This window comes from Phymastichus coffea, unplaced genomic scaffold (genome assembly GCF_024137745.1).
Source record: "Phymastichus coffea isolate CEN01 unplaced genomic scaffold, Cenicafe_Pcof_1.1 PCOF00042, whole genome shotgun sequence".
In the NCBI taxonomy this organism is placed as follows: Eukaryota; Metazoa; Arthropoda; class Insecta; order Hymenoptera; family Eulophidae; genus Phymastichus; species Phymastichus coffea.
Window position 1 is genome coordinate 375,323 of NW_026706853.1, and position 72,089 is coordinate 447,411.

Sequence of the window (72,089 nt, forward strand, 5' to 3'; positions counted from 1 at the left end):
TAAATCTGTAATGGTATAACCTTAATATAATTTTATTTATTATCCAGTGATATGGAAACCAGCACGGCGAGACCTTTTTGCGTGCACGAGAAACCAGCAGGACGCCAGCGAATTTTTGACCCGGCTTATCGACGAAATGATGAAAAATGTTCACGGTTTCGATCTCTCTAAATTATTACAGATGCAGACTCGTTCAACCTACAAATTTTGCAGAGATTGTAAGTTAAAGGAGTCGTATCTGGATACGAGAGCGACGAGTGAAACCTCACAGGTGAGAATATTCGGGATATCTTTATTAACACTTGGAAAATAACCAAATAACCAATTTCTATTATATATACGTAGATAACCCTACACTTAACAATTCCGGAACGCCCCAACGTACCGATACTTGAGGAGATGGTTGAGCAAACCCTCAAATCACCAGCAATCTGCTCAAAATGTAAGAGCCACTTTTGTGAGCTGAACAAAATCATTGTAAACGCTCCGCCAATTATCGATATTTTTATTTCGTCACCAAGCACGACTTCGTCTGATAAAATGACAGGAGCTGAACGTGCAGTTGGAGTTGCCGTAGATTTTCTTGATAAGGTTGCTAGCAGTTCCGTTGTTAGGATTTGCTGCTCCGCGCGCATCTCTTCGTCAATTTTCTTTTTTTTCATTTGCTCCTCTTTGTGCTTTAACTTGAGCTGCTGTTGTTGCTGTTGCCTGTTTGCAGCAGCAAGTGGATCGCTTAGGTACAATCTTAATGTCACCTCTTCTTCTAATATTTTAGATCGTGCCGTCATGACATCCGCCAAGAGCTCGCGAATTTGACGCTCTGTTTTATTGCACATATCCATCGAGGCTTTATTTTTCATCGCAATATTATTTAATGTAAGTATGTTGGTCTTTTTATCGATAATTGTACGTTGGCGGCTCTATTTTTGATTTTTTCCACCATTTTTGTAATGGTGTCTGTTGAATTAACTGACGCTGGAGCAGGAGACTTAGACGTTGTATATTGCCCAAACGCCGTGTCCACTGTTTTTTTGGGCATTAAGTCATTATTCGCTTGGGACCACATTTTTGTGGACAAATGCATGTCTGTAATATCCGAAAGAAATTATTGGGTTATTGGGTTATTGGGGTTATTGGGTTAAAAATAAAAAAATAATATATATACTCTTACAGTTGGGAATCGCTCCGTCTTTTCGTCCTCGCCATACCATGGCCCAGATGTCGCCATCGTTTCTATTGCCGTTTACAACCCACATTGGCACGTACATTTTCTCCATTTTCTTCGCCCTATTACTCACTGTCGGTAATTGATGTTTGAGGCCTTGTTTGTCTGTTGCAAAACCTATGGTCAAAGCCATAAGGAGGGATGTCGGTTTCTGTATGGCATCTAAGACCTCTTGGAGGGTCATGACATGATTTACGTGTGAACTTCTGCCGTCGGCGGTGCCAAAGTAAATTTCTGGATTGATCGTTTCAAAATCTGGCAGGTTGGCGCCCACATTTTTTTGCTGATATATATTGGCAAATGCCAAACACTGCCAGATTAAGGAAGCATGTGCTTCCTGGCTCACGATGCGCAGAAGGTCATTCTTCACATTCCCTGTGATTCTGTGGCCCACACGCATCATGCGCCGTAGAGCATCCAGGTACTCTGAGGTTTTTTCGTGCGGTTTATTGTACAATCCGATGGCCCTAGGGGTGTGGAGGATGTTAGGAGGCAACTCTGTTGGCCGGGAGTTTTTAAACAGCTCGGTGCCACTCGTCCTCACTTCGCCTTCGAGGAGTTTGGCGAAGTAGCGCATATACGAGCCCTCTATAAATTTTATTATCTTCTCGTCTGCTACTACGATGGCTGAGAAATACTGGCGAGGTATTTCGATTGGCGCCATCGGGGCTCTCATGGCCTGGTCCAGTAGAGCTACTTCCGAAAGTATCATCCCGTTCAGGTGTCCAGGATAGCTTTGTAGCTTGAGAATACCATTTTTGCCATAGAGGGCCGCGACGAAGCGTAGGAACGGTGGCACGGCTGTATTCGTCTTGTTTCTTATGTCGACAAGTAACCCTCTTGGGGATATCTTATTAGGAGGAAGCGGGCGACTCCTCAACTCCTCAAAGGTATCGAATGTCTCGACAAATTCGATCCGCAAAATCTTGGGTTTGTCGACATCGTATGTCCAGTTTTGAATCTGAAATAAAATTATATTAAACTTAGATAACCCAATAACCCAACGCGTCAAAATGGTACTTGCGCATTATTGGGGACTTACGTCTATCATTCGAGTTTGATAATCTTTCCGAAGTTGTTCAAAATTGCTGAAATTCGAGGCATAACAGCCGCTTAAGATAGCCGTCACGGCTTTGTCTCTATGCAAATGGTCTTTGATTGCATGGTCACTCAGCAAGTAGGAATGAACATACGACAAGGTTGGGAAACTGAAAAAAACGTTTTAATTATTTTTTGGGTTATTGGGTTATTGGGTTATTGGGTTATTAAGGAAAAAAAATATTACTATTCAGGATTTTGTAATCCATGGAAGTGGCCCGCGCCGTGTCTCTCCAAGTTATATTGCCGATAAATGGCGTTTCTTTCCATCTCGTCGTCTTTTTCGTATTGCACTGGTACTGTTCTGTCAATCTTTCCCGTAGCCAGTTTTTCTAAAACGTCATAATTGATTACGAGTAATGACTCGTCGGGGCAACGAAATTGCACACCCCAGTGTACGTGTGAAAAGAGAAGGTTCTTTGCTTGGGGCACGATCGTCCTCTCCATCTCCTCCAAGCTACTCTCTAAATCAACGCATTTATTACCGTGCGTTATCCTAATTGAACAGAATGGTCCGCAAGTTCGGGTGTTTGAAATATTCGACTCGGTTCATTAATAAATCTGTAAATTCTTCCCAATCACTCTTGCGGATCATGTATGTCATGGTGTCCTTCTCCAGACTGTGGCCAGACATCCCATAATTTGTTTTGAAGGTACTGTCCTCTGACATATTTAGGAGAGAGTCTCTGACCACCACATTCCAAAAGAGTTGGACGAGGCAATGAGGGTCGATCGTGTCTTTTTCAATAACAAATAAGATTGATATTCGCCAAATATCCCATCCTCCTAGGACAGACTCGTAAACAACCGAGTTGTATCTAGTCAAGTTAAGTCGCCTCATGAGCTCGTTGACAACTTTCTTTTGGGGGCAGAGGAATCCTCGAGAATTGTATGGCGTTATTTTAATTGGCATTTTATGGGCGGTCGTGAAATCTTTTACGGAAAATGACAGATGCCCGTGGCTGTCAACATCTAGGACACCATTACCGAGATCGAAGCTCGACGCTACGCTTATACGTGGCTCGTGCTGGGTGTTCGAGCGACTGTCGAAGGATGTTACATATTCGCCGAGTTCTTTCGACACCTGAAAAAAAAGTAATTTGCGTTATTGGGTTATTGGGTTGACTACAATTTTAAACATTTTTCTATCTAAAAAATTTACCTTTGCACGCAATCTGGGTATGGTCTTCTCTATTTCTTTCGTACTGCTCGTCGAATACTCAGCTTCACTTAAGCTTGCCAAGCACTCAGCGGCGAAATGAGCCCAATCTTCGTCATTAATTTGGCTTGTTGGACTTACACTGGTCGCTTTCGCGACACAGTGTAACCGAACCTTTTTCAAATACTCCGTACGCTGCTGAGTATCGACGATGGGCCGTTTAATTATATTAAATAGAGTTGGTTCATTGATGTTAACATTTTCTGCGTCCTCTTCTTCGGCCTCCTCAACTTGCTTCTCAGATAACGGCCCCAGATCAAGAGTGACGTCAAATATATACATGTGGGATATTCTTGTCTACGATGAATTAAACCGATTACAATTATTCATAAGGATCATGATCATCTAATTGACGAACTTAATCTTTTTCAACGTTCTCTTCATATAACGTTAAACAAATAAAAATTTTACTACAACAATTAATCAGAAAATATTTTTTATTATTTCCTCAAATCAGTTATAAATATAGAAAAATATATTTAGATCAATTTTATAAATATATACTCTCTCTTAATATATTTTTATCAACATATCACAAATTAAATATATGATTTATTCTAATCTTCGTCTTCGTCTTCTTCGGCTTCACGACGACCACGACGTCCAACTGGTTTAACAACTACAACCTTTTCCAAATCTGGTTTAAAAACACTTTCAGCATTACTTTGCTTAACTTGTTCATAAGCTTCAATCAATTGTAATTGTTTCCTCATACAGAAGGCTTTAGCTTCTTGCAAGGCTAACTCAGGATTCCAATCAGAGACACATCGACGAGGAACAATTTTAGTGTCTTCTGATCCAGTCCCTTCATACAGAGTTACAACACATGCACGCTTCACAGGATCCTTGTATTCATACCTGGCTGGCCAAGGAGGGTAACCATTAAGCTTCACTTGACAATATTCTTTCGGTACTAATTCACGATAAACAATTTTCTTTCTTCCCTTCCTTCTCTTCCTCTTAGTACCGCGAGCTTGCGACTGCATCTTCTTATCTGAGACAACTGCTTCTTCGGGTTCTATCTCTTCTGTCATTTCAACCTCTTTTTCCCCTCCTGCCTCTTCAACTATCGCTGCTTCATCTTCGGATACTTCATCCTCATCCTCTTCCTCTTCATAAACATCGACTAGATCCTCTTCATCATTAGAAATTACAGTTCCACCAGTCTCATATTCTTCAAGCTCTTTTGCGTAATCCTTGTCTGTTGCAATGAACTCATCTTCGCTAAAAAAATAATTACTTATATAAAATAAAAATATTGAAAATGATTATATTTTCACCTCAGGTAAAAATATCAAAATAATCATATATTCATCTACTACTTACTATGAATCTAGAACATCAACCGGAAATCTTGGCATGTTTGCTGGAAACCGGTATGGTTTCAAACAGTAAGTCACCCTGTCATGAACAGCAGAAGTTGAGGGACCAGCAGTGGCGGAATCAACAGTAGCACCAGTGTGAGTTGTAGCAGTGGACGTTGAAGGTGCAACAGTACAAGGAGTTGAAGCAGCAAGTGGATCAGCAACAACATCACGTTCTACCATGTCGACTTCATTCAAAACACCTTGAAGATCTTCTCTGAAATATAAATACATACGTCAGTCATTAATATACTAAACATCTGCATAGAGGAAAATATACCATATCGATATATTTCCTTCTAGACAAATATTTTTACTTCTTCAGATGTTTTATCTGAGCATATATTTCAAAATCAATATCATTAAATTTATTAAACAATAAAAATTTAGAAAACAATTACCTCAAATCATCAATTTCAGCATCTACCACTTCAACAGGTCGAACGACAGGCCTTTGGTAAACTTTCCTTCGCGCTGGCTGATTCTCAACGTCACGGTCAAATGCAGGATTACTAAAATAAAAGAATTAATAAAATTACTACTTACATCAGACGAAAATATTATAACTTTATATAAATTTTCGTCTACTACTAATATACTTACGTCAAAACTTGAAAAAAATAAATAATATCGGATTCATCTTGAGCCGTAACATGGCGGAAGCCATATGCCGCTGGTTTCCGTAAGATGCACCGCATCTCTTTACGGCTTTTAAGGCCATTGATACCCGACCTAATATTGTCAATCACCTGCTTTGTATATGTAGGCAATGGATTAGGTGGTCCATCCATAAGTTCATGATTTTGTTCAAGTTGGAAAATACACTTGTGTACTACTGTGGCAACTTCATCCAGAAGCAATGTCTCACGCTTCTTCTTCTTCTTCTTCTTCTTCTCATCGATCGAATCAGGATCCAAAAGCCTTGTGTAAATCTTTGGATATGCTTCTCGCCTGAAAAATAAAAATTACATTGGAGATCAATATATATGAAAAAGGTATATTTTCATCTGCAGAGTAATATACAGGGTGTCCAAAAAGTAACGATACACCTGAGAAATTTTCTAAGCCGGTTATTTTTTTAACCGGGTGAAGGTTGTTCTTGAAGTAACTTTTTACGAGGAATCCGATGGTAACCTTGGATTTGACCTTGAACCTCATTTTCAAGGTTATTTTGAGGTCAACCTCATTTTCTTAAATGGAAACCCCTATTTTTTATGGCGGAATCGGAAAGAGCGGAAAATTTTACGTCAAGATATGCTCTTCTTATGTAGTGGATATGTTGCAAGCCATCCACTGTGCACGAGGAGTAGGCTCTCAAATTTCAAGCTATATTAATATTAATCGCAACACATCTATCTTGGAGAAACATATTTACCCTAACATACCAGAAGCTGTAAGAGTCTACTTGAATAACACACTAAAGTCTCAAGTTAGAAAAAGCACCAAACTAAGCACAATAACTTACTTTGGGAAAGCTTTTCCATTAGAAAAAGAGATGGTTGCTGATTTCCAATTATCTGATGGGAGCAAATTTTTTAAACGAATGGTTAAAGATAATTGCTTATACTCCTCATGTTTAAAAGTCAAATTTCGATAAAAATATGGAGTACACATAAACTATTGATTCCTTTATTTGTAATTGAAGACATAAAATATTGATTGAAAATGATTTAGTTCACTGTGTCAGAATTCATTGCGTGATACTATGTAACTTTATTATAATTATTGTAAGAAAGATAGTGTAATAAATTTTGTCATATCATTTCGTATATAATTTCAGCCTTTCATTGTATTCCTTGATATATTTTCATACATATGAAACATAATATTAATTCAATATTTAATTTTCATTTTTCTCAAATAGTTGACAAGTTCTTACGTAAGTTCTTACGTAACCTATAATCCTTAAATATCCTTATATATTCCAAAATCCTTTTCTGCATATTTTTAACTACATATATGCACTAGTACTTTAATGCGAGTAATAAAGAAAAAAAAATTCCATAGTCTTCAAGTTCTGACATCAGTTCTGACATCAGTTCTGACGTAAGAACTCATCTTGTAAGGTAATTTTATAAATCGAAAACCGATCGCCAGAACTTTAGTCAGAACTAATTGCTGATACAATTTCTGATGCAAGTTCTGATGCAAGTTCTGATATCAGAACTGACCTTCAAATTTTCAGGAGGGTACTATACTTGCATCATTCATACTTAATTTTTATCAAAACTAGCTTTGCATAATTTGTTATAATTTTTGCTTTGTTCACTATTATTGCAGATAATTTGAGAGATTATCAAACTAGAAATGGAAGAGGACCAAGAGGCAAACATGCTGGGAAAAAAGTTAAAGATTTTGAAAATCAGAAAAAGTGCATTAGAGTGTTGTTGGAAAAATTAGCTTCGCAATGCAGCTCAAATCATTCAAAAAGAAAATAAAATCATTGTAAAAAATAAATCAAATGATGACAAACCAAATGGTGGCTCTTCCAATGAAAAATCAAAGTCAAAGGCAGCTTTTGCAAAGGGTTTGTAACAAACATTTTTTAATTTTCTGTTGTGTAAGTTTTTTTATTTGAGAATTTTCACAGTAAATGTACTTTTTAATTTAATAATGTTGTAGGTTGGCATTGTCGAGGGAAAAGAGCAGGACGTCAAATTGTGATGAAAAATCAGTGCACAAAACTGGCAACTTTATTATCAGCTCTAGCTCAAGAATGTGCAAACAATTAGCTTATTATAAATAAAAAAACTTATTCAGTAATGATGAAGCATGCAATTTGTTTCAACATCTCAGCATAACTGTTTTCGTTCGTGGTCTATAATTGGTTTCAAAAAGAGCATGATTAATGTTGAAATAGTGGTTGTATAGAACTTTAATACTCGTTCAAACATTTAAGTGAATCCTTACCTTCTTTATAAACTTCAAAATTGAAATCAATTATGTGCAAAAAAAAACTTTTGTATCGAGTTAAGAAAATATTGTTTATATATTGTAACGGGGTATGACCGTTTAATAAATATATCGCGTGATTATACTCAGGGGACACGCGTGAATCGTTAGTGCTCACTGCTTATCCGGGAGAGCACGAGAAAGCATACGCCGGTCAACCGATTATCGTTTATAACCTAAACTAAATTGAGTGGAAGCTATGTGAGAAGAGAGAATTAATGAAAACACTTGTTAGTGGGGTCAATTGGATCTTTTATTATCTTTCTAAACTCACAAAAGGTCGGCCCGCGCGTTTGTTTACATGCACGCTCGCTCATCGGCAACACGCTTTGCCGGTACGCTCGCTGCTCTCTGTTATTAGAGCCGTTACATGCACGCATCGAGAGTTAGTATCAAGTTATTATTTTATGCTCGCGATCGCGAAATCAAGCTGGCCAGCTTACCTTGTAATTGCGGGCGATCGGGGAAAATCACAGCGAATCGCACAGCACAGAACAGTTTAATGTCGCCTTATTGTTTTGTTCGCGGGACGCGAAAGCGCGCACACACCGGTTTCGCCCTCGATGGCGAAACCTCACACACTCTCTCTCTCTCGATCGGGCCTCTGACTCGCAGCTGGGCAGCTCCTCGGCGGCTATAATCCTGGATCACTGGCTGCTGGTTAACGAAGCGTATTGATGACTAGGGCACGTGAATCGGTGGCGGTAATAACGGAAGCGGGCGGACTCAACTACGGTCGATGCTTCACTGGTTCAAATTCGTTCGCGCGCGTTCCGTCTGCTCGCGAGCCGAATTCCTTCGTTACGTATTTTTGTCCCCCCGGGAGGTGCTGCCCTCACGGACAGCAATAAGGTTAAATGGTTAGCGCTAACTTGACGTTTACCGTCACAGCCCCCTTCCAGTCTGGGCCTATAGGGTCCTTGACGATGATTCCGTTAGCGCTATACTTTCCGAGGAGGAGATGAGGAAGGATAATAAAGGATCATAGTCCGAGTAATGTCAAATTTATGTTTTATTGGACGGCAGGGCGATGTATCGGTGGTCCTGCCCACGGGGGCAGGACATTATCACCTAGCTGGCCTCGGTGGTAATTCCCGGCCCTGGTCGTCCAACGGAGGTCGGCCACGCGCCTCCCACCCCAGCCTCTCTTGGACCAGGTCGGCGTGTTGTCGCACGCGTGGGCAGCGGTCCGTGCGAGTCACCCCGGGGTAGTGGCATACGTTGCACCCTTCCCACTGAGCGCGGGAAAGGGTGCCCCGTGGGAGCCCTTGCTCTCTGGGGGTCAGAGGCAACCCGTTTCTACGGTTCGGGGCGGACCACAATGGTCTTTCGACCGTGGAATCCGCACCCAAGGGGCCTAAAACCACATTGATGTGGGTGGGCCCCGTTGCCTGACCGCCTTGGCTCCCGTCCACGTTAACCACCAGGGTTACCCCGCCTTCTTGCGAGCCCTGGTGCGGCGTAATCCCCGACCTGGCTTCCGGGGCCGTTGTTCTGGCTCCGGCGGTCGGAGACTGGGGGAGGCTGGTGTTGTTGCCACTCGCCGGGCCCTCGATGGCCTGGCGGAGGCGCTACTGTACGCCCCTGATCGCCGACGCGAACTGGCGACGGCGGGACACCACCTTATCCCAATAGTCCAAGTCTTCCGGGTGGTGTCCCGCGGCTGTGTACGCGTCGAACTCTGCGTCAACAGTCCGCTGGAGGATGTTGAGGGTCGTCCAGCCGCGCTCGACTTCCCTCAACCCCTCGACGATGTCTCCCCAGGTCCGCCCGCCAGACGGGGGTGTCTGACTGGTGAACCTGGGGCGCCAGGTCGCGTCGGTGGCACCCTCCTCCGTCTGGGTGCCGATGGTCGCGGTCGGGACTTTCCGGGGAATTGGTCCCCCCGGGGGTCCGGGCAGCGGCGTGGTGTCGTCTCGTGCGATGCCGTGGGTCCTCGACGGCATCGCGGTCGACTCGTCGGCCGAGAGCTCTTCAATGAGCACGGATGACGAGCTCTCGTGAGCTCGCACCCGTGCTCGCTCCTCTTCCTCCTTCTTCTCAGCGAGCAGGTGGAGTGCGGCATGAACCACCCCCTCGACGGCGGGACCTAAGTCCAGGCCGAGGAGGGCGGCTGCCGCTTGCTCGAACTGACCGAGGGTAATCTGCATCCTGTAAATGTCCGGCGAGTTAGTATCCTAAAAACAACTTTGGATATCGAAGGTGGGCGCCTGTTCGGCTGCCCAGGGCCTTCGTCGCCGGAATTGAAGGTGGGATCCTTGGCGTCGGTCTCCCAGGTCCTTCGTTCGCCGTGTATCATGCATCCACGGTTGTCGCTTTCGGTGGTCTGCCCCTCTTCCTCTTCACGATGATGGGAGGAGGGGCTCGTGTCGTTTGTCGATGTTGTGTGGTGTGTGTAGTTCGCGCGGACTTACGAGGTCTTCCTCGTGGGCGCTTCGTCGGGTTAGTAGGAGGGATATCTAGTGGGACTCGGCTGGGGAGATTACGGCGAGTACGGCGAGGTGATTTCGGAGTTGTCGCGTCGTCATTTCGGAGTGTATTATCTGAGATGTCGGCGCTCCCGTTTCCGTGTATCGAGGTATCGCTCGCGTTAGGCGGGACGTTCATCGCCTCGGTTCCCTCGGTGGTAGAGGTCTCGTCGTCATCTCGCGTTCGGGGCCCATTTGCCGGTATGTCGTCGTCTCGTCCATAATAGGGTTTGAGGTCCTTAGCATGTATTAGCTCTGTGACCTCTTCCTGTTGGTTGGCGAGGCGATATGAGTTGGCGCCGAGTACCTTTGTGACGATAAAGGGGCCGATGAACTTGGGTGCTAGTTTCGCGGAAATGCCCTGTGCCGCGCAGGACAGTATGCGATTCTTTTTCCACACCCAATCACCTTCTTTGAACCTGTGGTCTCTGTGTTTGGCATTGTATTACTTGGACTGCCTCAGGGACTCATCCGAGGCGCTCTCGTGAGCTTGTTGAATGGTGGAACGGCTATTCTGCATGTGCTCGTTCCATTGCCCGATTCGAAACAAACTCTCTTCTTGCTCGGCGAGCTCGTCCATCCGTTTCCGGAGAGTATTCGGGGCTCCCGGTTGTCTGCCGTAATTGAGCATGGCCGGACTAACCCCGGTGGAACTATGGACGGCCGTATTCAACGCGAACATGAGTTCGGGTAGCGCTCGGTCCCATTCCCGATGATTCCCCTGCAGATACGACGTTATCATCGTCTTCAAGGTGCGGTTAACCCTTTCCGTAGGGTTAGCCTGCGGGGTATAGGTCGGGGTGAAGGTCCGTTTTATCCCCTGATCTTTCAGGTACCCATCCACCAACTGATTGCGGAACTCGGTGCCGTTGTCAGACAAGAAGGTCTTGGGTGTGCCGAAACGTAGGATTATTCGTTCCCGAAGTTCCTTCACGATCGTCTTGCCGTTAGCACTACGTATGGGTATGCATTCGACCCATCGTGTGAATACGTCGATGAATACCAGGACGTATTCGTGCCCTCGTGGGCTCTTCGGGAAGGGTCCGGCGATGTCGCCCGCGACCACTTGCCAAGGCATAGACCATGTTCGGTCCTGCATGAGCCCGCGCGGCGGTCGCTGCTCGACCTTGCACTGTTGGCAGATCTGGCACTTTTGGACGTATCCCTTCACATCCGTGTACATTCCCGGCCAGTAATAGGACTGGGCGACACGGGCGAAGGTTTTCTCGCGTCCTAAGTGTCCTGCCGTCTCTAGGTCGTGACTTTCAAACAATACCGCTCTGCGTTCTTCCGGGGGCACGACGAGTTTCCATTCGTCGCCATACCGATCTCCTCCTGGATGATCATAATTCGGCTTTCGGTGATACATCACCCGGCCGACAACCTTCCAATTCGGGTATTGCTCTGGTTGGCTCTCGACGCGTCGGAATTGATCCGTGTACCAGGCGCTGTCCCTTGGCTTCGGCTGGTCCATTGCGCCAACCTCTGCCTTCGTGGGCTCGAAAGCGCGTGATAAGGCGTCGGGCAATACATTGTCTGCCCCCTTTCGGTATTCGATCTCGAAAGTATGGCCTTGAAGTTGTAAGGCCCATCGGGCGAGACGTCCAATTGGATTCTTCAGGTTGTATAGCCATTTCAGGCTATTGTGATCAGTTACCACCCTGAACGGGTACGCTTCTATGTATGGGCGAAACTTTTGGATGGCCCACACGACCGCCAAGCATTCGCGCTCCGTAGCTGAGTAGTTTTGCTCAGCCGGATTAAGGACTCTGCTAGCGTACTCTATGATTCGGTCGCCGTCTCCTGCCTTTTGTAACAGGACGGCCCCGATTCCGGTAGCGCTAGCATCTGTCTCCAGCACGTACTGCCCATCTGGTTCTGGTAATCCCAGGCATGGTGCGGACATCATGAGTGCCTTAATTTTGGCGAAGGCTTGTTCCTGTTCCTCCCCCCACACATATTCGCTCTTTTTTCCTGTTAACCTCGTTAACGGTTGAGCGTGTGTGGCGAAGTCGGTCAAGAATCTGCGGTACCACGAAGCTACCCCCAGGAAGGTGCGCAGCTGTCGCACGTTTCCAGGTCTTGGATACTCCATGATAGAGCGCACCTTTTCAGGGTCTGGTCTGATTCCTTCGCGGTTGATCAGCAGGCCGAGGTATTTGGCTTCAGACTTACAGAAGACGCTTTTCTCTCGATTGATCGAGAGGCCAGCTTCGCACACCCTGTCCAATACGGTTTTTAAGTGTCGTAGGTGATCCCCGAAACTGGACGACACCACTATGATATCGTCCAAATAGGCGAAGGCGAATTCGCCTAGTTCGGGACCGATCACACTATCGATCAACCGCTGGAAGGTGGCACCGGCGTACGAGAGGCCGAACGGCATTCGTACGAACTGGTAATGTCCCAGTCCAGGTACTGTAAAGGCCGTAATCGGGCGAGATTCGATCTTGAGTGGGATCTGGTGATACGCGCTACTGAGGTCGAGCGTAGATATTATAGCGCGCATTTCGCAAGCGTCTTAATATATCTTACATAAACGGCAAGGGATACGCATTCGGCTCAGTGACTTTATTGACCTTTCGGAAGTCAATACAAAATCTGTATGAGCCGTCCTTCTTGCGTATCATGACCACTGGGCTCGACCAACCACTGTCAGCTGGCTCGATTACCCCTTGGGTCAACATTTCCCTTACCAGTCTATGCATTTCTTGCTCGACCTTGTGCGATACTGGATAGTAACGCTGTTTAATCGGCTTCGTATCACCGACCCTAATCTCGTGCTCGATGCCTGCCGCACATCCCAAGCCCGTCGGGGCTCGGGATAGGGCCTCGTTGATGGTCTTCTGCAGCATGGTCTGTTGTGTAGCCGTAACCTCGGCTAGTCCGATTGTGGCTAATCTCGGACCAGCCTCCAAACTAGCTACTTCTAGCTCCATTTTGGCCTGCGATCCCTTGAACAACAATGTGTTATCGTCTGGATCAAGTACCGCTCTGAACAACCTGACGAAGTTCACTCCTAAAATACATTCTTCGACGAGGGTAGGGAGGATGGCTACTCTCGTCGGCATCGTCAATCCTCCTACGGTGAAAGGCAGCATAGCGTGACCGACGATCGTTAACTTACGGCCGTCTGGTAATCCTGCAGTTCCCGCGTGGGTGGTATCTAATCTGACGCCCAGCACAGTCGCTATTTGTAGAGCATTACTACCCATGGCTGTGGTGGAAGCTCCCGGATCATAGAGGGCCCGTATTTGGAAGTCCCCTATCTTCACCGGTAGCCACCAACGCGTCTCCTGTTCCGGGGAATATCGGGAAACAGTTTCGACGGCTCCACAGCTTCGCCCTTTATTCGTTATAGCGCTAACCATTGTGCTCTTGCGTGGTCGAGTGACGTTACTTGTCGTCCGAGCCCCTTTGGTTCGGACGATCGGAGTTTCCATGAGGTTCTTCTTCGACGGTTTATTTGCCTTAGCCCGTGCCCCCGAGGGCGTGTGCGATCCGTACGTCACCGCCTCGGCTGGTCTAGGGTCTTTGGCTTTACCAGCGTCGAAACCTTTCTTCTCCGAGCGCACTCTTCCGCCACGCTTATCTTTGGCATCAGCAATGGAGTTCTCGTCCTCGACGCCCAACACGCTCGCTGTTATCGGCGTGGGCTGTGTTGGCGGAGGCCGCGAGATCTCTTTGACGGGGTTTGGGTTACTGGATGAAGGAGCGGGATCAACCCCACCTAACCACTCCTTTGGTCGTTTCCCTTATTACACTGGGGACAGAACTTCCTATAATAACCCAGTAGGCCGCACTCGGCACATTTGATCGGCCCAGAGAACTCTCTTCCTCGTTTACGGGGAGTCTCCGGCCTTTTACTTCGGTCCTCGGAAGTCGAGCTTTTATCGGTGCGGTTACTCTTCATTTCCGCCGATATTTCCTTAAGGGATAACAGGATTTGGTTGAATGCGTCGAAGGGTGGGACTTTCTTTTCACCATCGACGGCTTCCAGACTCGGGTTAGGTGCCGCCCCCGGGGGCGTCGGTGTGTAGACGACCTGGTGCGTCACCTTCTCGAGTACCTTCTCCATGCGTTCCAATCTATCGCTGACTTCCGGTTTGTCACCGGACATGGAAGCCACTTTCCCTTTACGAGCCTTGCTCGCGTCGGTGCGGGGATGATATGCCATCTCAGGATACAAAGTCGACTGAGGGTCTGGCATCGTCCGCTCCATCCTCCGCTGATGCAAGTTGTGCTGGGCCGTCATGGCCAGGACGTTTAGGGTTCGTACGGAGTCCACTTCTGATCTCCGTATTTGGCTTTGGATTTCCGGTAGGAGGTTGGTATGAAGCAGGTCTAGCTGACTCTCGTGCGTCATCCTGGGGTTTAGCCGACTCATTAGGCCCATCAGGTTCGCGATATATACGTTCGCGGGTTCGTCTGGGCCCTGATATCGGCCTTGAACCTCTTTGATTAGACGCTGCTGCTGTTGCCTGCTAGTTCCAAACCATACTCTGGCGTCTGCCTCGAAATCCGCGTAGGAGAACCATTCATTCCTCATGGCCTCGAACCATACAAGGGCAGGACCGGTGAGCAACTCGGAGACAGCCGTGAGCATCTCGTCTTCCGTGAGTCCAGCGCTGCTCCTCGAGTTGTCTAATCTCGTTAAGAAGGTGTCGATGCTCGCGTTGCCTTCTCCGGAGAACCTGAGCTTCCATCCCCTGACGATGCGGCCGACGTCCCTTATTGTGGATAACGGGCTTGACGTCTGTTGGGATGACCACATGCTCGGCGGGTGGTTGCTCACTTCAGCATTAACTCCACCGAGTTGATGCTGTCCACCCTCTCCAAAAGGGGGCGTTCGGCGAGGGGTCCTGTCGTGGGCCCCCGTGGGCCTCAGGCCGGGTCCGGCTGGAGTGCTCTGGGGTAGCCTTGCGTCGTAATGGCATGTGAAAGTGTCCTGGAATGCGACACTCCTACGCGTGTTTTCGGGTTGCGGTTCCTCATTGGAACTGTTTGACTCGTCTTGCCGCGTAATTTTGTTCACGGCATTCTCCAGTTCCGTAATCCTGGTTGCTAGGTTGTCCATATGTTCTTGCACCCTGATGTTGGTCTGGACGATTTCCTGCATTACTTGGGTTATGTCAGACGCATTTCTATTTTGCGATTCTTGTACCTCCCATTTCCTCTCATGTTCCCTGCATCGGAAAATGAGGTCTTGAATCATAATTGCGAATGCCGGCGGGAGTTTAAACTGGTATCCTTCGTCAGTTGTTATAGTAATTTCTTTATTACTATTTGATTTTTCTCCGCTGTCCAGGGCATTCGCGATGTTTATCGCGGTTTTTTGAACTCGCGATATTACGTCCGCACTCTGTAGTAGTTGGGCTAGCGGGTGTTCCCCTTCCTGCTCGGATGCTGTGTGTTCCTGGCATAGGGACGCAATTAGCTCCGAGCGTAGGGCGGCTCTCTTGGCTGGACTGCTGTTTTGGTGTTCGACTTCCGCGAAATCTGCTGCGGAATAGTCGCCGAGTAGCCAGTTGTGCAGTCTGGCAGCTCTCGAGAGCTTGCTCCCGCTAGTCTTGAGCTCCAGCTGGTCGAGGTATTCTTCTATTTCCTCCTCCTGGAGCGTCCATACCCAATTCTCTACTTCAGTATGAGTGCGGTTCATGATTTACTGTTAGGTTACTTGCGGTTGACTTTTATGTAAGTTTACAGGTGTGTTACGCGCGTGCGAGTGTTATATCAAAATTCGTGCGCCGAATTGAAAAATAAAAAAAAATTTTATTTGTCAGCACTGGGCTTGATCAAGGGCGCTTTACGGATTAATTGCCGAAAGATTCTTTGCTCGTCAATACGCAATATAATGATCCTACCTATCAGGCGTACTAACTGTTTGTTAGCACGGCTGTGTGAGTTAGTATCTAAAATATTGTAATGAGCGTTGTGCGTAAACACCAATAACCGCAGACAATAATATTAAAAAGAACTTTTATGTTACGACAATGACAAATAAAATTATTCGATTAAATTAATTTCGTTTGAAAATTGCCGGTGTTAGTTTTCCCCGGGCCAACGGGTATAATATTATTTACGGTAACTTTCAAAATTCGTTGGTGTTTACGCTCGAGAATCTTTCGGTCGCACTCGCATGCGTTCACAGTCAATGTTTACAATTTTTCGCCGCGGCGGGCCTTCACAAGCTAGCTAACAGGTATTGTTTACACTTGTGGCTTTCGGTGTCGAGTGCGCACAACAACACTTGACTGCCACCTGAGCTGATGGTTGACCGAGCACAAGGTTAATATTAAGAACCGGTGTTTTGCACAATCAAAAACACCGTAGGTTCTTTAACGTTGGGCGCCATGTAACGGGGTATGACCGTTTAATAAATATATCGCGTGATTATACTCAGGGGACACGCGTTAATCGTTAGTGCTCACTGCTTATCCGGGAGAGCACGAGAAAGCATACGCCGGTCAACCGATTATCGTTTATAACCTAAACTAAATTGAGTGGAAGCTATGTGAGAAGAGAGAATTAATGAAAACACTTGTTAGTGCGGTCAATTGGATCTTTTATTATCTTTCTAAACTCACAAAAGGTCGGCCCGCGCGTTTGTTTACATGCACGCTCGCTCATCGGCAACACGCTTTGCCGGTACGCTCGCTGCTCTCTGTTATTAGAGCCGTTACATGCACGCATCGAGAGTTAGTATCAAGTTATTATTTTATGCTCGCGATCGCGAAATCAAGCTGGCCAGCTTACCTTGTAATTGCGGGCGATCGGGGAAAATCACAGCGAATCGCACAGCACAGAACAGTTTAATGTCGCCTTATTGTTTTGTTCGCGGGACGCGAAAGCGCGCACACACCGGTTTCGCCCTCGATGGCGAAACCTCACACACTCTCTCTCTCTCGATCGGGCCTCTGACTCGCAGCTGGGCAGCTCCTCGGCGGCTATAATCCTGGATCACTGGCTGCTGGTTAACGAAGCGTATTGATGACTAGGGCACGTGAATCGGTGGCGGTAATAACGGAAGCGGGCGGACTCAACTACGGTCGATGCTTCACTGGTTCAAATTCGTTCGCGCGCGTTCCGTCTGCTCGCGAGCCGAATTCCTTCGTTACGTATTTTTGTCCCCCCGGGAGGTGCTGCCCTCACGGACAGCAATAAGGTTAAATGGTTAGCGCTAACTTGACGTTTACCGTCACAATATATATATATATATATATATATATATATATATATATATATATATGTAGATGATTTGTCACTCGTGCAGACGCATATACCAGACCAAGATAACTTATGCAGACTCAAAGGATACTTATGCAGACGTACGCATAATTGTCACGGTATTTTTACGCATACAAGTGCACTTATGCGGACAGTCCACATAATTTTAGTTACTGGTCCACTGTTACATATGCCGACGAGTCTACATTTATGATAGTTTAGCGTCTAATTTAGAAATTTCAAACATGTAATATATAAAGTTTAAAAATTTTATAAAGTTTTAAAATGTTATATAGATTTTATACAGAGGATATAGAAAATCTCAAATCTTAGTTTAAATCTGTATCGATATTTATTGACTTAAATTGTAAACTTTCGTGGTGATATTAAAAATGTTTTCATTGATAAAAAGTTTAAAAAACGAGGTTTTTTTAGTAATGAAGAGTAAATTCATTAAGCAAGTAAATAAAAAATATTCGTTTAAGTGTGACAATGAATTACAACCAACGGAATGCAATGTCCTCTGCAGTAATGGTAAGTTTTACTTTTATAAGCCTTAAATTTTTTATATTTATTTATTAAATTAATTATTTTAATATTTGTTGTTGGTTATGTATTCGCTTTTGTTCCTTGCTAAAATAAAAATATTTTTCATTAAAATAAATCATTGTCAGTTTCACTTGTTTTATGGGACTTAATAAACAGATATAAAGTATATTGAAATTTAATTTGGATAATATGTAATTTTTTTCAACATTAAATAATGAACTTGTATATATATGGAAAATAACTTTGTAAAAATGTTTTTGTTTCAAGTATTATTTGAAAATTACAGAGAAATAAGGCCTAGTTATTGCACAATAATGGAACATTATGTCGAAAGTTTATTATTGAAAATATAGTTGAGGTTTGCTAATCGCCATCAAAAGAATATCAACTTGGCCTTTGTTAATTACTGAACGGTTTTACTTGATTTACTGATTATTACTGATTACTATTCATTTTATAAATCCATATTCGTATAATTTTTTCAATAGTTCTTGATTATAAATTTGTGTGATGGTTCTTTTCATGGTGATTGGCAAACCTCAACTATATTTTCAATAATATACTTTCAACATAATTATTGTACAATAACTAAGCCTTATTTATCTGTAATTTTCAAATAATATTTGAAACAAAAACATTTTTACAAAGTTATTTTCCATTCGTATACAAGTTCATTATTTAATGTTCAAAAAATGACATGTTAACCAAATTAAATTTCAATATACTTATCTGTTTATTAAGTCCCATACAATAAACAAGAGTCTTTATGATATACAATCATAGGGAGTCTTGTTTATTGTATGGGGATTCATTACCAGATGAACATATTTTAATTTCATTTGCTGAATATGCAATTTTTTTCAACATTAAATAATTAACTTGTATACGTATGAAAAATAACTTTGTAAAAATGATTTTGTTTAAAGTATTATTTGTAAATTACAGATAAATCAGGCTTAGTTATTGCACAATAATGGAACATTACGTTGAAAGTTTATTAGTGAAAATATAGTTGAGGTTTGCTAATCACCATCAATTAATTCAAATTAATAAAATTATATATTCATAAATGAAACTTGACTGCTGCTACTCAACATCACTTTGAGTTGTTTTTCTTAAAAAAGCCTTCATTTTTTATATTATTCAATATATCAAATAATAGTTTTGAAGAAAGTTATAAATAAAATTAGTGTACAATATTAAATACTCTAGCTTATCAAGAGCTAAGGTTATATGCTGATGGCAAGAGAGCAGTCAACGACTTTTTGGCCCCCCCCTGGCCTTCAGAATTAATTAAAAATAAAATAAAATTATAGAAACTGATAGTTTTTTAATTGCTCAATACGATTATGTCTTCAGATGTTTTTGCTCATCTATAGTTTGCCAGTAATTCATTAATAATAATTGGTTTATCATCTGCGATTTTAAACTTTAATAAATTTGTTGTAAGGAAAGGCGGAGGAAACCAAACGCACACACGAGTTACAAAAGATGTTTATTGCTGCTTTCTTCTAAGCGGTCGCAGAAGGAGTGAGCTTCTTGCTTATACAGAAACGGCGGCTCGTTGGCCTAGTCTTGAATGCACAGTACACACACAACGCACGCGCATGCGCATACATAGGAAATGCTGAGCAAGTTGATTTTAACACTCCCTCTCTTGCTTTGCATTGCATATGTCCAAGTACAAAGAATTTTTTTAAAAAAAACACAAATAAAGCTTTAAATACAAACAAAAAACTTCTAAATACAAAAAAAAATAAATACAAACGAAAAACTTCTAAATACAAAAATTATAAATACAAACGAAAAACTTCTAAATACAAAAATTATAAATACAAACGAAAAACTTCTAAATACAAAAATTATAAATACAAACGAAAAACTTCTAAATACAAAAATTATAAATACAAACGAAAAACTTCTAAATACAAAAATAGGAACTGACTTTTCTTATAATTAACTTAATTCTTTCTTCTAAATGAAATTCTTCTAAACTCATCTACCTCGATCATCAACGTCTCTCATTCAGCATTATTAGTAACAGCTACCTCTGAAAAATTCAAAAGGAATTTTTATACATATATATCAGTTGTAATGGTTCAGCAATATATTTCTGTATTTTCTAAAGGGCTGAAGAGAAAGTGGCTTAGTAAATATATCAGCAACATTATCATGTGTAGATACCCCTCTAATACTGACTTTACCTTCTAAAACACACTGCTTCACGAAATCTCCATGAGTATCAGACAATTTTCTTTTAACACCAGTTCTTTCCCTTTCAACCAGATGTTTCTTAATCTCTTCTAAAGTATCATCAAAATCTTTAAGTTTATGGCTACCCTCCTTTTGGGTACAATCTCTGGCAGACTGATTATCACAGTAAAGAGTAACTGGATACATGGTGTAGCCTAATATATCTCTTAATGCCTTATCCAACGAAATGATGTCTTTGCATACCTCACTCATCGCCAAATACTCTGACCCACAGGTTGAAGAAGTTACCAAAGTTTGTTTATGACTTCTCCATGCAACAGTGTCTTTATATAATGAAATGACCATGCCACTAGTGGAAGTGGAATCTGGCCAGTCTTTAAAACTTGAATCAGAGTAGGCTTCCAAAGTGTCACCATCACTTCTAAATGTAAGTCCTAACTCAGCTGTTCCCTTTAAGTACCTAAGTACTCGTTTGACGTCTAACCAATCTTCCTCGGAGGGATTAGATTGCTTACGCGAGAGGAAATTTACTGCAAAGGAGATATCCGGTCGTGAAGCATTTGCCAGGTAAGAAATACATCCAATGACCTCTCTATATGGAACATCTAATTTTCTCATAGTCTTATCTTGAACTTGATTGATTTTCTTGCTTCTAGCTTGTCGAGTGACCATAGGTGTTTCGTGTGGATTACAATCAGTCATTCCAAACCTTTCTAACACCTTGTAAACATACTCTGTTTGATTGATTTTCAATATTTTGCTACCTCTATCTCTCTTTATGGTCATACCTAAGAATTGTTTTGGTTCGCCCAAATTTTTCATTTGGAAGACGCCGCTCAAATGATCTATTATTTCTTTTAATTTCTTTGAACAATTGCTCGCCGTAATAATATCATCCACATACAAGACTAGAAAAACAATAATCCCTTTATATCTATAAGTAAACAAGCAGGGCTCATTAATATCCTTTTGCAAACCCAGTTTTAATACTTCTTCTGTGAACCGTTCATTCCACTTCTTGGGACTTATTTTTAAACCATACAGTACTTTATGTAATCTACAAACTTTAGTCTTTCTAGTGAATTCATCTACTTCTAAACCCTCTGGTATTTCCATATAGATTTCTTCATCTTCATCTAAAGTACCGTTTAAGAAAGCTGTTTTTACGTCTAACTGGCGGACTTCTAAATCCAGCTTGTTTATAACAGCTAGAGCTGCTCTTATAACCGGCAGTCTAGAAACTGGTGCATATGTTTCTCTGAGCTCATAATTATTTTTATCCATAAATCCTCTAATAACGAGCCTACCTTTTCTGTTCAATATATGTAATTTATCTAATTTCTTCTTAAATACCCATCTAGAATCGATAACGTTTGCTCGTTTACCATTCTTCAAGACTGTTGGCCTGTCCACCAAACTCCAAACTTTGTTTATTTCCATTGATTTCAACTCTTCTTTAACTGCTATAAGCCATTCACCTTTGTCTTCCATACTCATTGCTTCTTTAAAACTAATGGGATCATGATTTACAACAGCTAAAAGAGCAAATGCTGACTCATCTTTATCTCCTGAGCCAATGTCTACTATTTTACTTAAAAACGCAAAGCTGGTATCTACTACCATTCGAGCATCAGGAATTCCTTTATCCATGGCCTTATAGTCTTTGGCAGTTTTTACATTTCTTTTCGGTTGCTTTCTCACGGGCTCTACACCTATAGTTTGTTCCGTAGATCGGGTCTTCTTATTCTCTTTAGATTCAGGTATGACTGAACTGTCAACTCCCATGTTTTGGTTTAATGTCTGTTGTAGGTTTTTAAAGTTGTTTTCTTCGACTTCTAATATTTCTAAATTATCTCCATATAAATGCACTGTATTTTCTTTTACATCTTCTAATTCACTATCCTTTTCAAAAATTCTTTTGTTCTCAATATTTTTGTATGTAAGTTTTTCTTTGATTTTAACATGTTTTGAGTGAACAAATTTGCCCGAGCTGGGGTGCCAAAGTATATAACCATTTGATGTCTGACCTACCAGCACACCTTTAATAGCTTTGGCTGAGAATTTTGTTTCAAGGGCGTGTTTCGCAGCATAAGCAATACTTCCAAACCTTCTAATTTTATCTATGTGGCATTTGCTTTCAGGATTTATTAACTTCAAAGGGATCTTGAAATCAATTGATTTATTAGGAGTTCTATTATACAAGTTTATAGATACATCCACAGCAAACGGCCACATACTCTTAGGCAGATCAGAATCAATCATTAATGACCTGGTTTTCTCAATAAGGGTTCTATTAAATCTTTCTGCGGTACCATTATGTGGTGGAGTGTGTGGGCTAGAAAAATTTGGTTCTATGCCCTCCCTTTTCATTACTTCTAAAAACTTTCCTCCTGTGAATTCAGTACCATTATCAGCTCGGATAAAACTGACCTTTTCATTTCTACCAAGCAGATTTCGTGCACTAATCAGGAAAACCTCTAAACAATCACCTGACTCAGACTTGTGTTTTACCGAATAGGCCAATGCAAATTTGGTGCAGTCATCCACAAAAACTATTATATATCGACATTGATCTGGGAATGAAATTGGTTTGATTGGACCAATGGTATCGGCATGAATCATATAAAGTGGTTTGGTAGCTCTGGTTCTTGTTTCTTTAAACGGTAGTTTCGTCAATTTTGCAAGGATACAGGTCTCACAGTTCATTATATTTTCGTCGAATTTTATTCCTTTCAAATTTACATCTAATTTCTGTAATTCTTTGAGATAAGCTAACGAAGGGTGACCTAATCTAACATGCCATCATACCTTTGTTTAATTTTTCAGTGTGTAATTTTTCTAATTCAAATGACGTGAATAGGTTTTCTATTTTATCTGCATCTTCTAAACTATCTATGTCCACCAATTTGCAATTTAAATGTTTGAGTGACGGATTATTGTTAAGTGTTGAACTAGAATTGATTTCCTCCACAATGCACTCCCTCTCAAGTTCAGCATCTATATTTTTATTTTGGTTATTTTCGTCTAACACGTTAGATGATTTAACAGGAGTTTCCTCAGGGGCTTCATCAAGAGTGATCATTCTCGCGTTACATCTATAACTATGATATTTTTCCTCTAGAACATCAACGGGACTCTTAATACTTAGTGAAATTATCCAATTTGGTTTATTATAAACGCCTGACAAATACACATGATTTGTTTCTTTGTCAAAAACCTTCAAAATTCGATCATCTAAATATATACTAAAGCCTGCATCAACAAACTTTCTAAGCGACATTAGATTTTCACTAATATTTTCCGCAGCTAGAACGTTTGGCAGTACAACAATTTTACCCTGACTATCAAGTTTTTCTAGAACAAGGTCTCCTTTTCCATCTATTTTAATATCAGCAGTACTATTTTTATTCGCACTTCTAATAACCGCCCCAGGACATTCCTTAAAGTTGGATAGAATAAAGCCTTTATTTATTATATGTTCTGTTGCACCGGAATCAGCCAGGAAACTTATATTATGAGTTGAGGTATGAGTATTACTCTTACCTTGAATCGCTGCATGTGCTGCTGCAGTTTTGGCGTTATTCTGATGTTGATTGTGCGGGGTGTATGGTCTAGCGTTGGATTTAAAAGATCGACTTTTACCTCTAAATATACTCCCGCCTCTGTTTCCTTTATTGTTTTTACCTCGATTATTACTATTTCTACCTCTGTTATTATTATTATTGCCTCTTCCTCTAAAAACTCCGTTGTAGCCGACTCCCTCTGAACTTTGACCCTTTTTGTAATTACCTCTATAAATATTATTTACGTACCCTCTAGATCCAGAATTGCCTCGCCCATTGTTCGGACAGTTTCTTCCGTTGTGAGAAGCTATCCTTCGGCAAACATAACAGAACCACTCATTTGTTGTAATGAGTGGGCAGTCATCTTTTGCATGTCCATGCTTATTACACCGCCAGCAGGCATCAGTGCCACCACGGTGGCCAAAAGCAGTCTGAGCCGCGTCTGCTACGTTTGCCTGACCTCTAGCTTCTAGCTGTCTTCTATGTGCATCTGCTTCTAACTGCAACACGATAGATTTTATTTCATCTAAAGTCATGTTACTGTTTTCCGGATTTGCCTTTTTGATCGAATACGCAATGCTAAGTCCTGGGAATTCGTCTTTTACAGCCTGATAAAATGCACATCTTTTTTCAGCCTCGGTAAGAGGTAATTCCCTTCCACAAAGTTCTGACTCTTTTATTATAGCATTAAACCTGTCACAAAATTTATCGACCTTTTCGCTTCTACCTATTTTCATGGAATAGAGTTTAGCTCTTACTGTTACTTCAGAGACGTTATTCTCAAGTTTCTTTGCATCTTTTATTATTGACAAAATAGCAATAGGATCTTTAACATCTAAAATTTTCTTATGATAATCTTCTTCTAAATGATTGATAATTATGTCTCTTACTATTTTGTTTCTTCTAGACTTTTCAAATGTATCATATGGCTTAGCACAAGATGTTGAAGGATCTATTACATCTAAAAGATCTCTGGCTTCTAATTCAGAATTCAAATAGTCAAACCAAATGTTTAGGTTCATGTTTCTAGTTAATTTGTATTCACGTTTAAAATTATCTTTCGCTACATTATTGTTTTTCGCAATTGAGTGTGCTAACGCGCCTATAGATTCAGATAATTCTTTATTGACGTCAAAAGAATTTTCAGTAACTGATTCTCTCACAGTGTTAATTGAAACTGGTTGTACTACATTTTGAAAATTAATGTTTGTGTCATCTAATATATCCGAATTATTTGGTATTCGGGTTGCTAGATTAGTATTATTCAGAGGAGTCGAGCTATTCGGAGTTAATGAATTGTTGGGCTGTGAGTGATTTACCTCTAGACGTCTAATAGTAGCGTTTTCTAACTCTAAGTTCTTTTGAAGCACTCCTTCTGCTGCTGCCACGGCTGACCTCAGAGTTGCAGTCGCTGCTTCATTAGATCTCAGCATCTCTTCCACTTGATCTAATCTCTGTCTGAGCATGCTGTTTGCTCCTCTGTCGGACGGCAAAAGAAAAGCGGCTGGGGTGCTTGGTTCCAGTAAACCAGGGAACCTCTGATTTAATCTGCTGATTACTTCTAGAGTAACTCTGTCAATAACGGCATCAGCTATTCTGGCAGAGTCTCCAGATATCGTTTGGATATCCGGAGCAGGATTCATTAGAGGTTGTGCTGGGAAGCCATCGACACCTTCCGGAGTTATAGCATTTTCCTCAACCGAACCGGAGCTTCTTAGAGCCTCCTCAACAGAATTGTTGCTGTTTTCGTCATCTATGTGGAATGAAAAATTTAATTAGTGTTTGGATTTTGTTTATAATTTCTATAATGAACTTCTAGTGGCGGATCCGCACATCTACTTCTAATATGGCTTCTAATTAAGTTTTTTTGGTTTTATATGCATATAATTTTATTTGATTGTTATCATTTTGTTATACTTACCATGAGAAACATGACCCTGTCTTAAAGTGGGTGGTGTTCCCGGAGGAGTGCCACTTTCAGCATGACCATATTTTGGGATATCTCCCATTTCGATGTGTTGTAGACCTCTAGATAAGTACCAAACATTTTAATTAGTTTCTCATGGATATAGAGCAGTTTCTTTTCCTTCCCATCAAAACGTTTGATAGTTCGGATTGGAAACGACGTTTGCTCTTTGCACACACTGGTACTCAACACGTGCACTCCACTAAAGGATCGTACAACGACAAAGTCCCTTAAGCAGGGCGCGATCGCACACATGCAAAGCACCAGGAATGTGTTCCAAGCTTACGTTAGTCTGTTGAGAGAAAAACGTTCGAACATCGCCCGAAATTTCTCGACTTTACAATTTAACTTTATGTTATGATTAGTTTCACTTCAATTTAGTACATTATAACATTTTATAATTTCAACAACTTTCTAATTTTTCATCAATAGAGTGCGTCTAGTTTATTCTTCGAATACTTCTAATTTTTATTTAACTCCAATCATTCTAATTTATTCTTCTAGTTAATTCTATTTAATTTCACAATCACATCTTTTTTTTCGAAATACGTCTATTTTATTATATCTCATCATTTAATGAAATTATATTTCAGTTATTTTGTTTTCGTTTTACATTCTTTCTTATAGTTTTTTTCTGGAATTTCAGACACGCGCCGACCTGTTGTTCGGTTCTTTATGCCTTCTACACGTGCTCGGCTCGGTGTCATGACGTCGCGCCTTTGTTTTGCCGGTCGAGACATGCAACGCTTGCTGTCGAACGAACTTCCAAAATTTTATTACGACAGCCTCTGAGAGAGAGCTCGCGATGCTACTTTCTTTAACAAGTTTTTTTATTACCAATCCTCTGATAACACTCACGCTTCTAAATCGCAGCCTTTTTTATTTATTTTTATAAAAAACTCACACTTCTGTAACACTCGCGATTTCGTCAATTTTCATCTATACTTTTCATCTAAATCACTCACTTTTACTTACTTGATTATTTATCAATCTTCACGCAGCGGAAGCGTGCTGGGGCCGATAACCTGTTGTAAGGAAAGGCGGAGGAAACCAAACGCACACACGAGTTACAAAAGATGTTTATTGCTGCTTTCTTCTAAGCGGTCGCAGAAGGAGTGAGCTCCTTGCTTATACAGAAACGGCGGCTCGTTGGCCTAGTCTTGAATGCACAGTACACACACAACGCACGCGCATGCGCATACATAGGAAATGCTGAGCAAGTTGATTTTAACAAAATTTATTATTATAATATATTTATAACTTCCTAAAATTGTTAAAAGTTGCCTATGAATCGATTCAATTTGCCCAGTTGCCTACAATTATAAATTTCTAATATTTTATACAAAATAATTTAATAAAATATGGACTCTATTATAGCCTGCGTGATTTATGCATTGCGCATACACAGCTACGCTGCTCCATAATTTGTCCGCTTTTTAAGAGTTTCCAAACAAATCTTAAGTTCAGTGTGTCTGTCTCTTTACAATAATAATTAATTTATAGCTTACAATATTAATTTATATTATTGGAGTATTACACCAATTGATTTCTTTTATTATGCTCATCATATTGGTGATTCAGACTTGAGAGTTTAGCATCTATAAAAAAAATATATCTATGTCCAGATTAGTAAGGTAATAAAAAAAATAATATAAAATACACAACATTATCATTACTCCATAATTATTTGTTTGGAACCACTAAAACAGATGAGAGTGATTAGTCATAAAATATAAATTAATTAATTATTATTGTAAACAGACAGACACACTGAACTTAAGGATTGTTCCGAAACTCTTGAGAAGCGGGCAAATTATGGTGCAGCGTAGCTGTGCATGCGCAATGCACAAATCACGCAAAGTTCACGCATGCGTTTTGGCTTATCGGCGTCTCAGACAGAGACCCACCGCCATCTAGTAAAGTAAAGTAAAGTAAAGCAAATCACGCAAGCTATAATAGAGTCCGTATTTTGTTAAAATTTTTTTTTAATATTAAACATTTGTCATTATAGTCAACTGGGCAAATTAAATTGATTCATGAATAATTTTTTAAAACTTTAGAAAGATATAATAAAAAAGATATTAAAGTTTAAAATCGCAGATGGTAAATCAATTATTATTAATTAATTACTGACAAACTATAGATGGGCAAAAACATCTAAGGACAATTAAATTATTGGGCAATTAAAAATCTATCAGATTGTATAATTTTATTTTAATTTAGATTAATTCTGCTGGTCGGGCAGGGGGGGGATGACCCTTTGTCTGATTGAATCACCCGTTACAACGGATAAAAAGCAAATTACAAAAGTGATTATTTTACGATCAGGTTATCAAATTCACCAGTGCTTGGTGAACGCGCAGACGCAAAAGAGCTACATTTATTTTAATTTTTTTAATAAATCAAATATTGCATTTTTTTTAATTAAAAATGATAAAAATTAAATTATGCCTGGTCTAAATAGCACTGAAAAGTAATTCTTTTGTGCCGGTTATGTATGAAAATGCACGTATATGCATTTCGACGTGTTTATCTATATCAAAGCGTTATTCTTTTGATTAACTAAATTATTTCTTTTTTATAGATGAAAGATGCGTACTAGATAACGTCGCAAAATTTTTGAATCAGAATTTGCCAGATATAAATCTAGAAGATATAAATATATCTCTAAACAGTGATATTCTTTCTTCTAGTTACGCTACTGAAATCTGTAAGTATGCATGTAAATTGCTCCATTTTGTAATTAGCTTGAATTTAATATAAAAATATCATCATCCAATGAATTTTAAATGAAAAATTACGAATTTCAAATTAATTGTTCATGTATAATTATTTTTATGATTCGTGTATTGAAATTCAATTTTTTTTTTACTTTAAGCATACTTTTCCTCATCATTCAAAAAGTACAATATATACATAGATTATCTAATTTTTTTTAAATATTGAAAGTAATTTTTGCTATATATGTAGATTATACAAAAATAAATTACTAATAACCGTTTCCTCATAATAATATTTATGGTATTCTATAACAAAATTTATGATTGTTTTTATTTTATTTTCAGGCCCAAATAGCACTGCCATATACACATCAGTAATTAAAAAAGCTTCAAAGTCAGAAAATAGTGATAATTCACTATTAACATTGAATCGCTGCCTATTACTATAGCAGATAATATCGAAGATTTAAATATTTATCACTTTGATGAAAAGGAGAATGTTACTTCATACGAAGCGAGAAGAAGTTTGAACAGCATTCATAAAGGTATGTCTCGCCACCTTTTAGATTATTTTCGATCAATTCATATTATTATTATTATTATTGACACTCTATTCGAGTTGATCAATAACTCAGGGACACTCAGTTTTCACTATTGTATTTATCTCGGATAGTTTGAGAACTATCTTCCTAGTTAACCCTCAGTGACCATTAGGATACCTACCGCTCTAACAAATCAGTATATTCCCTAAAATTGTCATTGTAAATACCGCGCGATCAAAAATCACAATCATTCCTGAGTGCTCCATTTATTTTTTGCAGTTGCCCTACCGTTGAGTATTTATTCTTGTCTTGAGAATAATTGACGCCTTAGGCTTCTTTCACTTTTTAGGTGTCGACTTGTGGCAATGCACCTTCTTAGAATGCCCGTAAACTTTCCCAAGATGCTATTTCATCTTTCCTGTAGTATCTTAAGGAAGATGCCATTCAGGCTCGGTGTTTTATACGATTCAAAGGAGTTCACTAATCTCACTTTTTCCAGAGACGGTTTGTACTGCTATTGCCAGTCTAGATTCTCCCGTGTTCCCACCTCTCGTTGTACCTGAGTCCCTACCGCCGTTTCGTCTCCCTCCTTACACGGGCAGCAAAGCTTATTTTTACGCGCAGCTCAAACTGTTCCTCCTCTGTTTTTAATTGTAAGGCTAAGAACTTTTGTCTTATTAATCATATTAGTTTCCACTCATATTAATTTACACTACTGCAAACTTCTATGGATATATGATCTGGGCCGTCTTTTATACTCTGTAAACAAGCGCTGCTCTCCTTAGTCAGAAGCCTGGCTTGTTTATCAGTGTTTCCCAAGCTTTCCTTACTTGACAATTGTTTTACCATATCTCCCGCTTTGTTACATTCACTTTCCTCTTGAAATTTGTAAGTGCGTTTTATAAGCACTCCATTCTTCTGAGTTAAACTCCCTCGCTCTCTTGAAAGTTTTCTGGACTTCTCTTTTCTTTTATTGTACTCGTGTTTTAAGGGGGTCATTTCTCTCGTATGTCACCAATAAGGTACTCTGTACCTGATGTAATGTCCAGTCCAAGTCTTCGCAGCTGCGATACTTGCTTTTAAAGGTAGCCAATCTCTTTAGCTCCTCCTTGTATCCCTGACAATCTGTATTTTCTGGATTCCTCGTAGACTGACTTTTTGGTTTTCTGTCTTCTACCTTTTATGTGAAGTAATAGTCTTATGGTCTGTAATGAATGTTTCTTTCACCACTCTTCATCCTACTTGTTTTATCTTTGATGCCTATTGAAACCAATGTATAATGGTGGGCTCATTCCTTGATTCACAATATCTATCTTGGTACTGATGTCTTATTCGAGTGCTACTCTTTGCTTTCATTGCATTAATATTAGTGCTTCCCTATGCTGTATGGTAAACATTGGTTTCGCATGCAACAATCAAGTCAACATTCTGAAACCTGCAGTTTTCTATTACATCTCGCATGCCTGGCATCGGTATCTCTTTCTCATGTAGTAGATAAACCGATATGACAATAGTGGTTCTTCTACGCAAATCCCCATTTGCCACTTTTATCTTGTTAGTAGTAAAGTCATACAGGCTTCATGGCACAGCCCCTGGAGATTAGTTCTAGTAGTAGAAACTGATCAAACCCTTGACGCAAATGCTCGTTCGCACATTCCCGACTTCACAATGAATTCTCGTCCATTTGCTTTAAGCTTTTAATACAGTTATTTGATACATACGATTCCCATATCAGTGCTATGTGTGTATGTACCCCACCTATGCTTTTTGTTAATACCGCAGAGAAGTTTGCAGTAGTATAAATTAATATGAGTGGAAACTAATATGATTAATAAGACAAAAGTTCTAAGCCTTACAATAAATACTTGTTATATAATGATAATAATTGAATATTATTAAATAGGAACAGATGATTTAGAAATGAAATCTGATGCTGTTGTGGTTAATATTAGATCTCCAAAGGATGAACTGCAAAATGAAGAATTTGAAATTATATCGACTGAAACGTTTGTAAATATTTCTCCTAACGAAGAGGAATCAATTAAAAAATTTGATGGAGAATTAGTTGATTTAGCAATTTATAGTTATGAAAATAACGATATTTCCAAGGAAAATGTAGAAGACAAAACAATGTCTATGGTTCGTCAGGATTTACAGGTTGATGATTATGTTGAGATTAACCCAGTTATTGAAATTCATACACAGAACTCTGAAAATTCATCTTGTGGTAAGAATCCTGCTATCCTAGCTGTTTTATATTTGTTATTTATTTGTCAATTTATCTCTCTCTCTCTCTCTCTCCTTACTATCACACATTTACTATTTAACACGAGGTTGCTTTACTTATGTATATTGCAATGATTGCAATGATAATAGTAAAGGAACGCTGATGGGTCACAGGCAAAGTTAGTTCTCTTGTAATATCTTCTGATTAAAACATCATCAGGATACTATGGAAATTGTTTTTTATTTTAGATATATTTCGAACATATAAAAAAAGTAAAATACACAATTTTCTGATCGCTATATACTTTATCGGTACATAATCATATTCACGTCTTTTTTATACCTAAAAATGAAGAATTCTTCTTTTCATTCCCAAGTCGATAGAAAGCTTGCCAAACTTTGTTCGACCTATTATAGTAGCAAATTTTTATGCTTCAGCTAAGACCGTTTGTGCATAACTTGCCGCGTATTTTACTATGAATCTGCTATTTGGCGTGTAATTGAAATTATTTTGATAAGCATTTTTACAGTCTGTATCGAATGTAGTTTCATGATTTTGGTTTTCAATCTTGTGTCTGTGTCTGTGTCTATCAGTATCGTGTCTGCCATTTCGACAGACTATGTGTGTGTTAAGATTTCTATCTTCTTGTTATTAGAAAGATTGTCAAATCTGTTTTGACGTCTACTTCAAACTTTTTGATGAAGGATTCAATACTCGAGTTTTTCAGTTTTTACGTTGTCACGATGTAGAAGCGTCTGTTTGAGGTTCACATGAGAGTTTTCCAGTCTTCTTTACGGAGATTTTCGATTTAAGTAAGACGCTCGGCTTGCTTCGTTTGATAAATGACTTCTCGAATTATCTATCGACTAAGGTGCTGAGTAAAAGCTTGGATAATTGAAGTCGAAGTTGAACTTGGCGCTGTTTTAAAGGATTCCGTATTTTCCTCGACTTCGATAATTTGATGCTGTCGGTTTCGTTCTTGACACTTCTCAGAAACATTAATTCTGATGCACTGTTGTCGGAGTTGTTTTATCACTAACAAATTTACGTACTGTTGTAAAGCGAAAACTTAAACAAAGCGAATAATGATTCGAATTCAATTTGGCAAAGTGGAACTGTGAACAGAAAACATGTCTCCTTACTAGAATTACGTTCTATCAATTTTTGAAAATATATGATCGGAACTTGTTTTTACGCTCTCTAAAAATATAATTTCTAAAAATAATCTAAAAAGATAATATCTTAAACAAACTTGTATCGGTAAGATTTTCCAAGAGGTTCATTAATCTGTTTTGAAATTGCAATTTATATGGATTCGAATTATATGCTAGTTTTTTTGTTTCATTGATCAGAAAAATAATACTATTTGAGAAATCATATGTACATAAATTATTTTTATAGGCAAATTAATTAATCCAGTTTTAAGCGAATGTACTAATAAGAGTAACGCTCTTTGTAGTAATAGAAGGAAGGGAAACCACCAAAAGACAATCATTGCAGTAAAAGAGAATGAAACGAATGGTTAGTGTTAATTAATATCTCTTATTTTCCATGCCTTCATCTAAATTATCATATATAATTGATCATTCTCAAACTCTATTTGCCAGTTAAATTGTCAATTACTAGTTCTGGTTCACTTAATCTCAAAGATTGTAACCTTAATGTACCTGGGACACCTAGAATATCCCGTAAAGATCAATTCGTTAAAAGAAACATATCAAACAGAGATAATCATAGTACCGCGCGGCGGGTCCCAAAATATCACGTCTGTTACATATGCAATCGGCAAGTAGCAGACAAAATCAAAAGGCACTTGCTTGAAGTTCACGCGGATCATGATCTTATTAAGAATTCTAGACGATTTGGTTCAGATGAGTTTCAACGTATTGTAGAAGTAATCATCAATTTAGGTGATTATAACAATGACATGCGGAATGAAAAGAGTAATACAGAAAAGCATGTTGCCCGCAAACCAAACGCTCGAAAGATTATCAGAGTAAAAGTTAATAAAGATACTGGCGAATACATTTTACCCGAAAATTGCGATGCTTCTATCATCTCTTTCAGAAATGATAATAAAGGAAATAAGATTCCCGTTATTTACAATTATGATTTGCCAGAGCAACATGATGCTAGTGAATACACTTATTGTGTTAATTGCTACAAATGCATCAAAGACAAACTTATATCTAGGCACAAATGTCCTTTCGATGATCGACTTCCAAAAAGGGGTTTAAAACAATTATGTGATGCATTAATACCTGATATGCACCCAAAAGCTTCACTCGACTCCGAAAAGTAGTTCTAGCATCTATGAAACAAGACGATATAAAAGGTATTTTAATAAAAGATGAAACAATTATTTTATGTGGAAACGCTATGACTTCGTACCATACCAATGACCAAGATTGGTCTATGATTAGTACTTCACTGAGACAGTTGGGTGACTTTTTAAAAACTGCTCGAGAAGCTAATCCGAAAATTGAGACGTTCGCTGATATTTTATCTGCAAGAAACAATATTGATATAATCGAACAATCTCTGCTAAAAATAGTTGATCATAATCCATTGACAGAAAAGATAGCCAAAGGAAACAAACTACAAAAATTAACAATTTTGATTAAAAAAGTAATAGGATTTTACGAACGTTATTGCCTTCGCAACCATTTGGACCATGCCAACGAAGTTACTGTAATCAAGAAACTTTTTGAAGACTCTGCAAAAAATTTGAACAAAAAAGCTCGAGACTGCTTAATTGAGCAAGAGAAAGAGAAACTACCACAAAAAATTCCAAAACCTGAAGTAATTCAGCAATTATATTGCTATACAGAAAAAAAAAGAGCTACTGCCGAAAAAACATTGATTAATTTTCTTCATGAGGGAATAGGACATTTCTCTAGAAATGATTGGATAGTTCTAAATGAATCGACTTTACTTTTATTGCAAATTTTTAATCGGAAACGACAGGGGGAATTGTCGCGATTGCTCTGGACGGATCTTAATGAAAAATGTATTTATAAAATTGATAAACATTCTAAAGGAGACGAGTACAAAAGACTTTCTGAAAAAGATAAAAATATTGCTAGTAACTATTGCCGAGTATCTATTAAAAACAAACTACAAAAAAAACGAGTAGGTTTACTCATTCATAAGAGATTGCTATGTAGCATATACCTCATTGGTGAGCTCAGAAAGCATGCTGGCATCCCAGAGAACAACAAATACGTTTTTGCAAAGCCTAACAACAAGCTTGCCGACAGAGATACGTATTTTGAAGCATACATTGTTATGAGGCAATATGCAGCTCAGTGTGGTGCCCAGAACCCTGAACTTCTTCGTGGAACTTTGCTCCGTAAACAAATTGCAACAATGCTTTATGGGATGGATGCGGGAATCGGCATTAGCAAGGAATTGGCAAGATTTCTCGGCCACCATTATGATATTCATGAGCAATACTATAGGCTTGAAATCCCTTTCAAAGAGATAGTACAACTAATACCCATATTTGTAGATGGGCAAGGTGGCGAGGATACGTCATGTTTACCATGTTTAGCAAACGATGATCCAGAAATCGATAATGGTATGTCAATAAGATAAGTTTTCAGAATCAAACTTAGACTTATCAATTAATCAGAACAAAACTAATAATTTTTTTTAACCTATGACTTCGTTCCTCCATAATTCCTATTTTTCTTCGTTTCCTTATTTTTTTAGATCAATTTTCGTTTCTAAATATCAGCTATGATAATTACGCAATAAAAAAATACGAAATTTATAAAATCACGGTAAAAGTTTTTAATTTTCACATTTAATACTAATGCATCGTGTATTAGAATGTGAATGCTATTCTATGTGCATTATTAACTAAAAGATAACAATCAAAAACGAAGATTTTTATATTCAGTTGCTAGATTTATTTTTCAGTTACTTTTTTCAACTACTTTTGTATTTACTTTATTCTTTTCCTCATAACATTTTAAATATACTTATTTTCCGCCATTGATAATATTTCTTCTGCTTTTGATTCTTCTTCGTCTTTTTTCTTATAAGCTTTTGTTCTACTCTATTTTATGTTACCAAGTTAGCTTCCTTCCCTAACCTTTCCTGTAACTACTTCCCTGCTTTTGTTTCTTTGAATTGTAACAGCTTCACCAAGGACTCCCATGAAAGCAACTTGTAGATGAATATTTTGTAGGCGAAAACACAGAAACAATGAACAATTTAGCCTTGAGAATACCAACATAAATGTGAACCAATTGTAACTCAATTCCAACAATGTCTATGGTCAGTCAAAGTAATTTTAGCAATAGAAGTAGTCGTTTTGCGTGTTTGATTTTATATCTTATTTTTGCGTGTATATTTGAATTAGTTTTTAGTTAATGTGATTGTTTGTGCATATTTGTTATCGATTCTATACTAACACAATATTTTTTTCCTTCATTTTATTCAAATATTTATCTATCTTTTTATTTAATATTCATATTTTAATATATTAGTAGTGGACGAATCAGAGAACAGAGCTTATCTTAATAATAGTGATGACTCTAATGATGAAGGTGCAAAAGAGTTGATGAACGATGAAGATGATTTTAATAATGTTTCCATTGAATCCATTGAACAGATTGATGTAAGTAAGTTGGACATTCCAATCAATGAAGTAAACTTAAGACCTAAAATTAAAAGATCATCAAAAAGAAAGTCATCGAGTAGTGAAGATGATATACCGTTGAAAAAACGATCGAAAAAAGATTCTTCACCAGAATACATACCTGAAGCAGAATATGAAACCGAATCAAATTATGATTTTGATGAAGAAGATACTGTTGATGATTATTTTGAAGATAGAAAGAAGGAAAAATTACAAAATATAAAAACAAAGAAGCTTTTTGGGCTTACATCTACAGTTGTAAAGAAAGCGAACCATGAAGGTGAGCAATTATCATTAATTATTCAATAAGTAGAAAGATAATTTGTAGTTCTATTGCTACCTTGTCTCAAGTAATAATCATTCTTATGAAAAAATTACGAGGACTTTTCATTAAGTCAGTAGTTTGGCTTAGAGTCGCACTGCTATTGTAACATATATATGTACATATATTGTAACTAAAAAAATACCGTCTACTATCATTATGATTGATTTTATGAGAATTACAGTTTAGAAAACTTAACGGAGCCTGAATATCTTTTAGCTATATTATAAATGTATAGTCAGGATGGTACTATGTAAAAAAAACGAGTAGACATTTTTGTGCGAAAAGTATTTCAAAGTTTGAAAAGCGTGAATTTATTAAATAACCCTCAGATATTAAATTTCGCTCAACATTCCATTCTTTTTTATGACATATTCATGCCAACTACATTCAACAGGGCGTCCACTATCCATTTATTTCTCAGTATTGATGTTCGGTTTTCTTATCATTTTTTAATTAGCCCATTGGTCGGAGCTATATTTAATTCTTTATTTTCAAAATTTCTAATAGAAAATAAAAATAATTTCAAATGTTTTGTTACAGGCAGGCGAGTAGTTCCATGGACCGATGAAGAAAAGCAAGCCATAAAAGAATTTATAAAAACCAATGGTAAACCAAACAGAGTAACAACAAATTTTATTCAGCAAATCAAAGATGCTAATAAACAGATTTTAGCACATCGCAGCATCGCAGTTTTAAGAGCACATCTTCACAATTTTGGCTACGTCGAAAAAAGCTAGAGTATACAATTCACATAGTTGTTTCAATAATCAATAAAAAACTAGTTAATAAGTATAAATGTAGTAACGTAAACTGCGTTTACTTTAATGAGCTATATTATATATCGTTGAAATAAAGATTGGTGAAAATGTAATATTCTTTTCTATGAACCCTGCTGTGTTCATATTCATCTGATCCTCAATGTCACGGAAATACGTCATGACCAACAATACTAATTCAGATATAGGTAATTTTTATTCGTAAACACAATTCAGATAGCCATAATACATTTAATACTATGTGTCATGGAAATCGTCTCTCGCTAATAACTTTATAAGTTGTATGGTTGTGGGAATTTTTTTATTTGTGAACACAATGCAGAATCAGTAATGCATTTAATACTAAGAGTTACGGAACTCTTCAGTCGCCATATACATATGATACTTGTTCAATTAGGAAAAAGTTGTTCATCGTGAACATATTTTATTTAGCCGCGATTCTTCAGATTATTCGCGTCGCAAAAATCCACCGTCACATTACTAACGATACATGATACATTATCCGCTTTTATAGAATATTTCAGCTGACCGGATTTGCAGGACACAGGGTCGCGACCGATAATGCTCGATATGTCGATCAAAAAATGATTTATGGGCATAATAGAACTATTTGTAGACGAATGATTATTCCAGTAGGGATATCTGAAAAGTATGGTACGAAGGAATCATTTCTATAATGTTCATTATGAGTTGAACTACTTTGAAAATCTACGTTAGCTTTTCCATCAAAAACTAGGCTAAATCCATGTTGGAACATCGTTTTTCGACCCACAGTGCCTACTACTTGCTTGAATGATATGTAATTGATTACTATATCACATTGCTAGAATGCAAAAGGCCTATAGTATCCGCTTTTATAAAATATCTCAGCAGACCGGATTTCCAGGACAGAGGTTCCAGACCGATGATAATGCCCGTTATCTTGTTCCAAAAACGAATTATGGGCTAACTACAATTATTTGTAGACGAATGATAATTCCAGTGGGGATATCTGAAAAGTAGTGTATGAAGGAATCATTTATATAATTTTCCTTATGAGTTGAACTACTTTGAAAATCGAGATATCTCTGAAAAGTAAGGTACAATGAAATCAATTCTATAATGTTCATTATGAGTTGAACTGATGTTAAAATCTACGTTAGTTTTTCTCTCAAAAACTCCGCTATATCGACGTTGGAAAATTATTTTTCAACCCCCGGTGCTTACGGCTTGCTCTCATGATAGGTAATTGATTTGTATATCATATTGCTAGAATGCAAGAGGCCTATGGTGTCCGCATTTATAGAATATCTTAGCTGACCGGATTTGCAGGACACAGGGTCGCGACCGATAATGCTCGATATGTCGATCAAAAAATGTTTTATGAGTAACTCATTAATGTTAATTTACTATTTTCCGTTTCAAGTCTGAGTTTTTCTAACACGGATACTACGTTTAGGTTGAGCTTTTGAATATTTAATATTTTATCTCTCATTAAAGTCTCCATTATAATGTTGTCTAATGGGCAGAATATGCCTTATAGCATGATTAATGGTTTGGCTAATTAAGTTTAATATTTTTTTTGCTGTCTTAATTTTGAGTGATTTAACTGTTGCTCAATTTACAAGATGTTAATTTCTGCTTCAAATTTTAATATATTATCTTTTGTTTTATAAAATATCATTACTATCATCTTTATTTTTCTAATTTCAAGACGTGATGTTTTAGTTTTATTTCCAATGATATCATTTTCTATGTTTTCAATAACCCATTTTTTCTTCAATTTCATTCATTTTCAGCCTCTGCATTAAATTTAATACTTTTCATTTCTATCTTATACTTATCATCTTTTTCTTTTCTCCTGCAACGATTGCCGAAAATCGTGTGACTCGCGCGAGGTTAACGAGCGGCTAAATGTAAGTAGCCGCGCTCGGTTCGCGAGAGAGAGAGCGCGTAAGGGGCATTGACCGGGAGGGGAGGTAGCAACCGGCAGTATGACTGTGCTACTCAGTCAGTCCGTGCGCCTAACCTGTTACCGTGCCTTCCGAACTTTCGTTGTTGCCGGTGATATTGCGGTACTGAGTGCGTGGGTGCGTTGGTAGCAGCAACTGCAGCAGCAGCAGCATCAACAGTAGCAATAGCAACAACAGCAACAACAGCAGTAGCGACAACAACAACAACAGCGATCGAGGCGGTGCAGCGGCAAACGAAGCGGCGTCTCAGCCACTTGTCATTTGGATACGGTTGGCCACCGTATCCTCAGCGGTATCGCGGTAGGTGCACCTTCCCCTTTCTAATTGTTATAACAATTTGGCGTGCGAATCCGCGCAGCGAGCGCGAAGAATTTGTTGTTGCGAGCGAATAGGTAGTTCGCGATAATCGCGGTTTTCTTTTCTCTCTCTCTCGATTAGCGTGTTGTCATTCGCGCGTGCGTGCGTGAGACTCTCGGCATACCCTCCGTGTAATTGATTTTATTAAATAAATCATTCGTGGTTTTCCATTTAAACGAGTTTCCGTTATTGTGTTTAATCCTTTGTCCGGAGGTCGCGCCCAGCCTTGTTTACATTTCGTTCGAATTCGCCGGTAGCGTAGCACGGAGCTCGCTAACATAGGTAGAGGCGAACCGACGACTTGAGTTCCAGCGGCGGCCGCACGAGTGCTACTAGCAAGAGCGACAGCGCCGCCAAGTGGCGAGTTGGGGGAACCCAACTCGGAACTTTGAAGAGACTCTGCGCAGGCGCACTCCGAGGTAAGGTAGGTTAATGCGCGTCAAGCGCATAGATAACAAGGCTTCGTATAGTTGATATACGGGCACTTTTAGGAGATTATCGACTAAACGATAGCCTGTTACATGGCGCCCAACTAATTTAGGACTCACACACGAGGGAAAGTGCACAAATAAAGAGAGCAACGCGCGCGAGAGAGAGACGTTTGCGCGCGCGCGTAATAAGGTGCGAGCGGGTAAAATAGCGCGTGGCTCGTTCGGTACGTGCTCTGCGGTAGGGGAAAGACGCCTCTCCGACCCAATAATACCTGCTTTTGTGAGCCGAGAGCACACTAACCCCAAGGGTCGAAGAGACGTCCGTAGTCGCTCTAACGAGAAAATAAAAGGTGACTAAGGGTATATAGGTTAACTTTTTACTTTTTTAAGTGTTTTGATTACACATTAAGGTAATTAAGTGGGGGTGAGTCACCGAGCGACAGTACCAGCAGAGCGCGGAATAGGGGTGTGTGTAGGGTTAGATTAACTAACCCGGTGGAGCTAACAAACAGTTAGCCTCCACCTATAGGCAGGTAGTTGCGAAGCGGAAGTTCGAACTTCCTTAGAGTGCGCGATACCTGCACACACCCACAAGCCACGCGTATTGTTGCCTTGTGAATAAAGGCGTAATTGGATGGTTGGCGATAATAATCGCAACACCCCGCTCGCGCCTTGGGCGATAGGAGGCGGTAGTGGTCGACTAGGGTAAATTAACCTCAACCGTCCCCTACGCCCCAGCATAAGCGTCATGGAGGATACCGCCGACGCGATAACCCGGTGGGCTTCGGAACTGCCTTCGACACAGCTGGACAGATACCTGACGCAACTGGAGTTGCGCACAGATGGTCCTAGGCTGATGCAGGCAGTCCGATTAGCATATTGGTTGCTAGGCGAGTACATCGACCTAGACTTCCAAGGAGCGGCGTTGGATAGGGAGGCCACACAACGCAGGCGACGGAGCCGCGAGAGGTGGCTGGAGACCAAGCGACGCGAGTTGGAAGCAGCCGACGCCGAGGATCTTGTCGCCCACCCACTCATGCTACTATATAGAGATGAGGCGGTGGAGGCGAACCTAACGCGGACTCTCGCCGTCTACGAGAACCTCGAAGAGGAGAGCCAGAGCGAGATGGGGGAGCGAGAGCCCGCAGAGGAAGGGGGGACCGGCGAGGTTAAGGGGCCCACGGAGGGGGTCGAAGGTGAGCACAAGGGCTCCACCGGATCGCCAGATAGGCGAAGAGCCCGACGCTTCGAGAATGAGGAGTTACAGCCTCAGGAAGAAGAAGAGGAACGGTGCGTAACTGAACGATTGAAAGAGGAAATCGAGCGCAACCGTGTCGGGATCAACCGCATACTTGAGATGCTGGAAAGGCACGACCAAGTATGCGCACGGTGGAGTGACCAGGTCACCGCTCTGCAGGTGGAGGTCCAGCAGTTGAGAAACAGGGACCCCACCGGTCGACGAACGGTCGTACCAGAGCGGCCCAGGAGAACCGTGGATTTCCAATCCACGTATACGTGCCACTACGACCCAAGGGTACCGGGTAGTACCCCGGAACCCCAGCGACCGACCCCTGGCGAACCTCGAGAGGCTCCCCAAAGGCAGGTGCCTTCAAGGATGGAGCAGCCACCGAGAAGAGGACCAAGAGACGCCGACATGGATGAAAGGCAGGCAACCACCGAAGGATCCGCCTGGTACGACGCTAATGCGGCGTCAGGGTACTACGCGACTCGGGACGCGGGTAGGATTGTGAGAGGGTGGAAGCTGCGATACTCTGGCACGGCCTCAGAGTGCGTAGACACCTTCTTGTCGAGGCTAGAAGATCTACGCGCAGGTTCTGGGCTAACAGATGGCGAAATCTTGTGCTCGGTATCAGAGCTCCTCGAAGGCGTAGCGAGGACCTGGTACGAGCTTAACAAGCTTAAATGGAGAAGTTACGCCGACTTCGTGGCAGGCGCTCGACGTTGGTTTGGGTCGAGCGAGCTTCAGCAACAAAGGTTGCTGCAAGAGGCCCAAGCTCGGTACCAGGAGAAAGGAGAGCTGGTACGAGAATATGCCTGCCACCTTCTCTTCATGTTAGCCCAGCTGCGTCCGCCGTTACCAGAGCAGAGGCAGTTGGATTTGCTATATGCAAATCTCCTACCCGCCATCCGGATGCAGCTGCGGAGGAATGCATTCTCCAACGTGGACGAATTCCATGCCCGGGCGACCGAAATTGAGACCGCTTTGCGGGACGACGAGCGCCCGAGGACCAGGTTGGAGCCAACGTCCACGTTGTACCCCGAGCACATGGGGGTGCCAGCTAAGGCACCACCACCCCGGGCAGGACCCCGTACGGCGGCCATGACCAGCAAGCCTCGGGGTAGGGAGCAGCGGCAACCCGAGTCACCGGTTAAAACCCCGGCCAAGAGACCCGAGGACCGGCCCACAATCGCTGCGACGCAGGCAACAGACCCCATTGAGGATCTGTCGTCGCAGATTGCGACCCTGCGGCGCGATATGGACCGGTACTTTAAGGAGAGGAAGGCTAACTCTCCCAAGCGGCCGAGGGGTCGGCCGCAAGAAAAGGGGAGGAATAAAACCCCCCCAGGGTCTCCTGGCCAGCGACGAGAGGGTCAGCGGAGGAAAATAGATTACTCCCAACCCATCAAGTGCTCGTCTTGTGGCAAACTGGGCTTTACCAGAAGGTACTGCCCGGATTGCAACAAGGGAAACGGGCAGGGAAGCGGAGGACGGAGGTCCCCTCCGCGTCCCCAGTAAAGGTGGCCTCTCGTCGCAGGTCGTTTGAGCGTGGCAGAGGCCCGTCAACGACCTCAGGGTTCAGGGAGGTCTCGACAGGGGTATCGGACCCCACGAGACCCAGCAGGACAGCGGCATTAGAAGCGACAGCGACCGAACAGATGCCTGATCTGGGTGACCGGGCATTTTGTATCCTCGAAGGATACGGAGGCCGGATTCAGGTGGTGGAGCAGGGGTTTGAGTGGGCCGGAGAGGAGACCACCGGACCCAAAAGCTCCAGGAGACCACCTGACGCTCCGGAGGATACGCCGGCGACCCAGACACCTGCGGGAAAGAGCACATCGACGCAAGCAGCGGCTGCCCAAGGCAAGAAGAGCCGTGGAAGCCCCCCGTCCACAGAGGGGAGAGGGACGGCGAAAGCTCCCCGCAGGTACAGACCCGAGGATGAGACCAGGTGGTGGCTTCAGGTGGGAATAGGTGCCTATAAATTAAGGGCACTCTACGACACCGGGGCCTCATCAACGGTGATGGGTCAACTCGGGCTAAGGTTGGCATCTGATATGGGACTGGGCCTGGACGTCACTCGAGCGGGAGATGCGAAGCTCGCTGACGGCCGTCCGTGTCCCATCCTGGGTCATGTGATTTTCCCCTTCACGGTAGGGGGAATCACAAAAGATGTAAGGGTCGCTATAACGCCACTGCTGTCTGATGACTGCTACGTCGGCGCGAATTTCGTAAGGGAATTCAGCGCCAACCTGAACCCTGACACGGACCAGCTGTACTTGGCAAAAGCCAAAGTGGCGGTACCGTTAGAAGTGGCAAGCGTCACTGGTACGTCGTGCCTCGCACCCGTAGGCCTGGTAGAAGCCACGGAAGCACAGCGCCAAGAAGTGGCTAGCCTCGTCGACGGATTAATTCCCGACGGAGGCGAATGTTTAGGCTGTGCTGTGGGGGTCGAGCATGAGATTGACATCGGAGACGCTCGACCCTGTAAACAGAAATACTACCCGGTCTCCGACAGGGTGCGAGACGAAATGCACGCGCTGGTCAAGGCCATGCTGGACAACGACGTCATTGAACCAGCAACCAGCGGGTGGTCAAGTCCAGTGGTGATGGTTAAGAAGGCAGACGGCAAATACCGGTTCTGCGTAAATTACCAGAAGGTAAACGCAGTAACCAAGCCGGACGCCTACCCATTACCCTTCATGAGCGACATCCTGCGAAGGATCAGGGATGCTAAATTCATCTCAACGCTGGACTTGAGTAGCGCGTACCACCAGATACCTCTCAAAAAGGAGTCGCGCCCAATTACGGCGTTTACAGTCCCCGGCCTGGGGCATTTTCAGTTCAAGAGAATGCCCTTTGGATTGTCCTACGCCGGCGCGACTTTCCAGAGGTTGATGGACAGAGTGATTGGCCCGGATTTAGATCCTTTCGCTTTTGCGTACCTCGACGACGTGATCATCATCTCGCCGTCATTCGAGGAGCATAAGCGACACTTGGGGTTGGTTTTACAACGAATCCTGAGTGCGGGCCTCACTGTGAATAAGACCAAAAGCCACTTCTGTAAGTCGGAAGTCAAGTACCTGGGGGTCCTAGTGAACCGTGAAGGGGTAAGGCCAGACCCAGAAAAGATCAGGCCCATAATGGAGTACCCAGTACCACGGACGATCAGACAGGTGAAGCGATTCATGGGGATGATGTCGTGGTATCGTCGCTTCATACCCGACTTCGCAACCATCGCTGAACCGATAAACCGCCTGACGAAGAAGAGCGTCCCGTTTGCTTGGCAGCAGGAACAGGAGCAGGCTTTCGAACGGTTGCGAGACGCAATGGTCTCGGCACCGATCTTGCAGTCGCCAGATCCCAACGCGCAGTTTGTGTTACAAACTGACGCGAGCGATAGTGGGATAGGCGCGGTATTGACGCAAGAAGTCGATGGACAGGAGCGCGTAATAGAGTACGCCAGTCGCTCCTTAAACAGCGCGGAAAGGAACTATACAGTCTCCGAAAGAGAATGCTTGGCAGTAGTATGGGCTATCGGAAAGTTCCGGCCATATGTCGAGGGGCACCACTTCAAAGTCATCACCGATCATAGTTGCCTTAAGTGGCTCCACAGTATGAGGAATCCTACAGGAAGGCTAGCGCGTTGGGCGCTAGCGCTACAAGGACAGGTTTTCGATATCGAGTATCGAAAAGGAGACCTCAACGTGGTGCCAGACGCTTTATCTAGGGCCTATGAGGAGGGGGTGGTAGAAGTGGGTGCCATGACGCATCAGCCGGAAACCGCCGATGCCTGGTACCTTCAAAGGTACAGAGAGGTATGCCAGGACCCACATTCTCAGCCTACCTGGAAGGTAGTGGGTGGGAGACTGTACCATTACCATCCGGCTGAGGAGAGCGAAGGATCCATCGACAACGAAGAAGCCTGGAAGCTTGTGGTTCCTGCCGAGAAGAGGCATCAAGTACTTGAGGAGGTACATGATGCGCCGGCAGCGGGACACCAGGGGAGAGAACGAACGTTCTCCAGGGCTAGGCACCTGTATTTCTGGCCAAAGATGTACGATCAGGTCAGAGAGTACGTGCGGAGTTGCCCGGTATGTCAGCAATGCAAGGCAGAGCAAAGGCCGCCTTGCGGGCTGATGGATCGTCGAGAGGTCTCGCGACCCTGGCAGGTAGTGGCCAGTGACATTACTGGCCCTTTCCCAAAGAGCTCGAGAGGGTTTGAATATATCTTGGTATTCATAGACCTGTTCACTCGGTGGGTGGAATGTGTACCCGTACGCAAGGCCAACGGAAGGACCATCGTACGGGAATTGCACGAGAGGGTGGTAACCAGGTTCGGCGCGCCCGAGATTTTTCTTTCGGACAACGGGACCGAATTTAAAAATCAAGAGGTCGATGCCTATTTGATGAAAAATGGCATCCGACGCGCCCTGACCCCAGTTTACCACCCACAGGCGAACCCAACCGAGCGAGTGAACAGAACCCTCAAGGTCATGCTCATGTCGTACGTGGAGCGTGACCATAAGAGCTGGGATGAGCACCTGCCAGAGTTCAACTTCGCGTTGAACTCGGCAACTCACAGCGCGACAGGATACAGCCCGGCCATGCTGGTCTTCGGTAGACAGCCCACTCCCCCCTCGACCTTCAAGAGGGCCCAGGATCAGTTGGCTCGGGAAGCTTCCGAGGGCCAAGAACAGATCGAATGGGGTGAGCACATGCGCCGGTTGCCCAACTTATGGGAACGCGCGGGCTCTAAGTCTAGGGAGGAGGCGGACCGTCAGGCGGTCTATTACAACCGGAAGAGACGTCAGGCCGACTTTAGGGTTGGGGACTGCGTGTGGAAGCGGAACCGCATCCTGTCTTCCGCAGCTCAGGGCGTTTCGGCGAAGTTGGCGTCGAAGTATGCTAGGCCCTATGTAATTCAGGAGGTATGTGGCACGAATACCTACCGCCTAGGTAACCAGCAGGAAGAGTTGCCCGAGCTAATCCACGCCAAGGACCTCAAGCCCTATCTCGGCCCCTTTTCGGATGAGGACAACGAGGAGCCAGGAGGCGGGGACTCAGCACCGTTGGACGAAGAGGAGGGCGTAGGCGACCCGCCAGCGAAGATCGAGGAATCCAGCGAGGATCCGATATGCGAGCGCGTCGCGAATGCAGCCCCCTCGAACGAGCGTGAGAAGCCCGCGGAGGCTCCTGAAGTACCGATCGAGGCGCCGGTTAAGCGGGGCCGAGGAAGGCCGCGCAAAAACCCCGCGGGCGAACCTCGAGAACCAGGTGGAGACGACCTGGATGGCAATGCAGTAAGGGGAAGGGGCAGACCACGTAGAACCGCTCAGCACGTGCGGAAGGTGGTGCTGCCAGCTACCCCCGCAAATGGGCCATGTTCACGAGGGAAGCGCCGGGGACCGGGACGTCCTCGTAAAGAATAGCGTCGAGCGTTACACGGCGACGGGTAGGTTAAGGGCTGAGCCTGAGAAATCCCTTGACCCCACTTCTTCTCTTTTGCAGATGGAGAGGAAGCTGGTCATCAGTGAGGAGGCCCTCGAGACGGCCACCCAGCTGCTGCTCGACCTGGGATTGGGTCCGGGCGCCGATCGCCTGATCGGCGATTTAAGAAGATTTGTCCGGGCCCAGGTCGAGACGGCCGCTCGCGAGGGCCGCTCGCGCCAGCGGGTGGATGACTTCCTCCGGGAAGGTCTGAGGGCCCAAACCTCCAGACCCTCGACCCGGGAAGCATCCACCCAGACCGACGGTCCATCCGAAGAGGGCCGTCGGTCTCAGTCCACGCGGGACCAAGGTGTGCAGACCCCAGGGTCGAGCGCAACCACGGTAGAGAGCTCGACCCAGTGCCCCGGACCAAGGGAGGCCTGCGGCCAGCAGCACTGGGTCTGCACACACCCACGAGTCCCCCAGCAGGTGGGTCTCGAGAATACCTGGAGGCACGTGAGGTTAGGCCTCCAGGAACTCGAGAACGCCTGGGAGTTTGTCGGGGAACTCCAGCGCCAGGTGCACGCCCACCTGGAGGAGTTCCTCGATTTCCGAGGCGCCCAGGAAATGCTGGGGGAGTGGGCCCCTGTAATCCGGCGGCAGAGGGCCTATGGAGAGGCCCTCATGCGCATCGACCGGGGGCTGGAGTCCCCTGAGGCCGCGGACCCGCCGGCAGTGTTGCCACCGGCGGCCCCATCGAACAGGGATGCGGCCAGGACTTCAGCCAAGCCCCCGACCAAGACCCAACCCAAGAGGGTCTCGGGGGCCCCCGGAGCCGGGCAGGAATTTGTGGTCCGCGTGGACGGGTCGGTTTCCGACCCGACCGTGGTGGTGCGAACCGTAGGGGGACGCACATCCGCCACGGTGGGCGGCGTTACCTTCATCGCCGCCCCGGCGTCAGCAGCCACGCCGCCCCAACAACCGTCCGGAAGCCAGGGCCACGGGGCGGAGCCCAGCCTCGCCAGGAGACCGGGCCGGGGCTGCTACATTTGCGGCCACCCCGGCATAACCACAACATCAAAGTGCCCCAACAAGGCGGAGCACTGGCGCTACCCCAGGCATAAGGCGCCAGGGGGCTCCGGCAAGTGACGGGGGGGCATCGGTGGTCCGGGATGGCCCAATAAAGCGTATTTTTTTGAGAATAGGATGTGTTGGTTTCTCTCCTTTCCCCATCCTATCCTTGGGTCGCGAGTCAATAGGGTAGTTCGATCCGGTAGTTCGAAGCTAGGAGGGGGCTGCAACGATTGCCGAAAATCGTGTGACTCGCGCGAGGTTAACGAGCGGCTAAATGTAAGTAGCCGCGCTCGGTTCGCGAGAGAGAGAGCGCGTAAGGGGCATTGACCGGGAGGGGAGGTAGCAACCGGCAGTATGACTGTGCTACTCAGTCAGTCCGTGCGCCTAACCTGTTACCGTGCCTTCCGAACTTTCGTTGTTGCCGGTGATATTGCGGTACTGAGTGCGTGGGTGCGTTGGTAGCAGCAACTGCAGCAGCAGCAGCATCAACAGTAGCAATAGCAACAACAGCAACAACAGCAGTAGCGACAACAACAACAACAGCGATCGAGGCGGTGCAGCGGCAAACGAAGCGGCGTCTCAGCCACTTGTCATTTGGATACGGTTGGCCACCGTATCCTCAGCGGTATCGCGGTAGGTGCACCTTCCCCTTTCTAATTGTTATAACAATTTGGCGTGCGAATCCGCGCAGCGAGCGCGAAGAATTTGTTGTTGCGAGCGAATAGGTAGTTCGCGATAATCGCGGTTTTCTTTTCTCTCTCTCTCGATTAGCGTGTTGTCATTCGCGCGTGCGTGCGTGAGACTCTCGGCATACCCTCCGTGTAATTGATTTTATTAAATAAATCATTCGTGGTTTTCCATTTAAACGAGTTTCCGTTATTGTGTTTAATCCTTTGTCCGGAGGTCGCGCCCAGCCTTGTTTACATTTCGTTCGAATTCGCCGGTAGCGTAGCACGGAGCTCGCTAACATAGGTAGAGGCGAACCGACGACTTGAGTTCCAGCGGCGGCCGCACGAGTGCTACTAGCAAGAGCGACAGCGCCGCCAAGTGGCGAGTTGGGGGAACCCAACTCGGAACTTTGAAGAGACTCTGCGCAGGCGCACTCCGAGGTAAGGTAGGTTAATGCGCGTCAAGCGCATAGATAACAAGGCTTCGTATAGTTGATATACGGGCACTTTTAGGAGATTATCGACTAAACGATAGCCTGTTACACTCCATATACTTTTATTATTACCCAGACTTCCATACGTTCCGGGCACATAAATATCTAATATTCTTATTAGTTTTTCTGCCATTTGATCAATTTCCCAATGCTCAATAATAGAATTTTTTCGCATATGTTATTGGTTGAAGAACTTATGAAATGAAAACAAGAAAGAAGTCTTATGCATTTATTAAACCTTTAAAATTTTAATTTAATTTGTGAGTACACCATTTGCGTCACTATATCCATTTCCGATCACTTCCTCGAATATCTACCATAGACATGATTATTTTTAATAATAATTAATGAATGAATTTTCATAACGTATAAATAATATAAAAAAACTACTAGTTATTTCAGCTAACTGTTGCACATTTTTGTTTATACAAACACAATGATTTTTCTCCATGTCATGAATGATTTGGGAAATTTAACTATTTAAATTTAGTTTTTAATAAAAGCATTGTTTTAATAAAAAATTGTTCGAAATTAATAAATAGTTTATCGATTTGTGCTAATCGCAAGTAATTGTCGTGCAACAATTTTTATTAATACTTTTTAATACCCTACTTTGTGCTTTCATATGCTTCCAAATGAAAATGTTTAGTTTATCTATACAATGGACTCTAGACTCCATGATTGTCACCTTACATCTGACTTCAGTTCATAGACTCTACAATACAAAATAAAATACAATTTGTGATTTGTGATACATTTTATTAAAATTAATAATTTAGTAGTTTCCATCATTCATGGAATAAAAAGACCATATCTTGTTGTTCTCTCTCACTACGCACGGCGATTTCCTCGTGACCTTCTCGTGAAGCTCACTTGTGGCCCAGCGCATTGGCCATATGTAACAAGTTGTCGAGACTACGAATAAATTGCAGAAGGTACTAAGAGTACTTCATCCGCCTTGTTATTCCTCGACCTAAGACCTTGTACCAACTCTCTCATTGTGATGCCATGTGTGCGAGTATGCGAGCGACACGTCCTAGCGACGATTACGAAAATAAGTTCCTTTTTGTTCCAAAGTTGAGTGATATAAGGTATAGTCATTTCAAGTCTTACGTTTTTCTAGGTAACCTTCAGTACGTAAGATTTTTTTAGTTCTGTAATAGATTATAAAAGACGTTTTCCTTTCAGTTTCAAAAAAAAAAACAAAAAAAAAAAGAGAATTTTTAGTTTAAAAAAAAAAAATAATAAGAGAAAAAGATATACATTACAATAAAAGTTAAGTTAAATCCAAAGAAAAGATCGTATTTCCAGATTGGGGAATAGGAAAAAAAAGGAATAAAAAAAAAAAGTAATAGAAAAATAATTATATAAGTAGCTTGTAAACCGAACACGGTGGGTTTTAAAATATTTTAATTTTTTTGAATACCACCCCCGGAAATTTTTATGAATATCTATTGCAGGAGGTTTATAGAACTAGGAAAAACCAACCCCGAAATCGTAGAACCTCAACTTTTCGTTTTATTCACATTGGAAATTTTTTTTTACTCTTTTGGCATTATAATCATTTTGGAAATGTTAAACTAGAAAAAAATTAAATTAAAATTGCTCATCTTTTAAACTATATTATATTTATTACAAATATATACATATTGTAACAGGCTGCCGTCTAATCAATGAATCCTTGAATAAACCTAAAAGTGATCAGACGTCGCCTAGTTATCTATGCGCTAGATGCGCATTGACCTACCTTGCCCGTAGTGCGCCTGCGCAGAGTCTCCTCGATGTTCCGAGTTGGGTTCCCCCAACTCGCCACTTGGCGGCGCTGTAGCTCGTACTATTAGCGCTCGTGCGGTCGCCACCGGAACCTAGGATGTCGACTCGCGTCTAGCGATACTTACGCGATTCGTGCTTCGCAACCGGCGAATTCGAATCGGAATGTAAACAAATATGCGCGACCTCCGGACAAAGGGAAAACACAATAACGGAAACTCGTTCGAATAAAGACCAAGGGATGATTTATTTAATAAAATCAATTACACGGGGATTCGGCCGAGAGACTGACGCGCGCACGCGTGAATGACAACACACGCTTTTCGAGAGAGAGAGAAAAAAACCGCGATTGCCGCGAACTACCTGCTCGCACGCAAAACAATGAACTCTTCGCGCTCGCTGCGCGGATTCGCACGCAAAATTTAACAATTAACAAAAGGGAAAGGAAGGTGCACCTACCGCAATATCAACGAGGATACGGTGGCCAACCGTATCCGACAATCAAATTGTTGATCGACCGACTCGCTGCTCGCTGCACTGCTTCCAATGCTGTTATTGCTGTTGCTGCTGTCACCTCTGGTGTTGCTGTTGTCGATGCTGCTGCTGTAACTGCTAACGCAGTTGCTGCTGCTGCTATTGCTGCTGCTGCTGCTGCTGCTGCACCTCACCCACGTACGCTCACCAGGAATAGTCAATGGCGAAACAACAAAACGAGAAAACTCGGGACGGATGGAGGTTAGGCGCACGGGTTGACTGAGTATCACAGTCGTACTGCCGGTTGCTACCTCCCCTCCCGGTCAGTGCCCCTTACGCGCTCTCTCTCTCTCGCGAACCGAACGCGGCTCACCTCGCTTAACCGCTAATTACCTCGCGCGAGTCAAACGATTTTCGGCAATCGTTGCAATATATGGATCAAAATAATTTTTTTTTCAATAATGACATAATTTATCAATGCATTTTTTAATTTAAATATGGCTGCTGTTATATTCACAAACTGCTCTTAATAGATTTTGTGAATATTCAGGATGTGATTTATTAAGTTTATATTTACACCATGTCTTCTTGAAATCTGCATGGACTGATTCCATAGCTTGTTCACTATAAAAGCCAAGTCCTCTTTTATACTTAGAACAAAAATATGGTACATGTTCAATAACTGCATGCACTTTAGGAGTGATACTAATCTCCAAAACTGCGTAGCTCTTCTTAAAATTATTTATGTACACTTTGAATTGAGGGTCCAGTTTATTTGAGAAGCAAGAATCAACTACATGACAGAAGTCTTGAAAACATTGAACATATTCCATACATCTTCCTACATATTTTTCAGAGATTCTTCGTAAAATGTCAACACTTTTTAGTAATTTTCTGCAAGAGTTGCCATTGAAAGAAGGTTTTCCATAGTATACTTCTCGATCTACATGACATTCTGTAACCCATGCTTGACTTTCATTTTCGAATTCTGATGCCATGCTTTCATACAACTTATTGACAACACCGAGTAACAAGTGCAGTTCTGGAGGTGTAATAAGGTCTATAATTTCTTTATCTTTTGTGTAGTTAAAGAGAGGTTTATTCACGCAGTTTTTGAAGCGTTGGGCATTTTCTTTTTTACTTCCATCTTTTTCCCAAGCTTCCATGTTTTTCAGGCAATTAGAGAGTGTTCGGAGTACACCGCATGTATGTAATTCATCACTTGAAGCTGTGCACCAAGTACAAGGGTATTTGCTGGCATGTGTCATAATACCTATTAAAATATTTGCTAATTTCAAATCAGTGGCCACTGTACAATTAAATGTATCGAGCTTCAATAATGTCCATAGCAGAGAAATATTTTCAAAATTTTCCTGAGTTGATTCCACTAAACCAATGATGAATAATTTCATTACACTAGAACTCAAAAATTTTACATTTATACCATCCTTATATGACTGTCGCAATTTTTTTGATTTATTTTCAGTTCTGGCATCAATTTCACTACTATCTATCAAAGAAATACAAACTTTTAGAAAACCGCCACCCCCATCAATACCAACTTTGTAAGAACAGTTAGTTACATATCTTTCTTGTTCTATAAGTTGACATAGTTCAACAACATTATTACAAAAAATAAACGGCTTATCTTCTGTTGTTTTAAGTTTGCCCTTTGTTTTAGAGAATTTGGCTTCTGCGATTGAAAAATAGTCATCAAGCCGGTGATTAAGAGAGTTCAATTTTCTTTTTAAATCATTTTCGATACATTTCCTATCTTTCAGCGCTATGCGAATCAAATTTCCTATTCCACAAATTTTATTAGTACTCAATCCATATTTTGTTTGTAACTGTAACATATCTTCCGCAGATATTATTTTACGATTGTCTTTGGGAAACAGTTCTATTCTAAGAGGCTTTCCGTGCTTTTGGGATAAGGAAATAACATTACCTGCTGATTCAATACTTCCTTGATTATGTTTTTCAGCAACATTTCCTTTTATAAGCTCACACGTTAAATGCTCTTTTGTTTTCTCAGGTAAATAACTTTGTACTATATCTTTAACATTTTTATATTTTGTTGATGACGTGCAATTGTGTTGTACTCCTTTATGTAATGTAGATATGCACTTGGCACATTTTTTCGATAGATTTTGACCTTTCTTTTTCAATTCAGATTTACGTTTCACAACAAATCCCAAATCAGTTCGCGCAAAGTCACATAGAGTACAATTACAAATCATATCACTATTTGTTCTTGTAACTTTTTTAGGAAATGTAAAGTTAGAATAATCAGGCAAGTTAAATTTGTTATCACTTCTGGCTAATTCATAAACCTTCACACGACACGATGTACAAATTGATGTAGGTAGACGAACGTCTGTATCACTGTAATTTGAAACTTTATCTAGTTTTTTCTTCATTTCAGATCCAATATTTTTCATGCCTTTCTTTTTTTCTTTACAACCTACACAAACTTTTTTTCTATTCTCTTCGTGAGAAGCTGCATGATTAAGTTGCGACATTATCACTGAGAATTTTCAAAACTTGTAGCAACACGAAAGAAAGGTGTAGACTGATAACAGCTAACTGACGCGAAAACGGTCGAATCTATAGTCAACTTCCCCCACTTTCTACATACTTCAACATATTTTCCGCGGCATACGTTATATTTGAAAACTCGCGCGACCTTTGATATTGTTTACATCATAATAGCATGAGTACCAGCAACCAATTGACTATTGAACGAGGTTGATTCTTCCTATTTCATAATACACACACGTACACATATATGATATTGCATAAATACGTATATGTTTACACGATTATGCTTATAACTGTGTTTGAATTAAAAAATGCATTGAAAAATTATGTCATAATTGAAAAAAAAAATAATTTTCAGTATATATGTATATATTTGTAATAAATATAATATAGTTTAAAACAAGAGCAATTTTAATTTGATTTTTTTCTAAGTTTAACATTTTTAAAATGATTATAATGCCAAAAGAGTAAAAAAAAATTTCCAATGTGAATAAAACGAAAAGTTGAGGTTCTACGATTTCGGGGTTGGTTTTTCCTAGTTCTATAAACCTCCTGCAATAGATATTCATAAAAATTTCCGGGGTGGTATTCAAAAAAATTAAAATATTTTAAAACCCACCGTGCGAAATTACATATATACTTGAGTGCATCGAATGCGTGTGTAATGGGCAATGGCCTCGAAAAGGCAAGAGTGTGGGCTATGGCCATAAGAGGAAAAATTAAAGAGGAATGAAATAAAAATTTTCCCCAGTCCCTCAGTATGAAAGCGTGACACAAACAACACACACACAATAACGCGCATCCGAAATTATCTTTGGCACTCGACAATATTCTTTAATTATTTATTTCCAATACTCAGCGTTTCATTCGAAATTATACTATGTAAGCGTTGAAAGAGCGGAAAAAAGAGAGAGAGAGCAACACCGTCGGTGCTGCAATAAATATATGAAAATTACTTGATTTTTCCTTTCAACATATACTTGCCTTATTTATTTTCTTTTCAGTACCGCAAATTGTGATAAATAATTTCGTCCGTTATCAACATAACATTTTTTTTTGGAAAAATAAGAAAAGAATAGAGTTATACAGAGTTCTCTTTTTTTTTTGTTAATTTCAAATCCCAAGTTGCGGGCAATCAAATACATCTTCACAAATGTAAGCATAAAGCAGCACGGAGGCATATCACGAGCGACACGCGTGTGGGAAAAGCCGCCGTTTTTCCCCAAGTGAGGGGGCCTTGTTATGTGGCATCCCACACACTTAAAGAGGAGGAGATGCGAGAGTGTCAGGAGACACACACGAGGACCAGGCTGGAGCCAACGTCCACGTTGTACCCCGAGCACATGGGGGTGTCAGCTAAGGCACCACCGCCCCGGGCAGGACCCCGAACGGCGGCCATGTCTAACAAGCCTCGGGGTAGGGAACAGCTGCAACCCGAGTCGCCGGTCAAAGCCCCGGCCAGGAAACCCGAGGACCGGCCCACAATCGCCGCAACGCAGGCGACAGACCCCATTGAGGATCTATCGTCGCAGATTGCGACCCTGCGGCGCAATATGGACCGGTACTTTAAGGAGAGGAAGGCTAACTCTCCCAGGCGGCCGAGGGGTCGGCCGCAAGAAAAGGGGAGGAATAAAACACCCCCAGGGTCTCCTGGCCAGCGACGAGAGGGTCAGCGGAGGAAAATAGATTACTCCCAACCGATCAAGTGCTCGTCTTGTGGCAAACTAGGCTTTACCAGAAGGTACTGCCCGGATTACAACAAGGGAAACGGGCAGGGAAGCGGAGGACGGAGGTCCCTTCCGCGTCCCCAGTAAAGGAGACCTCTCGTCGCGGGTCGCTGGAACGGGGTAGGGGCCCGCCAGCGACTCCAGGGTTCAGGAAGGTCTCGCCAGGGATATCGGACCATACGAGACCTAGCAGTGCGGTGGCGTCGGAAGCGACAGCGACCGAGCATATGCCTGATCTGGGTAACCGGGCATTCTGTATCCTTGAAGGGTACGGAGGCCGGATTCAGGTGGTGGAGCAGGGGTTTGAATGGGTCGGAGAGGAGACCATCAGACCCAAAAGCTCCAGGAGACCACCTGACGCTCCGGAGGATGCGCCGGCGACCCAGACACCTGCGGGTGAGAGCACGTCGATGCGAGTAGCGGCTGCCCAGGGCAAGAAGAGCCGTGAAAGCCTCCCGTCCACAGAGGGGAGAGAGATGGCGAAAGCTCCCCGCAGGTATAGACCCGAGGATGAGACCCGATGGTGGCTTCAGGTGGGGATAGGTGCCTACAAGTTAAGGGAACTCTACGACACCGGGGCCTCATCAACGGTAATGGGTCAACTCGGGCTTAGGTTGGCATCAGACATGGGGCTGGGCCTGGACGTCACGCGAGCGGGAGAAGCGAAGCTCGCTGACGGTCGCCCATGTCCCATCTTGGGTCATGTGATTTTCCCCTTCACAGTAGGGGGAATCACAAAAGATGTAAGGGTCGCTATAACGCCACTGCTGTCTGATGACTGCTACGTCGGCGCGAATTTCGTGAGGGAATTCAGCGCCAACCTGAACCCTGACACGGACCAGCTGTACTTGGCGAAAGCCAAAGTGGCGGTACCGTTGGAAGTGGCAAGCGTCACTGGTACGTCGTGCCTCGCACCTGTAGGCCTGGTAGAAGCCACGGAAGCACAGCGTCAAGAAGTGGCTAGCCTCGTCGAGGGATTAATTCCAGACGGAGGCGAGTGTTTAGGCTGTGCTGTGGGGGTCGAGCATGAGATAGACATCGGAGACGCTCGACCCTGTAAACAGAAATACTACCCGGTCTCCGACAGGGTGCGAGACGAAATGCACGCGCTGGTCAAGGCCATGCTGGACAATGACGTCATTGAACCAGCAACCAGCGGGTGGTCAAGTCCAGTGGTGATGGTTAAGAAGGCAGACGGCAGATACCGGTTCTGCGTGAATTACCAGAAGGTAAACGCAGTAACCAAGCCGGACGCCTACCCATTACCCTTTATGAGCGACATCCTGCGAAGGATCAGGGATGCGAAGTTCATCTCGACACTGGACTTGAGTAGAGCATACCACCAGATACCTCTTAAAAAGGAGTCGCGCCCCATTACGGCGTTCGCAGTCCCCGGCCTGGGGCATTTTCAGTTCAAGAGAATGCCCTTCGGATTGTCCTACGCCGGGGCGACTTTCCAGAGGTTGATGGACAGAGTGATTGGCCCGGATTTAGATCCTTTCGCTTTTGCGTACCTCGACGACGTGATTATTATCTTGCCGTCTTTTGAGGAGCATAAGCGACACCTGGGATTGGTTTTACAACGAATCCTGGGTGCGGGCCTCACTGTGAATAAGACCAAAAGCCACTTCTGTAAGTCGGAAGTCAAGTACCTGGGGGTCCTAGTGAACCGTGAAGGGGTAAGGCCAGATCCAGAGAAGATCAAGCCCATCATGGAGTACCCAGTACCACGGACGATCAGACAGGTGAAGCGGTTCATGGGGATGATGTCGTGGTATCGTCGCTTCATACCCGACTTCGCAACCATCGCTGAGCCGATAAACCGCCTGACGAAGAAGAGCATCCCGTTTGCGTGGCAGCAGGAACAGAAGCAGGCTTTCGAACGGTTACGAGACGCAATGGTCTCGGCACCGATCTTGCAGTCGCCAGATCCCAGCGCGCAGTTCGTGTTACAAACGGACGCGAGCGATAGTGGGATAGGCGCGGTATTGACGCAAGAAGTCGATGGACAGGAGCGCGTAATTGAGTACGCCAGTCGCTCCTTAAACAGTGCGGAAAGGAACTATACAGTCTCCGAACGAGAGTGCCTGGCAGTAGTATGGGCTATCGGGAAGTTCCGGCCCTATGTTGAGGGGCACCACTTCAAAGTCATCACCGATCATAGTTGCCTTAAGTGGCTCCACAGTATGAGGAATCCTACAGGAAGGCTAGCGCGTTGGGCGTTAGCACTACAAGGACACGTGTTCGATATAGAGTATCGAAAAGGAGACCGCAACGTGGTGCCAGACGCTTTATCTAGGGCCTATGAGGAGGGGGTGGTAGAAGTGGGTGCCATGACTCATCAGCCGGAAACTGCCGACGCCTGGTACCTTCAAAAGTATCGAGAGGTATGCCAGGATCCACATTCTCAACCTACCTGGAAGGTGGTCGGAGGGAGATTGTATCACTACAATCCGACTGAGGAGAGCGAAGGGTCCATCGATAACGAGGAAGCCTGGAAGCTAGTGGTTCCTGCCGAGAAGAGGCATCAAGTACTCGAGGAGGTACACGATGCGCCAGCAGCGGGACACCAGGGGAGAGAACGAACGTTCTCCCGGGCTAGGCACCTGTATTTCTGGCCAAAGATGTACGATCAGGTCAGAGAGTACGTGAGGAGTTGCCCGGTATGTCAGCAATGCAAGGCGGAGCAAAGGCCGCCTTGCGGGCTGATGGGTCGTCGAGAGGTCTCGCGACCCTGGCAGGTGGTGGCCAGTGACATTACTGGCCCTTTCCCGAAGAGCTCGAGAGGGTTCGAGTACATTTTGGTCTTTTTAGACCTGTTCACTCGGTGGGTGGAGTGCGTACCCGTACGTAAGGCCAATGGAAGGACCATCGTACGGGAATTGCACGAGAGGGTGGTAACCAGGTTTGGGGCGCCAGAGATATTTCTTTCGGACAATGGGACCGAATTTAAAAATCAAGAGGTCGATGCCTACCTGTCGAGGAACGGCATCCAGCGCGCCCTGACCCCAGTTTACCACCCACAGGCAAACCCCACAGAGCGAGTGAACAAAACCCTCAAGGCTATGCTCATATCGTACGTGGAGCGGGACCATAAGAGCTGGGACGAGCACCTGCCAGAGTTCAACTTTGCGTTGAACTCGGCAACTTGCAGCGCGACAGGTTACAGCCCGGCCATGCTGGTCTTTGGTAGACAGCCCACTCCCCCCTCGACCTTTAGGAGGGCCCAGGATCAGTTGGCTCGGGAAGCTTCCGAGGGCCAAGAACTGACCGAATGGGGCGAGCACATGCGCCAGTTGCCCAATTTGTGGGAACGCGCTGGCTCTAAGTCCAGGGAGGAGGCGGACCGTCAGGCGGTCTACTACAACCGGAGGAGACGTCAGGCCGACTTTAGGGTTGGGGACTGGGTGTGGAAGCGGAACCGCATCTTGTCTTCCGCAGCTCAGGGCGTTTCGGCGAAGTTGGCGCCGAAGTATGCTGGTCCCTACGTAATTCAGGAGGTATGCGGGACGAATACCTACCGCCTAGGTAACCAGCAGGAAGAGTTGCCCGAGCTAATCCACGCCAAGGATCTCAAGCCCTATTATGGCCCATTCTCGGATCAGGACGACGAGGAACCAGGAGGCGGAGACTCAACACCTTTGGAAGAAGAGGAGGGCGTAGGCGACCCGCCAACGAAGGTCAAGGAATCCAGCGAGGATCCGATATGCGAGCGCGTCGCGATTGCAGCCCCCGCGAACGAGTGTGAGAAACCCGCGGCGGCTCCAAAGGTACCGATCGAGGCGCCGGTTAAGCGAGGCCGGGGTAGGCCGCGCAAGAACTCTGCGTGCGAATCTCAGGAACCAGGTGGAGACGACCTGGATTGCAAGGCGGTAAGGGGAAGAGGCAGGCCCCGTAGAACCGCTCAACACGTGCGGAAGGTGGTCCTGCCAGCTACCCCCGCAAATGAGCCATGTTCGCGAGGAAAGCGCAGGGGACCGGGACGTCCTCGTAAGCGATAGCGTCAAGCGTGACATTGCGTCGGTTAGGTTAAGGGCTGAACCTGAGAAATCCCTTAACCCTACTTCTTCTCTTTTACAGATGGAGAGGAAGCTGGTTGTAAGCGAAGAGGCCTTCGAGACGGCCACCCAGATGCTGCTCGACCTGAGACTGGGTCCGGACGCCGATCGGCTGATCGGTGACGTCCGAAGATTCGTCCGGGCCCAGGTCGAGGTGGCCGCCAGAGAGGGCCGCTCGCGCCAGCGGGTGGACGACTTCCTCCGGGAAGGTATGAGGGCCCAATCATCCAAGCCCTCGACCCGGGAAGCGTCCACCCAGACCGACGGCCCATCCGAAGAGGGCCGTCGGTCTCAGTCCACGCAGGACCAGGGGGTGCAGACCCAAGGGTCGAGCGCGGCAACGACGGAGAGCTCGACCCAGTGCCCCGGGCCAAGGGAGGCCTGCGGCCAACAACAGTAGGTCTGCAACCACCCACGGGTCCCCCAGCAAGATGGGCTTGCAAACTCCTGGAGGTACGTGAGGTTGGGTCTCCAGGAGTTGGAGAATGCTTGGGAGTTCGTCGGGGAACTCCAGCGCCAGGTACACGCTCACCTGGGGGAGTTCCTCGACTTCCGAGGCGCCCAAGAAATGCTGGGGGAGTGGGCTCCGGTAGTCCGGCGGCAGAGGGCCTACGGTGAGGCCCTCCTGCGCGTTGACCGGGGGCTGGAGTCCCCAGAGGCCGCGGGCCCGCCGGCGGTGTTACCACCGGCGGCCTCGACGAGTAGGGACGCGGCCAGGACTCCGGCCAAGCCCCCGACCAAGACTCAGCCCAAGAGAGTCTCGGGGGCCCCCGGCGCCGGACAGGAGTTCACGGTCCGCGTGGACGGGTCGGTTTCCGACCCTACCATGGTGGTGCGTACCATGGGAGGACGCACATCCGCCACGGTGGGCGGCGTAACATTCATCGCCGCCCCGGCAGTAGCAGCCGCGCCGCCCCAACAACCAGCAGGGAGCCAGGGCCATGGGGCGGAGCCCAGCCTCAGTAGACGACCGGGCAAGGGCTGCTACATCTGCGGCCATCCCGGGATTACGACCACGTCCAAATGCCCCAACAAGTCGGAGCACTGGCGCTACCCCAGACACAAGGCGCCAGGGGGCTCCGGCAGGTGACGTGGGGGAGTGGTGGCCTGGGATGGGCGAATAAAGCCAGATGTCAAAGAGGATGGATCGTACTGATTTCTCTCCTTTCCCAATCCTGTCCTTAGGGTCGCGAGTCAATGGGGTAGTTCGATCCGGTAGTTCGAAGCTAGGAGGGGGCTGCAACGATTACCGAAAATCGTAAGACTCGCGCGAGGTTAACGAGCGGCTAAGCGAGAGGAGCCGCGTTCGGATCGTGAGAGAGAGAGAGAGCGCGTAAGGGGGGATGACCGGGAGGGGAGGCTCCGACGGGCAGTATGACTGTGCCACTCAGTCCGTTCGTGCCGATCTAACCTCAGTTTCTCCGCTGTTCAAAGTTTTCGTGTGTTTTTGCCAATTGACATTGCGAACTTGAGTGCGTGGGTGGGTGTGTAGCAGCAGCAGCAATAGCAGTAGCAGCAACAGCAGCAGCAGCAATAGCAGTGAACTCAGTGGCAACAACAACAACAGCAGAAACAGTAATAGAAGTGGTGCAGCGAGCAGCGGGTCCGTTGATTAACAGCGTGTTATTCGGATACGGTTGGCCACCGTATCCTCATCGATATTGCGGTAGGTGCACCTTCTTCCCCTCTTTAATTGTTGTTATAATTTGCGTGCGAATCCGCGCAGCGAGCGCGAAGAATTTATTGGTTACGCGCGAGCAGGTAGTTCGCGATAATCGCGGTTTTCTCTCTCTCTCAATTTGCGTGTCTTGTTATTCAGGCGTGCGTGCGTAAGTCTCTCGGCCAATTCCCCGTGTAAGTCAATTGCATTAATAAAGTGCATATTTATCGTTTCTATCGAATCAAAGAGTCGTTATTGTGTCTTTCCTTTGTCCGGAGGTCGCGCCCGTGTTTATTTTCAGTGTTTACGTCGATTCGAATTCGCCGGTTACGTAGCACGGACCGTACGAGTATAGGTAGACGCGAATCGACGCCTTGGGTTCCGACGGCGGCCGCTCGAGCGCTACTAGCAAGGGGCGACAGCGCCGCCAAGCGGTGAGTTGGGGGAACCCAACTCGGAACGGTGAAGAGACTCTGCGCAGGCGCACTTCGAGGCAAGGTAGGTTACTGTGCCTTGTGCACAGAGATAACAATGCGTCGTTTAGTCGCAATTAAAGGTACGTCTGCAGGATTATAGACTAAACGGCAGCCTGTTACAATATACATACTGTCGTCGAGTGATTATAAATTTTTAACATTAGGATCTATTTATTTAGAATTGATGATCTGAGCTGCAGAACGATGAATATCAAAGATCAGTACAGTACCGCTTCTTATCCAAGAAACATCCATCGATATCCAATATCTAAAATCAAAAAGTTTTCTCTCACGTGAAAATTAAGTTTTATCCCAGTATAGAGTTTTGTGTCAATTCGTATTGTGCTTGCAGAATTTAAACACTGAGTATCAAAGATCAGTGTACTTTTGTTTTTTATCGTAGCAATATTGATAATATCTACAACAAAGAATATACCGATTATTTTTAACTCCAATAGAGAGTTTTATGTTAAAGTGTTTTGTGCTTGCAGTATTTACAAATTGCAGTAAGTAGCCATTATTTTTTCATATGTTTATGCATGTAAATAGTACCCAAGCGGAAATAATTTTTTGTAAAAATAATTACTACTTTAAAAATCTCATAAAGTTCGGATTATTATAACAAAAGTTAAAAGCAGTTCCTTCCATTTAGTTTTAGTTGTTGTCAAGTATAATAATTTTGTGTATTTAATTACGGAGGATTATAGAAAAGCTAATAACTAATATAATCAATTTCAGTAGTTTATAACGTTTTAGGCATAGAAATCAGTTGCTGTACAATATTATCGTGATCAATTTTAGAACATGGAATTGGGGAAGCCAATGACGATATAATGGATAATGAAGCAAGAATTTTACAAGAAAATTTTAACGAGTCAGAAACTGAGGAATAAAAAATTGTATCTTAACATTCATATCCAACTATATATAATATTATATTTTGAAACTATTATTTAACACGTTAAGGGCTTCATGACCTATATAGGCCATGATTTTTATACGTTTATTTTCCAAATTTTCAAGAAGTTCAACGTAAATCGCAAGAATGTGCAAGTCTGTGGGAATTCTTCCGAACATTGAATATTAACTAAAAATAAATAGCTTAAAAGTTTGGTGAACGCCCTGAAATAGATAAAATACCCTCAACGTATTAATTGTTTATTAATATTTTTATATTCTATCGTGCTAAATAACGCTATAATAATTTTTCATTACACATTGATTTATATTTGACATGTTTATAAAATAAAAATTGGTATTGAACACATAATGAAAACAAATTACATTATTAATTAATGACTTACTTTCTGTAATTATCAATAGATTTGCTCTTATCAAACCTGTGAATTGCAACCAGTAGAACACAAGTAAGTGAACATTTCGATAACTAGACTTGTAAAGGAAGTCTGAAGGAGTAAGCAGTTTTTTTAATTTTCCAATTTATATCTTTCAAAATGAATAATTTTTTTAATGTGTATGGTGAAAAAACGATGGACGTTTCCAAATGCCGACAAATATGCAATAGCTACAAAGTTATTAATGTTCAAAGTTTGTAAAAAAAAATAAAATTGGGAGTATAACTTTTTAAATATTCAGTTTACTGTAATAGTAGGTAAACTAGAGGGGCATCAACTCAGAGGGGTACTAGCTCACTGAGTTGAAGCGTGTGAGTTGAGGTGTGTGCATGTTCACCTCCCCCCCCCTGCTGATCGGCCCGTGCGCTGTCGACTCACCCCCCCCCCCTCCTACTAAGTTATACCGGTGCGTTCTACGCACTCCCCCCTCCCCTACTGAGTTGATCTGATGTGGCGTATACCGGTGCGTTCTACGCACTCCCCCACCCCTACTGAGTTGATCTGATGTGGCTTGATCTGATGTGGCTTGATCTGATGTGGCGTGCGTTCTCTGCATTTCCCCCTCTCCCACTGATTTGATTCCTATGCACTGCGCGCGCGTTCTGTGTTACGCGTTTTGATTGTTTTATTGTGTGTGTGTGTGTGTGTGTGTGTGTGCGCGCGCGTGTGTTAAAAATTTTTAGATTTATCTAAAAAAAACGGACGGATCGGGGGATCGAACGCGCGTCCTCCGGATCCGCAGGCCGATGCTCTACCGCTAGAGCTACAGCCACTGTTACCACGGGCAATACCGTATTGTGTATACTGGCTACACACGCGATTGATATGTGGGGGCGGCGGCGCCGGCGGCTGCTGCTGCTGCTGCTGCTGCTGGGGAGGGCCCAAGCGCTAATACAATAAATTTTAATAAATATTATACATAGATATTTATTATATAGATATATTATCAATGTGTGTGTGTGTGTGTGTGTCTGGTCGCTGAAATAAGAAAAGATATATTATTAATAATTATTTATAAGAAAAGACATTATTATTAATAATTATTAATATATAACAAAATATGAAAAATCTACAAAAAAATACAAAAAATTTATAAAAATTTATAAAAAAAACTGACGCTTAGTTATCGCCATCATCATCATCGGCGTCGTCGTCGTCGCCGTCGTAATCGTCGTCGTCGTCGTCGTTGTCGCCGTCGTAATCGTCGTCGTCGTCGTCGTCAGCGGTGAAAAATTTTGCAATTTTATACCGCGGGGCGCCGTCGACGGTTTCGTCCGTGACGCGCAGGCGCTTTTTCCCCGTGATGCGGAGACTCTGCATGAGCGCCGTTGTGGATAATTCCGCGGGCGATCGAGAAGGCTGCCTACTCAACGGAGCTGGCGACGGCGACCGAGAAGGCTGGCGCACAGCGGGGGAATCTTCGGGACTGCACGACCTCGATGCGAATAATCTTCGCACCACGTGTCTGACCGGCCCGTTCCGATCGATGTGCCGCCTGCTGCCGCGCTGCGGTGGTGATTCCACCCACTGCGGCTACCGACTGCAGCGACCAGCGGCGCAGTGTGCGCACTCCCAGCCCTCGCATACTGGCATGGTGTTGTTGTGATCGCCGACCTGCAACAAAAAAAAATGAAAAAAAACTTAGAACATATTACTGCCGATTAAAAAAAAAGAAAAGAGAAAAAAAGAATCATACCTGTTCTCGTTGGCGGCAGGACGTCTCTTGTATCTCTGGTGGTGAAACTAAGTTCACCAAGAGCGGCTGTTGTGGCGTTGTGATGTCGATGATCACGGGTGCTCCTCGAGGCGTCACCAGGTCGACGCATGTCACGCGTCGTGATGGTGGTGGTGGTCTACGCGAGACAATCACCTCGCAGACCATCTCCACGTTGTCGTCGACGTCATCAGACCTGCAAAAAAAAAAAAAAAAAAAAGATTCTTTATTTTGAAAAAAATCATTTCATATATCTATCTGTATAATAAATATTCAACTTACACATTCAACGTTGAAGACGATCGGGAGCATGGGGACGGTGGCGGTAATTCGAGTGGCGCTGTCCGATGCCTGCTGTAATCGGAAACACTTGTATTTATACTATGCCGATAACGCGACTACGACGACGAAAACCGGACATCGCAAAATAAGAAATTTTAAGTACGTGAGAGAAAAGAATGTTAAATTTAAAATTGGAGTATATACTCTCTCTCTCTCTCTCATATACACACGTACATACATATTATATAACGAATAATACTTTTACATTAATAAATTGATAAATTATCTATATAAAATTTTATCAATTTATTAATACAATATTATTAGATATATAATTATGTTATTAGTATACAGAAAAAAAAGAACAGAACCTCTTTTTTTAATTTAAGAACATATATGCTCTTATTATTTTTAAAAAATTTATGTATAACTAATACCATTATATTAATAAATTAATAAAATTTAAATATAATTGTGTTATTAGTATAATGGTATTAATTATAAAAAACAGAATGAGAGAGAGAGGGTAAAAGAGAATGAAAAAAAAAAATGTACTTACAATATTGAAGGTGGAGGTGTCAGCGGCATCCGAATGGTTGCCGCTTCGTGGATGTCGTCGTCGTCGTTCCTCCTCCTCGGCGAAGGTGTTCGCGGCTGCTCGACGACGACTTCGTCCACCGCTGCTTCTTGTACCGGTAAATCAATCAATCCGAAGACTTCATCTTCGGAAAGATCTATGTCCTCGCCCAACGCCTCGATTGCTTCATTCAGTGCGTCTTGCCACGACGCATTGTCCAACGAAAACAAATTTTCCAACCATTCATCACTCATTTTACTTCACTAAACTTGACATTAAACTAAACTTGACTAAACACTTCACTTAACTCCACGACAAAAAAATCACAATGACGTATCGTTGCAAGGCGTTCGAATTTTTATTCATCTTTTGAAACACTAGCCGCGTTTCGGTCATTGGTCGAAGATTTGGGAGTAGGGATGCGAGACTACGCGACAGCACTGATTTTGTCGCACGCATAAGACGATCATAATTAGTGGTGGGAGTAGCTAATGAAAATGTGATTAGTGCGGAGAAGAGATGCCAATGTGTATTAATATAGGATCGCGATAGCGCGTACGCTCTTTATTTCACACGCAACGGACGAAGAGTAGGTGGTGGCAAGCCGTTGGTAGTGACAAGTTGCAGCGAACAAACGATCGGCCCTTTTCTGGGCCACTTTTTTTTTTTTTTTTTTTCAAGTTGACGAAGCTGTACAATCCCGTCAGTTAATCGATATCATGATCAATTTAAAACAGCATTTTTCAGTGCTAAATTTTCAATAAAAAAAAATTTATATTATTTTTCTATAAATCAGCACTTTTAAGTGCTCTTCAAACGTATGTGCAAATATATCAGTGCTAAATTTTCAATAAAAATCTTATATTATTTTTTATAAATCAGCACTTTTCAGTGCTATTCAAACGTATGGTTAAATATAACATAGACTAACTTTTTGTTTAATAAAAAAACTTATATAATTTTTTTTAAAAAATCAGCACTTTTAAGTGCTATTCAAACGTATGTGCAAATATATCGTAGCCGCAAAGGTAAGTACTAAAACAATAACAATTTGAAATTACGAATAAATTCAGCCTTGTGTTTTTCTTTATTCTTACCCCCCCCCCCCTCCATTTTCAGCGAAACGAGCAGGTAAGTATAAGGTAAGTATTTTTTTTAATTAGTTAAAAAATATACAAAATAAAAATAGTTCGTTTAATTCAGTGTACAAAATAATACTAAAAAAATGATAATTTTTTTCCTAAATCATAAAATAATATACAGTTAGTATGCACTATCTTTAGAAAGAGCGACAATGACTCAGACGGTAGAGCACTGTCGTATAGATGCAAAGGAGGCTAGGTTCGATTCTCCTGTATATCTATTACCGAAAGATTATTACGAGAAAAAAATTCGATAAATAATGTTACTAATTATTTATATGTAAATTGTCAACAATTAAATTCAACAGAAAGGATAGGTAATTTCTTCTTAATTAAAAATAATTAAAATATCGTTATTAAAAATAACAACAACAAAAATCAGTGCGTATATGCGACAATTTTAAATGACGTCACTCGCATAGGCCATTGAGTCAATTCCCCACAAGTTGTATGCTTTACATACGCATACGCGTGCGCACGTGTATGTATAACTCATAAAAATTAAATGAATTTTTTTATGCAATGTATGGCATGTGTGGAATGAATGGAATGTATGGCACGTATGGCATGTATGGAATTTTTTAATGGAGGATGGAAGGGGAAATCTCAATCGTTCGTTATAAAAATGAGCTGCATCTCATCAGCAGTCGCATTCGCATCCAGAGTGAACTAGTGTAAAGTGTGAAAGAAGAAAGGTTATACGAACATTCTACAATGAGCTCCAACAAGATTGACTATAGGTAATTATTTGTTTTATTGTTTATAGAACACACTTTATATATTTTTTTAATATTTTTTTATTTGTGCAGATTTGAGCAAGCGAGGCTGGATAGCTTCACGTCTCAATGGACACGCGCACACGTACGACCAGCAGATCTTGCTGCGGCCGGCTTTTATTATACGGGGCAGATCGATCAAGTACGCTGTTTTGAATGTGGTATGGAAGTCTGTCGTTGGGAAGAAGGTGACGACCCTATGACAGAACATAAGCGCTGGGATGGCGGCTGCCTTTTCATTTGTAACAGAAGTTGTGGCAATGTGCCGATCGGATTGAGCCCCGTACCGGTACCTCCTCCTCGAAGAAAAAGTAAAGATGTTTGTGGACCGTATAAGCTCGAGTATCGGGCAGCAACAGCGTGCGCAACAACTAGCCCACCTTCGAGTACAGACGAGCCTGCGTTATCGTTATCGATTGAGAGTCTTGTTACAAAGCTTTTTTCTGATTTACATTTGACGGAGAAATGTGCTTCGAAAACCATAGCAAATGCAACTGTTGGTATGGTATCTGTTTGCGAAGAATTTGTACGCGGTTATAAGAAGAGTATCGATAAACAAAATGAAAAAATGAATAAAATTCGCGAAAGGGTTGAAAAGTCTCAGCTAGATATAGGCAATATTTTGCGTCAACTTGAAATTACCAGATGTAAGATATGTTTGGATGCTAGGGTCGCTGTACTTTTTTTACCTTGTGGATATATCACTGTATGCATGGAATGTGCATCAAGAATTGATGATTGTCCAATATGTCGTCAAACTATTAGCAAACGCGTTCGTGCTTATTTTGCGTAAATTTGTTCTTGTTTGGTTTTAATAAAGTTCCTATTATTTTAAAAAAATGTTTGTGTACTTTTTTTCTCTTTTAATCTAATATTTTTTTTGTATTTTAATGTTATATTTTTTTGTTTCTAAAATTTATATATTATAAGTGAGTAAAAACAAGGATTGATCGATACGTTAATTTTTAAAATTTATTTTTCAAACTTAGATATAAAAAAATCAAATTACATATCACGACTTTTGCGAGCGAGCATCCATCTACTGATAGCCAGCGCGTTTTTAAAGGCACACGGTGGATTTGCTAGATACGCGTTGTGGTTACTGCATACGGAAATGCTATCGTTTGAAATATTCTTGAGTGATGGACAACCCAAATCTTCAACGCTAACCACAGTCGTTCTGTAAAAAAAATCATTAGATATCATTTTTTCTCTTTAAGATGATACACGGCGAAAACACACTAGCTGTGCATTGGTCAACAAATTTCTCAGCCATTTTGTTTTTTCAAGACCTTTGACAAAAATAGTTGCTCCAAAAAGTGTTTTTTTGATTATTTTTCCAAGATCGTCGTACGGTAAATCGCCAGATTCCCACCGAATACCATGAAAATTTCTCGCTAACCACCGGTTTTCACACTGATTTTTCTTTAATAACCACTCCCATGGGTAAGGTAGTTTAAACAGAAGCACCGATGGAGTTGGATCTTCTTCCAGAGGACAAACAACAATCTCCTTGAATACGAATTCGTTTAAGCTAGTTTTGAAGCCCTGTACGTCTACAACAAAATCCATCGTAGTAACTGAGGAATCGACGTCGACGACTGCGTCAATACAGACGAATGAATGTCTTTTTATACTAAGCTTGCACTTGTTGATGCCCCACTATAATTTTTCGATCAATCACAATCGTTCACCCCCCTCTATACTTTTTCCAACCAATCAGCATTGACGAGTAATGAATATAACCCGATGGATTTGTCAAATCTGCTCAGTTGAGTAACTAGCATCATGGCTGAGTATTTCAAGAACACAGCTTTGTTGCTCTTGCGCGCACATCGTCTGGCGAATGCAGGTTATGCTAGTGTCGAAGACATCGAAAGATGGTTGACACTGGGTTCATTGGCTTTGCGCAAAGCCGATGAGCTTTCTCGTTCGCCTAGCTTGATCGTGTCTGGCAAATAGAAGCTGCAGGCAGCTATGTGCATGATTAGAAGCGTTTTACATCTGCTAAACGAATACAAGAGTAGGCTGTTGGCACAGCCCCCCATTGCCACCTCATCGATTGCCGAACCTGTGGTGAGCAAGCATAGCGAACAATCCATATACGAACCTCTCGTTATTTTAGATGTAGTTGGTGAAGGTCTCGAACCGGCTAGTACTACTACTACTACTACTACTACTACTACTACTACTACTACTACTACTACTACTACTACTACTACTACTTCTACTACTACCACAACACCGGCTGTTGTTAATCCAGCTCAAGACTCAACAGTTCACTGGAACGACATCAATAGTGCGTTCAAAGGCAGAATAAAGACTGGTGTGATAACCAATCTGAAACATATGGATTTGAATGCGTTTTTGAGGCATGCCAAACCATTATTCCATTCTCAAATTAAGGAGACCTTGAAGAAGCATAATTCTTTAAAAGTTAATGCCGTACTGGATGCCGAGTATGCAGTCGAAAAGAATAATTGCGAAGAAAAGTTCGATGTGAAGCATTTCAATACGAAGATGGCGCCGATATACCTAACCACAGACATAGACGAGTGGTTCGTCGAAAACGTTTTACAACCAATTAGTAAGAGCACGGAAGAATTTCAAGAGCAAGACTCAGGCTGGTCTCTTCGCGTTATATTAAACTTAACCGTAAATATCAGTAAGTACAATCCTATGAGAGTTGGTTCTTACGTTGAATTGCCCAAGCCTGTTAAAAGTAAGAAAGCCTGTGTGAACGTGCGGAACAACGATAACGAATGCTTCAAATGGGCCATCCTTTCGGCGTTACATCCAGTCGCAAGGAATGCATGCCGTGTCACTGCCTATACTGCTCATCAAGATAAATATAATTTCAAAAATCTATCATTTCCGGTACACCCGAAAGAAATCGTGAAATTTGAAAAGCAAAACAACGTTTCAGTGAACGTGTACTTTTTAAATTTGAATAATGGATCCTACGATGTGTTGCCGCAACATTTGACCGATGAGAAAAAAGACAGGCATGTGAATCTTCTTCTAGTGGAAAATTATTATATCGATGTAAACGAAAAGCAGCAGCGGCAGCAGTAGCAAATGGAACGTCCCGGTATACCATACAAAGTGCACTACGTTTGGATAAAAGACCTATCTCGATTGATGTATCGACAGTTGTCATTTCGCAAATGTAAATAGTACATATGCGATCGTTGCTTGCACTATTTTCTAACTGAAGAAAGATTGAAAACGCACGAGATCGACTGTAAAAATGTGAATATGTGTAAAATTGTGCTTCCCAGTGTCAAGGTATAAATATTTACAATTTGAAAACTTTAAAAATGAGTGCGCCGTACCGTTCGTCGTGTACGCCGATTTTGAGAGTCTCTTGGAAGCGGTGTCCAACGGATCTATCAACGTCACAAACCGTACAGCGTTGGCTTTTTCGTCAAGTGTAGCTACGATGACTCTCTTTCGCGTTATCGAAGCTACAGACAGAAAACCGTCGATGACGTTGGTCCGGCCAAGTGGTTCGTTCGCAATCTTCACGATTTGGCCAAGTATCTGCAAGAGTTGTACAGAAGCCCGCAGCCTATGGAAAATTTAACGTTTCAAGAGGCATTTGGCTTTCTTCGTGCTACGCTATGTCATATATGTAATAGGCCTTTTGTCGAGAATGAAAAAAAAAAAAAAGACAGAAAAGTACGCGATCATTGTCACTTTACGGGAAAGTATCGTGGAGCTGCTAACAGCACGTGTAACATTGCTTATCAAGAATCGCGAACTATACCCGTTTTTTTTCACAATCTCAGCGGATACGATGCGCATCTATTTATCCGGGAAATCGCGAACGAATTTCCTGGTCGAGTGAGCTTCATTCCTCAAACCAAGGAAAAATACATATCTTTTACGAAGTACGTGGAAGGTACCGATATAAAGCTGCGTTTCATCGATTCGTTTCGATTTATGGCGTCTTCGCTCGACAAACTATCGTCGTACTTGGAAAAACACGATATTCTAGAGCGACATTTTCAGCAAGATGACGGATACACACTGCCACAGATTGCCCTACTCAAGAGAAAAGGTGTATTTCCGTATGACTATGTGTCGTCGTTTACAAAACTCGAGGAGACGACGACGCTTCCACGAAAGCAAGATTTTTACAGCAGTCTGTACGATTCGGATATCAGCGACGAGGAGTACAGTCACGCGGAGAACGTTTGGAGAACGTTCGACATCGCCGATCTCGGCAACTATTCGGATTTGTATCTCAAGACGGACGTTCTCTTGTTGGCCGAAGTTTTTGAAAATTTCAGAGCCAAGTGTCGAACGGCGTATCGTTTGGATCCGGCCCACTACTATACGACGCCCGGATTGAGTTGGGACGCCATGTTGAAGTATACGGGTGTAAGGTTGGAGCTCTTGACGGATATCGACATGCTCATGTTTGTCGAGCGCGGCATTCGCGGTGGAGTTAGCCAGTGTTGTAATAGGTACGCTGTCGCGAACAATACATACATGGACGACGACGACGACAACTACGATCCACAGAAAGATGACAAATATTTGATGTATTTTGACGTCAATAACCTTTACGGTTGGAGTATGACCGAGCCACTTCCACTCGGTGATTTCGAATGGTGCGACATTGACGCCGCCGCCAACTTTTCCTTCGATATTCCCGATGACTCAGCCTTCGGTTACATACTCGAGGTGGATTTGGAGTATCCAGAAGAAATTCACGATGCGCACAGAGATATGCCATTTTGTCCGGAGCACAAAGCCGCTCCGGGATCCAAGCAGAAAAAGCTCATGACGACTCTCCATGA

The 72,089-nt window shown here is 42.9% G+C and overlaps 1 protein-coding gene across 1 annotated transcript; it reads right to left on the reverse strand.

The window, feature by feature from the left end:
• Positions 1-20,187: 20,187 nt before the first annotated feature.
• On the reverse strand, positions 20,188-25,888 carry LOC131664165 (uncharacterized). The gene is made up of 5 exons (XM_058935053.1): positions 25,801-25,888; positions 23,125-25,632; positions 22,806-23,075; positions 22,348-22,706; positions 20,188-22,218 (listed from the first exon to the last, which is right to left on the reverse strand). Exons 1-5 carry the CDS (start codon positions 25,886-25,888, stop codon positions 20,188-20,190), a joined length of 5,256 nt encoding a protein of 1,751 aa, XP_058791036.1.
• Between the last annotated feature and the right edge of the window lie 46,201 nt (positions 25,889-72,089).

What these genes read in the sequence shown, in the direction of transcription:
- LOC131664165 (XM_058935053.1), bottom strand. Translation starts at nt 25,888, where the DNA reads ATGGGAGATATCCCAAAATATGGTCATGCTGAAAGTGGCACTCCTCCG. An exon ending in ACAGGGTCATGTTTCTCATG is followed by an intron (nt 25,633 to 25,800) that starts GTAAGTATAACA and finishes CATTCCACATAG; the next exon opens with ATGACGAAAACAGCAACAAT. An exon ending in CACTGAAAAATTAAACAAAG is followed by an intron (nt 23,076 to 23,124) that starts GTATGATGGCAT and finishes CTTATCTCAAAG; the next exon opens with AATTACAGAAATTAGATGTA.